We start from the raw sequence: 63,583 nt of genomic DNA, 5'->3' as shown, positions 1-63,583 counted from the left end.
TCTGTTCATACATCTTCTGCCCTGCAAAATGGTACAGGAAATAGTGTAACAATTTTATTTATTCAGCTTCAAACTTGAATGTACACAAGCTGAAAACTGTGTAAGTTACTACAGACTCTGTTTACAGTACCTTGTGTAGCTTGACTGAGGGAGAAACTGGAAGAATGGAATATACTTCTCCTTGTGATGGCCATTATTTTGTTATTCAAACTGATTTTTAATGGAGTTTGCAGTCTTTATGAAATGTGTCAGCATGGCCAGCACGTTAAAGCAGGTGATCTTCCACTCAGCGGTTTCAAAATTAGCCCTTATTCTTGCAGTGAAGACAGGTAGGTTTAAAATTTGTATTCAAACATAGATTTTTATTTTTTTTTTAATTTGCCAGGGGTTTCAGGATATATCTTCTAGATACAGGTCTGAACTGAAACTGTGAGTCTGAACAAGTCTGGGCAAGTTTGGATCCCGGTGTGATGTCCCAAGGGCAGGCACTTCTTTAAGTTTTCTCTTTTGTTTGGCATTTAATGTGGAAGCCACATTTCTTCTGAAGTGAGAAGCCACATGTTGCTTCTTTTTATCTCTGGCACACAACTATGTTAGGGCTCTATGTCCCCTGCATCTAACTATTGTAATCACCTTTGACTGGTGTCCCAGCACACCAGATCACCAAGCTGCCAGTGTTACAAAATGCTACTGCTTAGGATATAATCCTGTACAAGGAAGAACAATTATGCAGCTGCAGTGGTGCTTTTAATTATGGAAATAAGAAACCAAAGATCTCTTGGGATACTACAAGACAAGACAATCCAGGCTGAGCTCTTAATTTATTTTCTCTGAACTTTTGAAACCTTTGTGAAGAAAAGTAAGCCTGAATAAGGGTACTAGTTTCCAAGGACATCAGCCAATGCTTAGGAGAGCACATAATTTTCAGTCATTAGTATGGGCCACAGACTCTCCATTTTCTATTCCTTGTTGTTTGTTTTTCCAGCCCCCCTGTACCCTGTACCATGGTTTAAGGAAGGGGCTTAGCTCTCCCTATATCTACCTCTAAGGCTTTTACAGCCTCCAAATGTCAGCCCAGTAGCACACAGGCATCTATCTCAGCTAAAGGCAGAATCCTTGGTCCAGATAAGAGTCTCAATGCGAGAATGACTTGTCTTACCAGAATTATTCAGCACATCCAGTCTTTACAATCTATCAATCCACAAAAGCTGTGGCTGCTTGGTGGCTAAAGAAAGGCATGGGATGTACCCAAACACCAATCTCCTGGCACTGATGCTTCCAGATTTCAACACAACCCTACTCCTCAGCTGGTTGTTTATGAGTTTCACTAATGCTGTGTGAAAATACTGTCACTAAATACAAACTAGTGTTTTCTTCCTACAGTTCTTGAAAGAGCTGTAATGGAGAGGTTAAGTACTGTACATAGGCAAAAAGAGAAGGAGACCTTGAATTTGCTCATTTTCTCTCTAACTTTCATTAGTTACCTGGAGTAAAACATAGAATTAAACCACTGTGCAGCTTATAAGAAAGCACCCTGAGTTGTCTTTAAATATGATAAGGCAGCATATATGCTACTGATTTATTACTTGAGACAAGACAAATTAGTGTCTGTTACATTTTATAATTCCAATCAAAGCATGCTTTTTATTAAAAGAAATTCAATGCCTTGTTTTAAAACCATCAACACATAGAAAAAGTAGAGGGATACCAGATACCAACTTAGTAGAGAATAAAATCAGTATGCTGCTATAAAAAAAAATATTTTTGACAACATGGCAAAGGACTCATTATTACAGAATGATTTTAAAGGCCCACTGACACTTTCTGTGAAGGGTGCTCAGCTCCATCAGGAAGGTGCTTTTGAAAATCAATAGACATTATGAGACTCAGAGGATGTTCAATGGCTTGCACTGATTACAGGTGAGAGAAAGGAAATACATTTTGGTAACATGTTAAGTGTGGGTGGCATCTATATTAAATTTCTCTGGATGTCTTGCCATCGAACATGGAGGGTGAAAAAACCCCTCATAACTTCAATTTAAATATACCGGATTAACTTTTCCAACTTCAGTTACTGTTTAACCTGGCTGATTTTGGCTGAAACAGTTGAAAGAAGGCTCACATAATCCTTTCCACTGATGAAATGGGTGTCTGTACCAGGTTAGTTATGTCTTCAGCTGCAAAGGCTTATGAAGGGAAGGTTTGCCCACGCCTCAAATGCTGATAACAATACCCCATGTACTTCTGGGCCTCTGCTATTTGATGACGTGAACACACTTTTTCCTTACTACTTATAGCTCTTTGAAGACATCACTGAATTTCCAAAAGCACAGTTATTCCAACTTAGATTTCAGCCTATGAGATCTGAATTTGTATCTGGAAATACAGTTTTCAATTTCCACTAAAAAACCATACCACAACCTGTGCCTGTTCCACCCGCTACTCAGTGCTCAAGCAGAATGCTTGTCATGGTTCAACACAAGAGCTGTCTGCAACATCTGTCCATGCAGTCTTCAAAGCACAGAAGCAATTTAAGAGAATGAAAACCAGAATAATTGTTATTAACTTTTTTTATATTTGATACATCTTCAAGATTAGGAGTTGTTGGATTTTAAACGCTGGACTGTAAATTGCAATCTTGACTGCTGGTGTGTGAATTTCAGGATAGAAATACAATTGCTTGAATGGATTACACTGTGTTTAAAAATAATCCTCCTCCATTTTGAGACATGCAATAGACTACATTTTGAAAAATTCATTTTTTTCAGAGAGGTGCACTTGAATGTGTGATTCCAAAACAATATAATCAGACCAAATAGCTTTATCAAAGATAGCAATTCAAAGCTTTTAGTGCAAATGCATCACAAATGCTTGCACTTAGAAATTCTCTTTCTAAGGTTGTGTTTACAGACTCTGCCACAACAGGTAAAAGAACAAAAATATCTTTGATGGTTTAGCAGAGAAAAGGGTAGTACTGAAAAAGAGATGAGAAGGAATGGGATGCAAGACACTGTTGCAAAATAATTGATACTGTTGCAAGAAGAAAGGCCAAACTCAAAAAGAAGGACAGAAACGGAATAATAGTGATATAAATTTGGTATTAAGAGCTCACATTTTATAATTAGACATGGAAGCATTTGTACATCAGTAAAGTTTTGTCACATTTGTAGTACCCATTGACCTAAAACCACATTTGAGTTTCTCAGCTTTCCTTCCTATTGCTTTCTCCTTGACAGACTTTCTGAAGAACATAGATATGAAATCTCTTAGCGAGACGTACATCAAGTAATTATATTTGTGGCAGAAGAGATGAAGGTGGAGGAATGCAAACCAGGTTTTGGCTATCATTCTTGGATCTGAGAAGAAAAGAAAAGGACCCAAGGGCACCCTGAGTTGGAATGGTGAAGAAGAAGCCTATGTGTCAAGTGATGCACGAGGGGACCATGGAGGCTGCACTGTTTGACAGTGATACAACCATAGCACCAAAATGTTTGCCTTTCTCCATGTGGGCATCAATTTCAAAGGGAAGACCTCAAGTTGTGACAGAAAAAAGTCTGGAAGTGGCCCAAGAGATCAGTCCACACACATGTAAAAGGTACTGATACCTCAGCACCGGGCAGAATTTTAGTAAAGATCATATTTAGTTTTTTACTACCATGGTACCTCTCTATGTGCTATATACAATTCCCTTCACTCCCTATTCCCAAGCAAAGACTACAAACATACTTGAGAGAACAGTAAACTTTAAGACAAATACTTTCAAAATAGAAAGTGTTAAACTTTGGATGACCTGTGCAAATCTGTTCGGTCTTTTTTCCTTTTCTCTTGAATTGTGAATAGTCTTTAATTAGAAAATAAAATTTGCTAATAATCTCAAAGCACGAGATGGATTTACTCAGGGGATAATTGCTGTGAAATGAGAGTTTCTGTAAAACTCTACTTTACTTTTTGTAGAGTGTGGAAAGTGTGGAGTGGATGAAGTAGAGGAGTAGGACTACAGACTATCACTAATCCCAGTGTTAAGAGGAATCAGGTTGGCTTCCACTTTTTCCTTACAGTCTCCACCTTTTTTTCTTTTGCTATAATTTCCACCCCATCCCCTCCATCACTCTGCCCTTCTGTTATTTTTACCTATCTCCAATTTAACCTGGTCTTTATTTACTTTTTTTGCTCTCCCTGCACTCTCATATTATTCCCATGCAGAGAGCAGTTGGAACTGAGATTTCTGTATCATTGTTCCTCTTCACTTTGTTTCCAGACTTCTTTTTGTTATCACTACCTTTTTCTTCATTCTCCCTTTCTACAGTTTTGCTGCCTTTTCTTTGAGGGGGATGAAGAGGTAAAGACAGATGTAAAAAACCCACAGAAGCTGATGAGATTTTATTTTTCTTAGAATATGCCAGTTGTTTAAAAACTGAACAATTACACTTATGGATCCAAATTAGCAAAAATCCAGCTGATTCATGCTTCTCAAGTCAGGCTCATGCAAGACTTTCCTGCCTTGCTGTGTACCATTGCCATGGCTGCCTGCTGACTGGACCACCTCCCAGTCAGGAGTGACAGATGCTCCAGAGCCTACATCTCTTTATGCATTTGCCATCTTCGTGCCAACAGCTGGAATGTGGAATGGGTGGAACACACGAGTGTGGGTGTTTCCACAGACAAGAACTTAAAAAATTTGGGGTCTTTTTCCAAACGCAGTTTTAAAATACTGAGTAAGTTTATGAAGTTGTATTATTATTTTTTTTTAACCTTCTTCACATTCCAGACTGGCTGGGAGAGTGGGAAATGGAGTTTTCCTTCTTCATGTTCCAGTGCCCAAATCCTCAGCAGCTTCTGATGGCCAGAAGCACTAAAACCAGCTAAAATACATGTACTTGCTGTCTGCAGTTTGGCACACACTTAGGAGCAAGGAGAGGATGGAGTATGCTCTGTGCAAAGGGAATCTTTAGAATCTTTGCTGCAAACCCAACAATTCTTCCAGGGCACACAAAACAAGATTTCAGAGGAATATATAGCTGCTAAAAACAGTTACTTGTTTAGCATGTTTGACAAGTGTTTCAAGGGACGAGGAAGGTACCTTGGGTTCCAATCCCTTTTCATAATTTCAAGTTCACGTTCCATGAAAGACTTGCAATGAGTTTACGTCTCTCAGATTACCACACAGCACTACATGAAAATAAACAGTGAATTCAGATCAGTTCTTACATTTACTTATGGATGATAGAGCACATAAATTGGTCTGGCTCCTTCCAAGAGAAAAGAATCATGCTTCCTGCTCAAAAAAAATGGCAGGGAGATGTTTAATATGATTGCAACTAACTGTTAAAATCCAGGCAGCTGACAGAAGAAAAAAATAGCATAGTTATATTGTCCCAGTGCAGAGATGTTAAATTTATAAGATAATCTCCAACACAGTGCTTGCAGCTCGTGTTTGTTCACACAGTTCAGAGGAATGTTTTCTAATCAGCAGAAGAAGTTTACAGTGTTGTGTTGAGTTAACACCAGTTGAAATCAGGTCGGCAAGTAAGAGATCCATCATAAAACAGCTGTACAGCACTTGTGTGTGCTGTGCGAGTGGCTGCTGCTTCCAGTTTGGTGATGAAATCACAGTGCATATTTTTCACAGTAAAAGACTTTGGCAGTCACACAAGCACGCCTTCCTGGAGCTGTAAAATCCTGATGGAGCTGTAAAATCCTGAGCAGACCTAAGCTTGAACATGAAGTTCTAAAATTCTTCCTTCACCTCTGGATTTTGCACGTAACTCTCAGTGGGATGGGCAGAATTTGCCCTTCTCTGATGATGGAATACATCAACCAAGAGCAGGTAGGATTTCAAGTCTTGGGCACTGAATAAGGGAAAGAGTTAGATTTCAAAATACATGTATGAAAGTAGCCATTAACATATTTGCTATGATATATCGTACTGTGTTTAAAATGCATCTTATCAGCTCACCAACTGTTTTTCAACAACTTCTTTGTGAATTTCCAGTGTGAATGTGTATCCAGAGGCTCAACCTGATAGTCTTCAAGAGCCTCAATTTTCACAGGATGTCTCTAACTAGTCACTTCTGAAAACACTGTCTGTTGCTAATTAAGTCTGGCACGTTCCTGTCAGATAGGCAGGGAATGTTGTTTTCCACGCTAGAGATGGGTCAATTATGGCACAGAAAAATTGTGGCTCCCTTGAAAATTAACAGCAGGGCCAAATATAGAAATGAAGAATCCCAAATAAGATCAGAGGAATAAGATCCTAAATAATGACTCTACTTACACAAGGATGAATCAAAACCATTACAAATTTTTTATGTGAGGGGAAAAAAAAAAAGAAGTCTTTTCAAAATGTTCAACAGTGTGACAATCAGATCATGGGCTTGATGTGTGGGGCACACCATTTAAAGCCTTTCTGTCACTGACACTGAATATTATGTTGATGTTTGTCTTGTTGGGAGAATAACTTCTACTCTGAACCCACAAAAGTTTTCCAGCAAGACATTCTCTAAATTGCTCTGCCTTGTAGAGGCAATTAATTTAAGTAAACCTGATTTTTTTGAAATCAGACATTAAAATAAGCCTTACCCAGCTGCAATCGTTTTTGGAAACTTTTGGCAAGAATTGTTTTTCACTGCTCATTTGAAATCAGGAAACAAATATTACACTCCAAGTATTGCCAGATATTTAGCAATTTTTTACAATGGCACAGACTTCTGTTCAGTTCTCAAGAATGACTTCATAACATGGTGACAATGTGACTTCTGATAGTTACAAAACATAAAATGGTCTTATTCTGCTCTAGAGTTGGATGCTAAGAAATTGTTCTGTGCTCAGTGGTGAGGCTGCTGATGCTATTGCCAGAAACCTTGTATTTTTCCGTCTTGGTGAAATGCTTTTGCCATGCTTTCGTTATTGTTAATGATATTTAACACAGCCTGCAATGTGCTACCGTTATCCTTGACCACAGGAAAATGTGGTTTGTACCTGAAGCTGCTCACAATCTTTCTGATTTAGACCTTATCTGCACTCAAGAGCTTTCCCAGCACAGCATTTTGGTTTGCCTTCTTTCTTTTAGATGTTACTATAACACCAGTAAAAACTTCAGTGTGCAATGCAAAACAAAATCACCACAGATATGCTCCCTTTGCTATACAGGGACAACTACATGACTGAATGATGTTTTACAGGGCTGTAACAACAAGCAACGGGTTGTATTACTTTAACTACAGCGGTATATTTAAAGTGGCACAATTTTGGAGCACAGACAAAGCCTTATTTACCACTTGAGGTATAACAGCTGCATAAAAAAATATACTCCATGGATAAATCATCCCATGATGGCGGCAAAATACCGCATTTAGCAACTCTCTGTGCCAGTAAGAGTCTCAACAAAGCTTCAGACATCTGCTAATGGAAAATAGAGAGGCTGCTTATTTTCAGTACCTTCAAAGTTTTTGTGATGCTAAGCTTTGCATGTATTAGAAATTACTGATTTTATTTCCCCTGTGGAAATTCAAACTTTGCTGAAAAACAGAGACAAAGAATTTCCAGTGTTTTCCTGATTTTTTTCAGCAAGCTGTGATACTCAGCTTTTGTGTTGCCTAACCCAAACCTGTGCTGACTATGTCTCAGGAGACACTAATGTGGGAAAGAATTGAGCTACATTGTCCCCATTCAATGTGCATTTTTTGCCACAGAGAGACAGGGTACTTGTCACCTGCCTGTTGCTCCCTGAATGTCAGGTATGTCTCATATGCAGTCAGGTTCCCAAAATAAATAGAGACCTCCTAGTGCCGTGGTAGTGTCTATCATTTGGGAACAGCTGGAGTATGAAAGGATTTGTTAATTTTCCTTTTTTTTTTTTTTTTTTTTTTTCAAAAATTCAAAGGGGATTTTGGGGTTTCCTGGAGATCTAGTTTTCTTCTATCTACCATCTGTCCCACCAGACAGTTACTAAAGCAGACAAAACTTAAGAAAATTGTGCCCAAACATGTTTGTTTTTTTTTTAAAGTAGTTTAGACTATATTATGTTTTTCACAACACAGAAAAGTGAGCTGCAATCATGTGACACATTGGAAAACATAACTACATTTCTTCTTTTTTTTTAACTCCTTATCTTCAGGCTATTCAGTACATTTTTGTAAGTACACAGCTTTTGTGTGAGAAGGAGAAATAATAATTAATTATTATTATTAATATTGCTGCTAGTTATGGAATTTCAACATGGTAGGACTCCACAGCAGGCAAGTGCATGGCAGTGGCATGAATTCCTGCTGGCTGTGAGCACCTTCTGCACAGCTCAGACAAACGTTACCAAACCAGCAGAAGGAATTTTTTTTTTTTTCAATTTCTGATACATTCAATATTGCTTCCAGGTCATAATCATTCCACTGATGCCCCTCTGAAAACTTCCATGTTTCTACTAAGCCAGAATTTGGCACACGAATGTCCTCTTCTGTGCCTGCCTGGGGATGGCTGGGCCACTGAGGAGGAGACCAACATGGAATTCTTGAATCCCACAAGACACCATCACACCCTTTCCAACTGGGCAGTGTGCCCAGAAGCTGGTACAACATGGGAGCTTCCTACTAGTACAGGGCTTCAAGGTGAGATTCTACCTTCAGGAAATGAGGCTGATAAACACAATCACTTCAAGTGTTTTTAGAGCTTTTTTTAAAGTTTTTAGTTCACTTTCCTTTTCTACTGAGCTGATTCCTTCTACTTCCACTGATAGCAAAGATCTAGTGCAACTCTAGCCTTGAGACAGAAAGGTACCAGGTAGAAAGTGAAAAGCTATCAGCCTCAGCAAGCCCTCAGATACTATGGCTCACTGCCTAAGTGGCATGCATGCAGCTCTCACCATAAAAAATATGCTGGACAAGTTCAGGGGCAGGATAACATCAATGGATGTATGAACTTTCTAATTTGTTATTCTTGTTTTGCATGTAATGGTTTCTTGCAAAGGGTCTGATTTTATTTTTAAAGCAGTTCTGAAGTAAGTTAGATGTCGGTGAAAGCTGTCAGATACCCAGTAATGGGATTCTTTATTTTCTTTTTTTTTTAAATAATTATTTTATAAAAAATTTTTTCTTTTTTTTTTTTTTAATGGTAAAGAAATAAGATCTCCAATAAATCCTTATTTGGTGTTTTTAAATGCTGGTCAGGGTGAGACTCTTGCAGCAGTTTGAATTCCTGTAGTCCATTCAGCCTTCTGCCTCTTGGCTGCAGCTGCCAACAAAGGGTTATTTACTGAGTGCCAGTCGTGGCAGGACATTTTGCAATGCTGAAGGACCAAAGGGCACAGCACAACTTGCTCTGAAAAAACCGCCTCATCTTTATCAAGGACCTCAGGAAGCAAAAAAAAAAAAAAAAAAGCCAACCCAGAAACAAAAAAAACAAGCAGTATTGAGGACCTTCTGCCTGACGAAGACTGAAAAATATTTTAAACCTCATTAGAAAAATAAAGTTTGCCTATTTCTCCTGTTTCATACACTGTGCAGGAAAGGAACACATGTGCTGTCACATTCATATTTTACGGGCTCTTTTTTTTCCCCCAAACCTTCGTACCTCAGATTTGAACTTTAAACTTGTGACAGTGTTATGTTCATTAGAATAAAAATCACTTGCTATTTCCATTGCAAAGCTCCCCCCCAGAGGTTATCTTAGCTGTTTTATAAATCATATCAGGAGGAAAGCTGGCATAAAGGTTGACAGCTCACTCTAGATAATCACTTCCCCTTCTCTTAAGTGACTTTAAGGAGAAAGGAGCATGTAGCTTGCCAGTTCAGTTTTTAGTGGTCAAGCATCCACATCTACCCACCACCAACACACTGACTAAATTAGCTTTTAAGTATTTTACTGAAATGTAGGAAAATCACAATCTTGCTCAGAAGGAGAATGAATCTCAAACATTCATCAGCTATCAAGCCATATTTTCTCTGTCCGTCCAGGGCAGAGCTCATTACACAGAATGATATGAACTCCAAAGCCCTTTGACATAGGGTCCTTGAAGGGAAGCTGGGGTTCAGATTACTGTTCATTTATCAGCCTCCTCAAGTGCTGGATTGATTAGACTAATGGCTTATAGGGGATATGATTTCAACATTAAAGTCCTGTGTCGTGGAGGCAGACAAATGCAGCAAGTTAGATCTTGTAGTAAACAGAACCTACAACTCAGGGCAACAGCCTATTAACTAGAAACTTAAATGGAATAAACAGGCACCAAAAGAATCCTGGGTTTAGGAGAAAAGGTCACTTTGTGTATTATACTTTTTCTACATACAAAAATAAAATTAATCCTGGGCAGAGAAACTGAAGCAGTCTGGAAACGGTGCCAAATCTTCCCAGGGTGAGTTAGAAGGGAGTTGGGGGTGCGGAAAGGAAGCAAGCCATCTCTTTAACGTGGCACTTGCCCATGACCTGATTACAGACTTTTGTCAATCAATAGAAATCTTGAACTGTTTCTACTGGACTTTGGAGCCAGTGTGGTTGCAAGAGGAGGGTTCCCTACAGCAGGTAAAGCGACGGGTCACAGGCAGCAGATGGAAAGCCTGTCTTGGAGGTTGGTTGTGATAGTAGCAAATATTATGGAGGAAAAAAACCTGAGAATATTAACTTGAAACATAAGTATGATTCGTCTGCTAATCACTGCATCTATCCCTGAAACTGTTGTCTCTTAGTTAAATAAGGATAATAAGACTGTCCTTTGTAAAACGGATAATCCTGAAAGTGCGTATCAGTAACTAAGATATAGGGAGCTTATTTTCTCACTGTCTCATAACACAGAATCAGAAGACAAATTCAGCTCGATGCCATTAGGGAGACTAAAATCCAACCCTGAAAAAACAATACTTTTTTACTCAGCTTATAATTGGACTTTGATATTAATTTCGCTTGGAAGCCAAGAACTTGAAAAATAAAGGGACTGGATATTTATGCAGACAATGAAAATTATCTATATAATTATTAATTTTGAGGAACAAATGTTAGGAAAATACACTTAATTTTACACTTCAGATATTTGGCAGCTATAAACCGAGCAGTCTAAACTGATGAAGGCAACGAGTAGTTCAATTTGGTTGTCCACAACTAAATAGCTAACTGTAGTGGTGTGGAAATAAAGGAACTTCTGAAAGTAGAACGAGACCTGAATAATAATAATTTGGCAATAACTTGCACAAAAGACTTCCAGTTAAAGAGATATTACACAAGGCACTGCACATTGCAGTTGTTACTAATTCTCAGTCTTCCTTTTAAGCTGATCTTAGCTTGTACAACACCCCCAGGAAGCAGATGAACCTTGTATCTGGTACACCCTGGTAGTTCCAGAACTTGGCAGCCTTGATGGAAGATATTATATTTAAGTATTACACAGTTATTTACACACATAAATTTTAAAAAGACAAAGGACTACATGAGACACCACCCAGTAAAGTGGGTCAGAGTTGAAGGTGTGTTTGCAGGTAGGTGGGAGGACATTGAGTATCTCCCACTACCAGATACTTGCTACGTGGTACCTGGTCTTTATTTTCCAGACCTGTCAGGTTCCCTCAAGTCCACATGAAGGAGATGTTGTAAAATGCACAGATTCCTAGTCTGGTGCAAAACCACTGAGTAATGTTTACCTGATTTTTTGACATGAGGAATCTGCAGTAGCAGAGCTGGGTGTGCACTTGCTGTTGAGCAGATCCCGTGAGTGGTTCTAACCTGTCACAGGTTCAACGCCGGGAAACAGAACTGGGAGGCAACTAAAAAAATCAATATTGTGTTTTCTCTAAAGGAGGCAAAGAGGCAAGGAAATTCTGAACCAAAGCCTCTGTGTTGTGTCTTCCACCTAACTTCGTGCTTCCTGAATGCAAATTCTTGGAAATGAAACACGGGAACCGTTAAAAAATAGGCAATGATTCGAGGGAAGAAGGACCATATTTGACTTCTAGTGAAACTACCTTATATGAAGGAAAGTAGTTAGAACTGGCTTCTTTTTTCATTTAGCCACTAACTTCTTTAATGAGAATCTGATGGAACCAAGATGCAGCTATTCCAGAGCCTGGCTGAGCACTATTATTGCAGTTACAACCAAAGTGTGCTTTTAACTTTGCAGCTTATGATGAAAGGAAGTTGTTGCATCAGTGGGAGTTCCTGGCAGTACTTAGATTCCCAGAGATGAGCTTGCCTTTGGTAATCTCACAGAAAAAGAAACAGTGCAATGTGGCTGAGTGCCTAGGTCAGTGAGAAGCTTAGGACACAAAATCAGAATGAGTAAGGCCCATTGTCTCCAGGAGCAAAAGTGACACAAAGCATCTTTCAAGTAGCCATCAGTGTTCTTCCCTCACTGGGAAAACAGCTTCTCCCTGTTTTGCTGGTCAGAGATGTGAAAAGGCTGGGGTGGTACTCACTCCTCCCATGCACCTCCCTGACAGTTTCTAAGAGCGTAGCTTCATTTCACCATGTACATTCTGAGAGACAGAAAGAGCATTCATGGGTACTGGTAATAGTTTGGGAGAAGAAATGCCTGGGACACAGCCTTTTGGGGGGCAAGGGATGTCTGTTCCAACAAGAATTAAATACCAATGCATCTAGAAGCCCATTTCCATTTTGCCTTTTACTTGGACACCGGAGATAATCTCACTCTTATAAAGATGTAGTTTCTCCAGAATGCTTTCTGAAAGCATCAACATGTGCTGTGGGATGAAGATATTGCCTTGTTTACTCCAGACTCACCTTAACCCCCCGATTTTACAGTACTTTTGCATTTTGCTGTTACAGATGCCAAGCCATTTGTATGCCTACCCTGTTGTACTAACCTGGAATTATTAAATTAAATGATTATGAATTTGGCTGTATTTCATTGCTTCTTGAATGTGGACAGTTCAATACAATTTCTAACCTGCACATGTTTGCTGCCTGGGGGCTGTGAGTCATGTTTTCTTTAAAAGAGGTAGCACTCACAGACTGTCACTCATCTGGGTTATTAGAAACAGAGCACTTTTAAGAATTACTCTGCCACCTCCTCGCCTCTAAATATAGCTGGTGTGCGTGGGTCTTAAGCAATTTAGCTAGTCTGAGAAAAGGTCTCATTCCAAATAATCAATTAAAAATCCATCATTTTAAGAACTATGTGGGCCTCAGGCCAAATGCATCTTGGATGTAATACCTTTGACTGTTTAATGCTAATATTAATTATTTGCATTACAGCTCTAGATCCTAACTCAGAATGAAATTTCTTTGCACTAGCAAAGTCCTGTTCCAAAGAGTGAACTATTTAAGTAGGCATGATGGACAAAGAGCAGCAGCAGAAAATCATCATTATTCCCTGCTTCACGGATGGGAAACTGAAAGACAGATTCAATGACCTGCCAAGGGTCACATAGGAAAAAGAGTAATTCATAAATCCCAGTACAAGGTCTTAAGCCATGAGATTTCCTCTCATTCTTTAATCAATAATAAAACACCACAGAGGTCTAAGAATCTAATATCTGTAAAACTGCTCCAAGGTCTATAGGCACGATACAATTAATTTCCATTAACAGCAATGTTATGTGAGGGCACTCGATACTGACCAGAAAAGTAGGCCTTGCCGACTTTGCAGCTTTTAAATACTGTTTTAATAGAGAATATAAAAATCAGGGATAGTCTAATTAAAATAAAAACAAGGTGAAACCATTGCCAACCCTTTACCCAAGCTAAAATTAAAGGAACTAATTCAGGAAGTAAACCAATGTTTTAAAAAAAAAAAAAATCGGGTCCAGAAAAAGCAAAGGCAGTGAGTGAAAATATTTATAATGGAATTTCCCTTTTTGAAAGAGAGTTATGTTTCTCAGTGTTATGTGTGTTGTTGGCTTGACCTTTAGGGCTGTACTCAGTCACATTTTTTAACTCCCTCCTCCCCTTCTAGCACAAAGGATTACCAAGAGAAATTCTCACAGATTCACCTGCCTGAAGGACTTGGATTTCAGGAAGAACAAGTATCAAAGAACTTGCAACATGATCACAAGACATAAGACAACACCTGCAGGTTGCAAGGAAGAGGATAAGCACTGTGGGAAAAGTTCAACTCACCCAGTGCCCACAAGGCCAACACAAGGAGCTTCCATAAATACCTGAACTCTTTCTACTCAAATCCCTCAGTAGTTTCTTTCATGTATTTCCACAAATGGAACAGGAATCTTCATTAGGTTGTGCAGGACATAATCAGGCCTCAACATGTATAACATTTGAATCTTCCTATCACCATTTCTTGTTATGGCTTGTTAAACCAGTATAAAAAATAATAATAAACAAATAATTAATTCAGGCTCCAATAAGCCCAAATGTTTCAAAGAGTTACAGTCATGTCTAATTTTTTCACAATATACACACTGTTGACATAAATGCAATTGCACAGTTAAAAATATATACCCACTTTTAGGTGTTTTGACAGGTTTGACTTTTATTTTATGCTTTTGAAGCATATAGCTAAACTGGAACATGTAGTTACTGTTCCAGTTAAAACATCAAATAGCACTACTTATGTTATTTTTAATACACCATGATACATTTATAGCACTGATACCACCAAAAAAGTGGAGAAATTAAACCACATTTTTTTACAATCTGTCCTAATCCTCCAGCATTTCCAATATGTAAATCGAACTGACAAAAGACTCTAAGAAAACCCCTGGCTAGTACATTTTAACCACCACTCATTCTGCAGAAAGACATTACAATACTATACTATTTTCCTTCCTTCCAGTGTCGCACAGTGAACTTTGATTCTGTAAGGAATTTACACAGGGAGCCATCCACTATTCTTTGTTAAGACTACGGCACAAAAGTGCAGAAGTGAAAAATTAAGTTGGCTGCTTTATCAGAGATGCCAAGTTTCCTGTCTGGCATGGACTTACTAGGTGTGGAAACTTTGTCCCATCAGTGTTTATTCTGGTAAGTTATCATCAGCTGTTGTAGGGTAAAGTTCTTGGATAATATATGCCATTGCCATCACTCTCTGCACTTGTGAGAGAGTAAGCTGCAGGCAGGCCCTGCTCATTCAACACCCACTCTATGAATCTTCTGTTTCAATGGGAAAACTCAGGTTAAACGAGGTGCCACTACTTGTGACTGGGCTTTTTTTTTTCAAAAGCATAAAAATAATTGAAATCCTTGTGAGCCACTCGAGCTGAGTGTGAGCTGTATCCCACAAGACAGGAAAAAAAATGATCTGTTGGCTTCAATAGGATTTGGATCAGGTCTATTGCAGAAGAAGAAGAAACAAATCAACTACTCTTATTTCTGGAAGAATGGTGGTCAAAGGGCTTGAATTCAAGTGAGTTAGTATCAGCCCACTAAGCAATAGTTATATTTTATGTGTTTCTGAACATTTCATAAAAGGTCATAAAACTTTCTAGGTGGCTTGTTTATTCAATACAATTTATTAAAGGAAGGGAGCTTGTTCTGATGCTCATGGAATTAATGGAATGTTCACAGAGTTTAACAGGACCTAATGTGGAAGGCCAGTAGCAGAAAGACTGCATCAAGGAAAATCAGGACACTGTAATGTGCCCTCAACCTCCTTTATGTACCATTAATATCAATTTATCTGCCCTGTCAGGGGAAGAGTAGAGGGAATACTGAGTGGTAAGAAGGCCTGATAAGAGTCCCTGAACTGGCTTCAAAAGTAGAGTGGGCACAATTTCAGAGAGGTTTCTTAGAGGCTGAAAATGAGATGGTGAACCTGAAAATTCAGAATTAAATGACCTAATGAAGTAACATCACTAAAAATGTAAAGAAAATGTGAACTAAGAGAGATGGTGAACATATATATAATCTAAGAATATGGGGCTGAATCTGCCCTTGTCTTAGAAGGTTATGCAGGGTGGATAAGGGGGTTCACTTATGCTGCTGAACAGCAGTTTGCTTTGACTGCTGTAGACTGGGAAGGCAATGAAGTGTCTGAGTGCACCATGCAGTGCAGTAATAATAGCTGAAAAAAAAATAAAGGGATGGTAAAAAACTACAACCCTAAAGCAGGGATAGTCACAGAACTCTGTTAAAAGTTAATTAAATACATGTTATGAAGTTAAGGGGAAGTCCTGTAGTCTCGCCTAGGAGGAACAGCGAGTTTCAGTGCAAGGAAGGACATGGCTTGACCCCGAGATTAGCTCAGTTGGTTAGAGCATGATACTAAGAATGCCAAGGTTGTTGGATTGATTCCCATATGGGCCATTCACTTATGAGTTGGACTTGATGGTCCTTGTGGGTCCCTTCCAACTCAGAGTACTCTGTGATTCTGTCTTTGGCAGACCTCATATCACAGTTTGAAAGATCAAAAGCTACTGCAAACAGAGACATTTATGAAGCCCTTGAGCATGTTTTCCAGGGCAACAGGACATGGACTAGGAGGTAGATGTCAGGTACCTTTGTTTTCCTCTCTTTTTTGGATAGAGTCAACCACATTTCTCCAATCTCATCAGCACGCGAGGCCATGAAAATCCCTTACTGAGCTTCAAAAGAAAGTAAATTTTCTTGTACAAAGACAGTGCTACCATCAGACGCCAATACTGCCTTTCACTGTGGAAATTAGGATGGGGTGAAAAGCAGCAAGGGCTCAATTCCCAGTAGCCTTGGTGTAGCCACCAGGGTAGGAAGCCAATCATCCATGGAAAGGGGCAAAATCCTGAAGTTCTCAAAGAGGCAAGATGATTATTTTTTTTTAGGAACACTTTCTCATTCCCTCTTGCTGCCAGCTCCTACACTCATTCTACACATGTATACACATACTGATGATTCACTATAGCTACTGTCAAGGACACATTTTCCCCTCCGCTTCAATACACCCAAATATATCATAAAATGCCTTCACTAATATGAAAGGGGCTCATTCCTGCTGAAAGAAGGCAAGATTACTGCTTTGCTATCCCTCCCATGTAAGGAGCCACATATATGATTTTTCATGGCTTGGAAAAGCAGCAGGTTTTGCTCCATAAGGAATTGACCTGCCCCAGATCTGTACCATCTCACACTGTGATGACTCCTCTCCCACTCTGAATTCAACACTCCTGGTCAGAGTGCTGGAGATGGGAGGGGAGAAGAGGTGAATTCAAGGTCTTTCCCCGCTGCACAGCAGAAAAAGGCTCTGTTCCTCCTGCTTGCCTTCACCCCAGGCAAGGCCTGTGGATCCCTGCTCTGCTAAAGGGCACAGTGGAGTATTTCAGAGCTCCCATGTGCAGCGTGCACAGGTAAGGAAAGCCTGGTCTAAATGTGAAAAGACAGATTACAGTGCGGAAAAAACAACAACACAACAAAAACTTGCACAGCTACCAGAATTATGTTATTGAGGGTGCTATTTGTCATCCTCTGTATAATAGAGCATACATTTTGAAACAGGCTGGCAATTCCATTTCATTCACTCTTCTCTTTCCTATTCCACAAGTGTCATTGAAGGTAAGCAGCAAAGTCACCCTCTTCATGAATTTCTCAAACTGAAATGCTCTCCTGAGGATTGTTATCCTGCTGCTATGTGATCTAGTCTGGAAGCCTGCATGTACCAAATTAAAGAGAACTCTATGAATCAAAGCTGAGAGACTTGGTACTGAGATATATAATGAGCACAAGAGCACGTTAGGCCCAGAACTGCTCCCACAGAAATGAGCAGCAAGGGTCTGATTCTGATTTTGCTGATCCAGCTGTAAATCAAGAGCAACTTCACTGAAGCAACATCAGTAAAAAGTGAAAAAGCAGTCTTTCAGCCACTAAATTCCCAACATATCATGCACTGTATTTAGTACGAAACATTGTCCCAGCTTGATTTTGCCTGCACAGTCATTCTGGGAGAAAATGGTGAGGAAATGCTCAAAGTGTGTCTTAAGAGAAACGTGGTTATGATACAGCAGAGGAGTGGGTTAGCAGAGCCTATTGAGCCCCCACCAACTGCCCAGATAAAGAAAAAAGCCAACAGGGAGCCTTCTCAGAGTCTGAACTACAGCAGAGTCTCCCCTGCTGTACTGTCAGATCCTCCTGAGTCCTGACCCGGAGGCAAGATTTGATGAGTAGATTCCATAAAATTTTATGTGTTTATGAGCACTCTTTACTCAAGCTAAATAGGCAGTGCAGCTGAATATCCCTTTGTATGGTGAGACTTAAACCAACAGAGAGCATCAAGCTAAGCCACAATGTGTTATATCAGCCAAAAGATTTTCACCAAGACTAGTTATAATTGCAATGGCAAGCAAATTAATTAGTTGCAACAAAGTGTTACAGAAACACTGGTTATCATGGCTTGGACATGAAATAAAATGAAATGGTATTTTTGTTAAGGCATAGCACTCCTCAGAATGGCAACACTGAAGCTATGAGAAAGAAAATTGCCCATATTTAGCAGAGGAATGTATGATTTTGTGATGTTCTTTGTAAATGGGATTGTACCAAAGAACAACATCACTACTGGAGAGAATAATTGCATCCCTATCTTCTCAGCTCTTTATCTTTTTAACGAGAATTGCCTGGCAAAGCACCATATACTGGGTCACAACTCTGCCCAAAGAGGATTTGTGTTTGAGTAGTGACTGAGTATGTACTTGTAGCTCATTATTACTGGGCGTTATATGGACCACAAAATGAAAAATGGTCCCTGTCCCAATTAATTTTTAAATAAGTTACACAACTCCTTTTTCTACAAGCTAAATGATGTAGTAAGATGCAGACTTTTGCCTTGCTGCTGTGGTTTGTGGTTTGTTTGTTTTTATTTCCCATCCCAGGGCTTTAGGGAGCAAGTCTCTGCTAACTATTTCTGCAGCTGTTCAAAAGCAATCTTATTGCACAATACAGTATCTGAATAATTGTCTCGGGTGACTATTAAAGTCTACTACTGCACCATAAAACCACAAGGAATAATCTTGCACCGCAGCAGAAAATATCCCACAGCCAACCCTGCAGAGTGTCATTCCAGTTAGGAGAGAGCTACTGCAACTAAGTGAAGATTCAGGAAGACAGAAAGAGCACAGGGAAGGCTCTGGACCTTAAATTGTTTCTTTCCTTGCTGACTAAGCAAAAGCTGCTCATATTGAATTGTCTGTATTCAGCCCTGGCCAGCTGAAGTCAATGGACATACATCGAGGAAGACTTTAACCCGTTACACTTGAAATGTTTGTCTTCTCCTTTCCCTTTCTGTCACTCATTATGGCCTTTTATACACTGCAGTAAAGGAACCCCTTTAAAGCCTAAAGTATGGTAATGCAGTTTAATTGTGGTTGGTTGGCCTGTTGGGGATAAAATGTGCTGGTTCCAAGTAATTTTGCTGACTCTAAACTTGGCTCTGTATAGAGAGTTGGAGGAAGGGAGATAACTAATAAAAATAGCTTTGCTACCTGGGGAAGCTGTGCATACTACAAAGGTACTGTTTGAGTAGGCCCTATAATTGCAGATAATTGATTTTTTTTAAACAATTATGTTTGCCTCACACTGAGTACACGGTCTGCCTCCTAACCCTTACATAAGAACAACTCACACACAGATGTAACTCCCAGACAGACACACTCTGGGCACCCTTTCCTCACTTAGCAGAATATACTCTGCATTCATTACACAACTTCTTTCACTCTCTGAGTTGGAGACAGCTGAATTGTCAAAGGCAGAAATCTCCTGCCTGCATTTCCTGTAGGATGAAAACAGGCTTCCAGAAGCTGGGGGGCCTGTTTCCTCTCCCCACATCCTCTGATGCAGTCCTTCTACTGAATCCCACGCACGGTCCTACCATCAGATCAGTGATACTTGCCTGTTGCCAGGACAGGTGATTACTACTGATCAATATCTTGCTTACAGGGAACACTTAAGTTCATTCTTTCAGATGGTTACTCCTCAAAAATAACCACCTAGGCAGGAGTACCCCTTTTCTTCCCTGCCCCTTCAGCTCTTATAATCATCACTAAGCTGCCAGGTAGAAGCTGCTCCATTAGTTAACATGGTTCACATGCCATCAGTGACATATATATATACAAAGTGTTAAGAAACTCTAATTTGAATGACTAATAATGTGTGCCAGGACCATTTAGCCTGTGGACATTCAACTGTGATATGAATCCAGTTAAGATTAACAGTGACCAAAGGTCATAGAGCAGCTTAGTATCCTCAGAGAAAAATGAGCTTGCTTCAGTCCACAGGGCCTGGCTTTCTCTGCCTTACATAATACCTACATCTACTTGAGTATAAAAGCTCACTGTATGTTTTGGGAGAACTTCAGAAAACAGCTTTATAACTTTACATATTTGTCTACAGACATACCAGGTCTGTCTGTTATCTCTTGTCTGCAGAGATAACTCAGCAACCACTTCCTAGATGCCTGTTATTATCTCTGTCTTCTCAGTAGCTTCACTCCAAGTGATTGTAAGTCTTCTGTGTGCATTTGAAGAGGCACTGTGGCAAGAAATCTTCCAGTTTGGTCTTCAGCTATATAATTTCCTTGTGCTTCTAGAGCAGAGCAGTAGTACAAGTAAAACCTACTGGACTCCTATATCATTATATTATCCTATATTAATGATCAAAACCTCAACATCTCAAAAACCATTTTGCTCCCGATACTTTGTTCAATCTGTGAAGTGAAACTTGAAAAGCATTCTGCTTTAATAGTGAATACTTTCTCCTTCTGCTACTTCAGTGTTATTTTAAAGGATCAGATTTTGTTCTATGAGCTGTATGTAATAATGCTCAAAAAATAACTCTTCTCATTGGATTAGTGTAAAAGTAACTTACCATGGTGTTTGCAAAATCTGTTTTACGGGCACATCTGAGCATTATAGTGATATCAGCTCTCTCATGCCCTTTAATGGTAATAATATCCTGATTTCCTAATAAAAACACTTGAGTCACAAAACTGAGTGAAGGTTTTCCCTTCAGTTCAGCAAGGGGCTTTAAAGACCTTACTGCACATGCATTACTGTCAGCTGCAAAGGTGGTTCTATGCTGCAGACTTGTTTTCAGAAGCAATACCTGTTCATATGAAGTGAAAGTGGAATCAAGGCAAAAAATGGTCCATGATGTGCTGATATACAGACCTACTGAAGAGGTCTGCCTGTGTGCATGCCAATCTCTTTCTGAGTTGTTCCTCAGCTGGGACATCAAGCTGGTAGGGCAACAGATAATTTTCCTGTGTTGGAGTACTGCTTGTGATATGTCTGCACTTGACTTTTGATCTGGAAGACTAATGAAAACCTTACTTTTTGTCTCTTTAAATGGCCAGTAAATGAGCTTTGTGGGGTTTCTGCATAATGTATAAATTATGTATAACTGGGTATATAATCAGCAGATATGACCACTCCTGTGTTTTGTGGAGATTGTATCCTTTTCTCTCACTGCTTGTTGGTCACCACTCCCCGTGAATGGTCACTTAAATCATAAGCTATTGTTTCTGTCTCACAAACGAGCATCTGGAACTCTGAAAAAAAAATGCCAAATTGCGATACTGAGAACTGTTGTCCTCTTAACAGTGGCACGAATAAAAGGGGTGGATGGATGAACACTGCTCTTTTGGAGTTAGAAGCTCAACCAAAAGGCAGCTTACGCCGGAGAAGCCGTCGCTGAGCTATACCCAGCAGAGAGTGTTCCCGACTGAAGAAAAAGATCCTTTCTTGCTGTTTTTGAAGCAGTTCCCCAGAGAAACCAGGCAGCAGCTTGAGATCTTCTGAAGCAGAAGTGCGTGAATCACAGCGAAATTACACAGGTGTCAACACTTGATATAGTGAAAGTTCTCCCAAACCAGAACGTGTAGGTTTTAATGGAGTAGCACAAAAACTGACTCTGGCCCGTTATACTAAACATTCAATTTGGTATCTAAACAGTACTTCAGATTTTGAGATAAAACATGGACTGAATATTAGAGTTCATGATTTGTTTTTTCTCTGCAAAGCATTTGCCAATTTTACTTGAAGAAAGTACTAATTTATATTAACAAGGGGATGGTGAGCAAAACCTTGAGGTATGGTGAAAATGCACTGTAGGTGCCTTCTTTACCACTCTAATTATGGTGAATAAATGGAGCCAGGGAAGGAGACAGGATGGAACAAGGCTGATCAATATATACCTCTCCCTTGCCCTCCCTGCAGTTAAAATAGAATGATTGCACTTATCTGGCCTTCTTGGGGAGTATCTATTCCTTGCTGGAGGTTAAATGAAAAACTCTTTTATTCCTACTTTTATGCTGACCCTAAACTCATGTCCTGATTCTACTGTCTCTGGCTATATGGATAGTTCTTCAAGTCGATGGGAAAATTGTCATGAAAAAGGGTTGCTCACATGAACGAGGTTTGCAAGATCAAGCCCCTCATGATCAGTATAACCCTGGGCATTGGGCTGATATGGCATCCCTGATTTACAAGAGTAATCCCATTAATATCCAAGGGACAATTCACATGAATAAGGACTGCAAGAATGGGCCCCTCAGGAGCAACTATCACCAGTTATGTATCCAACCTCACTTAGATCACAGCAGTTTTCAAATGTTCTACAGGCACTTTATGCTGCTACTGAACCTTGAGAAGCAAATAGACCTTGAGCACAAGTTAATTTCTGCTTTACTGACTATGGGCCCACTTTGCACTCTTCTGAGACTCTTTCCTTGAAGAGGCTAGGAACCTGAACCTTTTAAGTGGTTCAGGGTCTTCAAGTAATCTTGGTTTCAGAATTGGGTGAATTCAAAGAGAGTAGGAAAAAATTAACAAGATGTTGGCCTCAAAATTCAAAGACTGAGAGTATAGCAGCTTTCCCAGTTTCAGAAGTGTTTTTTAAAGTCACATAAATCTATCTGAATTTCTAAAATCTGTAAAACTGGAATGTGAAATCCAAAGAAAAGCATGGAATTTGTAGAATTTCTAGCTACGTTTCTGCTTCTTTTTATATGCTACCTACAACTAATGAAAATAACCTTTCTCCTGGTTTCCCAGTGTTTCCAGGTGTAGTTCTGAGAACTGTGTATAAATCAATTACCAGCTTTTCTTCTCAGGTATAATAATGTGTATTTAGTTTAACTGTTAACTCAGTAGGTTTACCTGCTTTTTAAACTGACTTTGGATATGGATTAGAATGTCAAACAAACAAAAAGGTGGTAATAGAAGATAATTATAGTTTTCTTTCAGTAGCATTAATCACACCATTTGACTGTGATATGTGCTAGGTGTTGTAAAAAAATTTACGAAGATACAATTCCTGTCTTGGATTAAGTTATGAGCTGCAGAAATGCTTCCATGTTGTTTGAAATGGAAATCTGCTCCCTGGGATGGACCCATGCTCATGTGAATTGTTTTGTTGACTTCAGCAGAAATACTATCTGCTGTGTCATTAGTGAGAACAAAGGCTGTTGAACCCAACTTCTACCCAACTTCTAAAATCAGATCTGATACTACAGTTCCTGCTCAAACAAGTTTTTGTTGTGTTTTGTAATTTATAAGAAGAGTCACGCAGGTATTTAACAGAACGTGAAGCACAGAAGTAACACCAATGAATGCTGAAGACATGCACCTAAGCCTAGGTTTTTTTCATAATGATACAGGTTTAGAAATTGTCTCCCCTTCTGCCTCTATGCACATCTTTAGGATTACTTCTGAAATCTTTATTGGACACCTGAGTACATGTATCTCTATCTTCTTCAGCCCAGTTTATCATGAGCTGCTTAGTCACAAGCATTGCTCCAGTTATGAGGAGGAGTGGAGTGGGAACAACATAAAAAACATAACAGCATTCTGAAGAAGCAGAGGGAAGTTCAGACACCAGGGTTTCTCCTGTCAGGACATTCTAGCACACCGGTAGGCAAAGTTTGTGGCCAGCTGTGAAGTTCCTTTATTTTCCGTCACACCTTGCACAGCAACATGGTGCAAGTGGAACAGCACTGACAGCTTGGCAACGCAAGCATTTTTACATATTTTTCCTTTGGTAAGAGGTCAGACCCACCAGAGCAATGCAGGGGCCGAAGTGCTGATTATTTTAGGTGTTTCACAGAGTTTTTAGGCAAGTTTAGGAGTTTGCACAATCTCTGCACGTGGCGTGTCACCACCCACGCCCGGCTGGGCCACAGTTGTTTGGCTTCCCCCCGTCTCTAAACCCAAGGGTGTTCGGACAGGAGAGCTTGTCCTTGCTTGCTTTTCGCGGTTTTTACTTCTCTCTCCCCCAGGTACTGTTCGAGGGGACGATCTGCCCTTTGACCACCGGCGGCTGCGGGGAGGGGGCAGCGGCGAAGGCGGCCGGGATTGGGATTGGGATCGGGACCCGCCCCCGTGCCCGGCGGGGCGAGGCGGGGCCGGACCGGGGCGGTGGGAGGCAGAGGTCGGGCGGGAGCGGCGGGAGTAGCGGGGTCAGATCTCCTCGGGACGGGCGAGGTGTGTGGGCGCTGCGCGGGGGCGGCTCCCGGGGCCGCTTCTCCCATCGGCGCCATCCGGGAGCGACCCCGCCGGGGGTGCGGGAAGCGGGGGGGGCGCGGGGCCGGGCTGTCCTTGGGGATCCCTGGTGTGGTGGGGGCATCTCCCTGCGGGGCCGGGGCTCCTTTGGAAGCGGAGCCTGGAGCTGGAGCGCTTGGAGAGGCCGCGTTTTTAAACACGCACAAAACAACGCGCTCCTGTCGCTGCCCGCGGGACGCGCTCGGCGGGATCTGCGCCCTTCCGACCCTGCAGACACGTGTTTTGCAGAGCGCTGCTATTATTATAATTATTGTTATTATTATTATTATTACTACCCAGCCGTTTGTAATCTTGCCGAGCATATCTCGGCGTAAAGCCCCGCGCTGTTTTAGAACGTGGCGTTTATTTATTTTTTTTTTGCCCTTCTGCTCGCGTGTTGAAATCACGAGTTCTCCGGTTTGCTTTCGTTTCGTATCGAAGGCGTTGCGGGCGCTCGGAGAGGCCAGCCCTGCAGCCAGGGAAAATGGGTGGATGGGGTGTAGTTCAGAGACGCTGGTGGACAGTTTCTCATGGCCTTGCATCATTTTGGGATGTCTTTTCAGCATAGCTTTAACATCCAGTAATGAAAAACGCTCTGGCGCCATGGATTTACTTTCCTTTTGTTGTGTGAAACTGTGTGCGCTTTCTGCTGAGATAAGTTAAAAGATACAGTTTCTGTCAGGGTTTATCTCGTGAACTGTGCTGTAACGTGAGAAGAGAGAGTTACACTGTGTTTCCCATCGTCCCTAGACCCTGTGATAGGCCCGGTGACCCAAGCGCTGTTGTAGAAAGGATGAAAGAGGGAGCAAAATCCCATTAGCACAGTAGACAGGTCCTGGCAAGGCTAGATTTGTTTTCTCTGAGCAAACTGCTGCCTACTTCCCTCTTGCCCACTTTCTCACCCAGGATGTGCCTTTAGAGCAAGTCTTCTAGTGCTCTCTGCTCATCTAGTTGCCCTTGTTTGGCAGTAGCTGTCAGTGACTGTGCTAAAAGCAATGTGAGCGATTGTTAGAACTGTAATCAAGTTAATATTAACCTTTTTATTCCTATTGTTAAAATTATATCACAGGAAAGAACTTAATTATAACAAAAAGTTCGTTTATTTTCGTCTCTAAGACATACTAGTTTTATGGATTCCTAGTCACTGAATGCATGGTTAAAGCACTTGGTGAGGCAAAAGCCTTGTTCTGTGCAGAGGAAAAAATTAATATGCAAGGAGACATGCTTTTCTTTTTATGTGCTCCTCATCACTTCTTAACTTTATGGTGTTAATAAAAGGTACTGCTTCCATAGGATCGTGGGTTTGGTATGGTCTCATTGGAAAGAGACTTCATTAGCTTAAACCTCCCATGATAAAAGCAGAAATAGTTCTCTCCTTTTTGTCATTACAACTTAATCTTTGCCCGTGAATCATGCTAAAAGCAATTTTTAAGAACAGGGTCTCAAAGGAGCAAAATGCATGTTTAACTCAGTTTGATTACAAGTTATTGTTGGGTAGGAAGATATTGGTTAGTTTGAAAGCTGAAGTGCAATTATAATTGTGACATTAAAAAAAAAAAAGTTAGGCAATACTAATTTTCCTCTTCACATACTGTAGAATTCATGGTATTGTCACACACTCTATCCTGGTGCTGCTTAAGGAAATTCACTAGTTAGAATGAATTGATGTAAAATTATTCTAACTCCTTGTGTTATTTCAAATTTGTACTAATTTCTGTGACTTAAATGTTGTTTCTGCAATTACATTAGATATTCTGGTGGTTTGTACTTTGACAGTTTACTAAGCAGTTGTAATGGAAGCAACATATTAAATAGTCCTAAAGTTTTATATTCTGGCCATTGTGAAAATAAACAGAGGAAAAATTGTTTGAAAAGAAACTTTTTCCACAGTGGGCAAAATTGTGGTGCCATTGCTGTGATGCTGAAAAACAAGGCTATTCTGAGGATGTTGTCATCAGAACTTTGGATTGCAATGATGTTAGCCTAACTTTGATGTTTTCTAAAGGTCGTCTGTGAGAAGTGGAGAAATGGCTAAATTGACCCAGTTAGCTGACAATGAAGTCTTCAGGGCTTATGCCACTTACGCAGCTATTGTTCTTCTGAAAATGATGCTGCTGAGTCTTATAACAGTATACTACAGGATGACAAGAAAGGTAGGAATTTGGGAATACTGTCTGGTAGAATAAATTGAAATTTGTATTGAAATACAGAAATAACACGTGTTTCTTTTCAGCTTTCAAAACTGCTGCTATTCATTTTCTTCCTCCTCCTTCTTCTTAAGATATTCTGAGTTTGGCATGCTGCTGTCCTGTTGATCTCAAATGGATAATATCTTTAAACTAATTTTGAGATAATTATGAGACTGTATCTTATGCCTGTATTTGACTAACCCTACCCTTGTAAAATATTTGTTATTTTTAAATAAAAGTTTTTCATGTCTGTAATTTCCTCTGTCTTCTACAGAAAGCTCCTGTCCAGGGTACCCAATTTATAAAGCAAATAAAGTGTGATATGGAGCCATATTACATGAATAACCAACTACTGGGGTCAGAAGAGGGGGTAGATTTTTATGCAACTATAACCCTTTAATCCAGTAATTCTAAAGCTTCCTATGGTCCCTAATTGTTTTAACTTTCCCATTGCAGGTAGGTTGTTATCTAAAAAACCTGAAATTGTTTCTAGCATGAGAGACAGGCTGAAAATTTACATAGATTGTTGTGTAGGTTAGATAAGAACATGAAACATCCACTGAGCTTTACTAAATATTGCAGAAGATAATGTGTCTTGGAATAGAGTGCTTATGGGAAGCATTGTGTTGTGTTTTCCCTGTTCCTGATCTTCTCTAGGCATCTGCTCATGGTCACTGTTGGAAACACTTGCTCCTGGGCTGAAAGAGCCCTGAGTTTGCCTCATGTTCTTGTGAGATCTGCTTCTGCAATATGGTGTGTGCTTCAAGGATTTTGTTGCAGTCCTTTTACTGAAATGCTGCTTTTTTTGTTCTTGCTGGTTGCAAAAAAACCCAGCTTGAACTGCTCTGTTGTTCATGAGTTACTAAAAGCACAACATTTGAGCTGCTACTGGTTTCTAATGGCTCTTAAGGTCTTTGGTGCAGGTGAAGATTCAGTAGAGCACAAAGCCTGTCCTGTATGGTCAAAATAGGAGCCATATGTTTGTGTCATAACCTTGCTTCCTTTTGCACATCAGCTGTAGTGGACCTATATGTGGATCCAGTGGAGTCCTGTATTAATGCTCATATTGTGTTATGATCCATGTGGGTGCAGGTTACAACAGGACCTTCATTAATTTGGAATTTTTGGTTTTTTATGACAGTAATATTACAACCAGAAAAATTAGTACTAATAGTTTTCTATTTGATATAAAAAAGTCTTTAAAATGCTTAGAAAAAAAGGAGGAAAGCAGTTAGTGGAGAAAGAGAGGGTAAAATGTTGCTGATACTGTTAATATTTTGAGGCTGAGGATATTTCACAGGCAGGGATCAAGGCCACCCTAGAAAGCAATCATGTAGCTCTCCTAAAATTAAAAGATTTTCTTGACTTACATCTGCATAGCCTGGACAGCCTGCAGAACTACATGTATCAGCAAGGAGAGATCTACTGTAGTCTGCACTACCTGGATTAAATGTTGTTTTGAAGTAGTGTTTTGCAGTATTTGGGGATAATAATGGGTCATATAAGTGGAAGAAATTGTACCTAAGAGGAAAGGGAGAAACTTACTTGCTCGTAAATGAGGTTGGGAGTAAGATTGTTGGATGCTATTGCTGTATAAACTTCTGAAGAAGGAAGGCATCCGAAAGGGCTTTCAGATAATTTGTCAGGAATGGTGGAAAACAGACTTGGATAGTACAGACCTTCTCCCTTCCAGGTGCCTACATTCCTTCAGCCCACTGGCATTACTTCAGGCTTGTCCCATATTACAAGAAGGCTTTATCTACATGCATAAATTGCATTGTATTAATTTGCCAGCATGCAAGCTACATGCAGGCTGTGCTTAAGAAAGCAATAATGCAGTAGTGAATGTTATGTTATTCATATGCATTTAACCTGAGGTAAGTTATGTGAGGCTATGGAGGCACTGGTTAAAAGAGTGGCCTTTATAGCAAGCTGCCTTGACTGGATAAAACATTTTGGCTTTTAATGTCTCTTGTGTGCTTCTGTTTGAAACAGGCAGTTGGGAACCCAGAAGATACAGCATCGTTTGGAAAAGGTGACGATGCTAAGAAATACCTGAGGACTGATGCAGATGTCGAACGTGTACGCAGGTATTGCAGAGGAGTCTTTACAAGTTATTTTAAGTAGCAGAATAATACTAAACCAAGGAATTAATTTCACTTTGTTCTCTCTGGCAAGCCTGTGGATTTTTTGTGTTGCTTTGTGTCGTAATCTAATACATTAATTAGTTTAAATGAACAAACCATTCCACATTCAAATGGTCAACGTGCATACTAAAATTGATAAGCCATTGTCTGGTTATAATAACTAACTCTTGAGTAGTGTCCTGTATGCATGGGGGAAGGGGTGAGAAGATTGTAAAATATGACCATAAATTGATTTAATATGAAGCAGTGTCCATTCAGGGTAAATTGGCCTTCTGTCTGATTTGAACACCAGTTGGAATAGTTACATTTTTTCCAAATGTGTAAAGGAAATAACAGGGGAAAGAGAAGTAAAATTATGTTAAAGCCATGGAACTCCAGAGTTGTAATGAGAGCTTTAATCTGGCAGATTGTACAGAGTGGGAGTCAGAGCCTGTGCTCTTTCTGGCAGATTGAATCGAGGTCGCTCACTCAGGAGTACAGGAGGGTTGACCAGCCTTCTGCTCTCAGTAGGATGGCAATGTGCAACCTGCATTTTATGTATTTTCTTTTGTAAAATCCGTGGCAGAATGTAAACTGTATTTCAGTGTGTTAAATATTGCAGCTTATTTAATTGTATTCAGCTGATGGCAAAATTTTCTGTTGCCAAAATCTCAACTTTTGAGATGCTGTTTGATACACCTGTGCTAACAAGGAAATGGAGTGCTTTCCATATGATAATTCCTTAATGAAGCTAAGTTTATTTTTGTAGCAAAAACTTGAATGTGAATGAACTCTTCTCATTTAAACAACCAGTAGGGAAGATCTTGAAAGTATGTACCAGCTCTGATTTAAGAACTGCATCCTTGCAAGTGATCACTGTGGTTTCATGAAATATGTTTCTGTATGTCTCTTACAGATTAAAATCTCTAAGAGTCTAATCACAGTGTGCTGTAAAGATGCTCTGCTCTTTCCTTTTCTGCCCCTGAATAGTTCAGGAAGTTGTTGCTTAATTTGCTGGATGTTACATAAAAATGGAAACTTTTTGGTGAGGAGTAATCTCTTCCTATTTGTAAATTCTAAAAGTCCAGCTAAGTTGAGACTAACTTTATGACCAGATGCCCATTTAACTCAGATTGTTATATTAGAAAAATGACAACTTCCTCAGTCATTTACAGAGATTAGATTTTTAAAACACTGTATTATCAAATCCTGTGTTTCTGTTTTGCAGAGTTTTTCATACATCCCCAGACCTAGTAAGTCAGCTTGGTTCTAGTTACTCCACTGGTGTTGAAGTATCCATATTTTCCTCTCAGCAGTGGTTCTTAATGGGAGTGTACTGTATTTTGCAAGCTTCTTGGCAACAGATAATGCTGCATAGATTTAGAATGGTTTCTCTGCTGTATAAGTGACTGGAATGTGTTCTGTTTATAGGTGTAGGAAAAAGATTACTTTCTTCAGAGTACTTTTTGGGGGAACAAGAATTAAAAAGCTGGAGGGCTACGTTTCCTTGTAATGATAAATAGATTTAAAAGGCAGCTGTAAGACAGAGCCGTGTTCTGATTCCAGTTGGCTCTGAAATATGACATAATTAGTAAGGCTTAGAGATTGTTTCAATCAGTAAATTTGGCTGAAAGTACAATTTATCTAAAGAAGTGAAGTAAGATAGGAAGGTTTAGGAAGGGGTGTGAAAGAATACTTCAAGATATGGAGTTCAGTCTCAACACATTTTTAGTAAATTATGTTATGGTTTCAAAATTTCAAACATTTTTTCAGCTATTTTAATGCTTAGAGTGAAGAAAATGAGCGAAAAGCGTAACTGTCACACCTGTTAGATGTTCAAAAATAACCTTAAAGATGATTGAACTTCATGGAGATTTGATAGAATGGTTTATATGTAGGATGTTTCATATTTTCTTTACAGAGAACACAGAGTTTGTAGGATTGGAATAGACCACTGGGCCATGAAGTCCAGTAGTTCTAGTCACAGTCATCCATCCATCAATTGATGTTCTGTTGAGGGAGGCTACAAGAAAATAACAGCTGTCTCTGTTCTTCCCTGACTTTGCATTCTTGCACACCCAGGTGCACTCATATACCTCATGTAAGTCTCTAATATCCCCAAGATCCAGGGAGAAAACTTAAGACCTTTCATACAGGAGGTGAGAAGCAAGAGAGACCAGAGTGATGTCAGGTGAACAAGCCAAAATCATTTCAGCAGCTGGATAGAGTCCCCACTGCAGAGGAAGCAGAGTTGTGTTAGGGCCTGAACAGTAGCGTGCTCTGAAGATGCTGAAAAAATAATGAGGCTTGAAGTGGTTTATTCAACAGAATGTAACACTGTAAAAAACTTTTCTTCTTTCTCCAGAAACCACCTGAATGACCTTGAAAACATTGTCCCATTTGTTGGCATTGGACTGCTGTATGCCCTTAGTGGCCCTGAGCTGTCCACGGCCTTGCTGCATTTCAGGATCTTCACTGGGGCGAGGATCCTTCACACTTTTGCATACTTGATCCCTCTTCCCCAGCCTAGCAGAGGTTTTTCTTGGGCAGTTGGCTATGCAATGACCATCTCGATGGCATTCAAAGTGCTGAAGACAGTGCTGCTCCTGTAGCAGAGTCTTGGCTGCTGTGTGGGTTTGACATTCCACACAGAGTTTCTAGCGGTGTGTGGTGGTGTCCTGACTGAGCTAATATGCGTCTTCTGTGGTGACTGGAATTCTTTTCTTTTAAAAGAAGCTTTTCAGAAATGTTTCTTTTAGGAGGAAAAAAAATCTTTCTCCCTGTATTCCCTGTTCATGCCTTCCATTGCTGAATACTAGATTGGATGTTCCCTTTGCAATTTGTCAAGTGCTTACAATTCTAAACATGTGATGATGCTGTATTGATAGAATGTGTGATAATTTTCTACAGATGCACTGTTTTTGGCTGTAGCTCTGAAGTCTAAATCAATAAAGACAAGGTTTAAAAAAAGCCTGTTTGTATTTTCGTTTTCATTTTGACTCTTCTCACTGCAGCCAGCAAATAGCATGTCACTGTGTATCAGGAAGAGATTCCAATCATACAGTTCTTTGAAGAATGCTTACCTTAATAATAAGATAAAACCAGTAATGCTAGGCTTGTTGTAAAAAGTCTTTGATGAAAATGTTGTTTGTATAATCCACTTTGGATTAAAAAACCTAAATTGTTGCGGCTCCATTTCTTTCAGTTGAATAGATTAAAAAAAAAAAAAGAAAATATTTGGGCTAAATTCTCTTTGGACATACTGGTGAAAATTTGAAGTAATTATTTTTGTTGAAATTACTGCAAACTTAGTTTTCCTGACTGGATAAAGTCTAGACCCTTTGTAGAAGTTTGTTTTTGTTTTTGAATAAATTCAGCATAAAATGAGTGACACTTGCAAATGTAGATATCAGGTAATTCACATGTGCATATGTAGTTAGTGTTTTGTGTCATACTGTCATAAACATGTTGCTGATGGCAAGTTTTGCTCTTTGCTTGTATCTTTCTATGATGTGTTAATTTGAAATGTTTTCTTTTAAGACTTTTCCTGGGAGGAGTTTTTGTTTGTTTTGTTTAGTTTGTTGGTTTTTGGTTTTGTTTTGGTTTGATTTTTTTTTTTTGGTAGCTGTGTGTTAAATAACAGCACAGATTTCAAGGAAAAGAAGTGACCCAGAAGAGTCTCTATATCCAGTGAGATGGTCATTGATACCTTTTAAATGGTAGAAGTCAGAACACAAAACATTTGATTTACTTTCCTACCCCAGGGACGGCCCAGACAGGAACTGCAGAGTTCTCTCTATCACCTCCATATGCCAAAGACTTTGTTTTGCTTTTTGCATAGGAGAAGTAGTTGTACTGCAAGAAATAATACTGGAGGGGTTACCTATCTAACCACAGTTGTGAGGTGGAAGTTGATGCAGTGTTAGTCTGCAGCTGAGAAGGGTAGCAGCAGGAGTCGGGAAGGGTGCAGAGAGATTGGTTTAATCCAAAGGAGGATTTTTATTGCTATTCAAGTTTACGTCACGTCTGCTAAAGAAGAGAGCATGAGACTTGAAATCAAGAAGTTAACATTGATTTACCTAAAGTTAAATCTAAGTAGCAAGTAACATAATGCGGAGCTGCATCCTCTAGAAGGAGGATGCTTAAGAGAGGAGGATTAAAGATAGAGTACTGTGGAGCTTTAACTCCTGACATGGCAGAGTATGCACACGTCAGCACCTCTGGGTTAGCAGAGACTCCAGTGGGAAATACGAGCTTTTGTGTTTCTTCTCTCCTCTTTTTCCACCATTTTCTACCTGTTCCTTCTTCCTCTGCTAGCTTTTTATTGGATCTTGACACAGCTACTTTGGATTGTATCACTGTAAGAAAGGCCATCAGCTCTTCCAGCTTAAGAAGGACTAGTGATAGAGGGTGAAGGAGTGAGGCTGCAGCCTTGAACTGTGGCCCAACCCAGCTGTTGCTGTAGTCAACCTGCCAACTCAGATTGTGTCTACTGGTCTGTGTCTATTCTTGCTTCCTTATATCATGATACAACTGTATTTCCCTCACTACTTTGTAGCTTGCCTCTTTTTTTGAGCTGTGTGTCTTTCTATCCATTCAAAACAAGGGGGAAGTGGCCACCATGCAGAGGGACCCACTTGAAATTCAGCAGCAGATCGAGTCCTGTCCTTTAGCATCAAAAAGGCTCTTCTGATAAGCATAGTTGTCATTCCCAGACATATGCAGGAACGGCATTTTTAACTCCTTTTGCATCAAATTTCTGTATGGAACTCTCATTCTGAAGAGAAATACCTGGAGCCTGTCTTTATTTCTGTGATCTTACATTTGAAACAAAACTAGTTTTAAATCCTTTCCATTTGCTCAGTGGTTTCAAAGCCCTGAACATACACTCGCTATGTGCTGAGAAGTAGAAAAGATAAATGGAAACCCTTAGAAATACCTAGAGTGATTCAATATTATTCTGTGTTTCTCTTGCATTTATTTTAAACCTATATTTTATTTTCCTTTGCTCCCACAAATACCATCTGTGCATCTGGGCGGGGTATGTGCTCAATCTGGGAAATGTGCCTTACCAGATTCAGTCAAACTCCGAGTGCCAGCTCCACATAAGTGTGTTGAAGTGGTCCTTGTCAAACAGCTCTTGCATTTCTCCAGTCCATGCCCTCGGGAGGTGCACTCTACCTGTTGTACAGCTGTTAATTTTAAAAGGTTAGCAGATTTCAGGAGAACTAGCAGAGGAAAAAGGGTGTATTAGTTGAATTTATTACTGAGCTGAAGTGAATTTTCACCTTTTAAAACATGCACATGTAGATTTCACACTGCTATTGCCAGGTCCTGTTACAAAACCATTAAATGAAGTAATCTCTAATGGCTGAAGCAACTGGCTGTTATCAGCAGGTATGCTGCCTTTGACCTGGTTGGTGAAAGTACAGAAAGGGCTAGTCCATGGGAGACATCTAAAGAGGTCAAACTATCACCTTCTATGCTTCATTTCTGTTCATTATGCCTGTTATTCCCACCACTAATCTTAGGTGACTGGAGAAACAGGGTTTCTTCTCTCTGCTCATTATTCCTGGTGTTTTGTGTTCTTCTCCCAAGTACTTTGTGTATCTTTGAAGTGGCTCTAATAGTTGACCATGAAGCATTTCAAAATGCCAGCTAGTATAACATGACCTGGTTAGCTGACTTCATCTCTGTGTGAATTTAAAGGGATTCTTTGTTTTCAGAAGTGTAAATGTGGGCAATTCCCGGGTTTAATTTTTGTTTATATGGGTAAATGTTTATGTGCCTTTGGCCAAAATTACTCTGTCCTGGTTTTCATGGCTGCAGACAAATGCACTGAAGGCAGTGGATTGTTGAGAGGGCTGGTGACTGGCAAAGAGCTCTGGGCTAGGACTTGCCATTTGAGCATGACATTTCCTCCTGTCACAATGAAGTGAGTGTTTAAATCTATAAATGATATATTAAAATGTTTCCTTGGATTTTCAGAAACAAGTGTATGTCTGAACTTCACTGCCTTCAAGGTATTTATTTCAGGAAGTTGGGTCAGTTGTTTCTGAAAGTGATGGAATTGCATGTCACCAAAATACAGGAAAAGAAAAGCCTGGGCTCTGAATTCAAATCACTTGGGGCTTTTGAAAAATTCTAGTTGCTTGAAGCCCACTGTGGTCATGTACTCCATGCTTAGCTGCATTTCTTCCTAGTTATTTACAGAAACAAATTCAATCTAGATTTTTGGTGGAAAATGCTTATAATGTAAGCCTTTCCTAAAAGCAAAACATAAAAAGCAAAACTTTTACAATACCCTTTCTAAAGGGTTGTCTGTTACTATTCAAGCTATTGGAGTTTTCAGTTCAAGGTTGAAGTTTAGGAAGAGCTTTTCTCTGTTCCAAACAGTTGTCCTGCCAACTGAGATGGCACATCAAGTGCTCTGTGAAAGATTGTATTGACAGGCAATAAAATACTCTCATGATTAAATATCTCTGGCTGTTGGACACTTAGAAGTCTAATACCTCTTTGTGTGATTCACTTTAAGGAATATTCAGACTTCCAAATCTCGATTAGTAACTTCACTCATAGATTTGGAAGGCTAAAATAGATCATTAGCTCCTTCAGCCTGACCTCTAGTGGAAAAGTTGCCATGGAATTGGCTGCCCTTCTGCTGAGGTTAGTTTAATCACAGCATGACTTCCAGGAAGGTATGTGATCCTCATTCAGAGACTTTGGGAGGTAGCCATTGATTCTATGACATTGTTTCTCTCTGGAATACTGGAATACGTGCTCGCTAAACTTAAGCTTTAAAACCAGCATAGGTTGTTTTTGTTGGCTTTGTTTGTTTGTTTGTTTTTTAATTGAGGCACTTCTTACTGCAGTGCAAGGAGGAATATGAAATATTTTAGTCAGAAGCTTTCCTCCTACAAAACACTCTTTACTACTCAGAAAAAGAGAAAAATTTAGAGCCTCTTTCCACATGTAAAAACATACTGCTCTTCTGCTTTAAAAGTAGGCGTGAGAAATACAAGGCATAATGTCTGAAGTTTTTTTCTCTACAGTGGTGATAACTGAGCATTCTTAGGAATATGTTGTGGCAAATATGCACACACTGGACTCTGTTCTGCACAAATGCTTGCGGTGTATGAAGTTGTAACCACAGTTGTGTGCCATAAGTTCTGTAAGTAGCACTACAGCGATGGAGGGCATCCCTTCCTAGCCTGGAGTGAAGTATCTTGAAGTGGATGTTTAAAAAACCGTGGAAAATGGCATCTCCAGCGTGCTTTCTTCAAAGCCTGCTGAGCTGTAACATGGGCAAGGGAATGGTGACTGACTTCTACTAACTAGTCAGCTCCATTCCTTGACACAGCATTTCCAAGTACTGACCTGCATGCCAGGTGGCTGCATTTGCCGTGGAAACACATTTAAAAGTAATTTATTTTTATACATTAAAGGACGTTATTTAGCAGTGGCCATATGATCTCCACAACTGAATGCTTTTACGCTTAGTTCTTTGCTAGTGGACCCCAGTGCACATCACCACTGACAGCATCTTTCTTGTATTCTACATCTCATATGTGCTGGTGAACTTGGAGAGAGCTTAAGAAGGCGAAGTTCAAAGAAACCTGTCTTTTTATTACAACAACAACCAAACAAACAAACAGACAGAAACAAGCAAAACAAGACAAAAAGAAGAGTGTTTGTCTCAGGGGTACTGCTTGTCCGGTGAGAGGGAATAAATTCAGAAGGTAGTGTCAGTACTGCAGACCTGCAGAAACAATAAGGTGGGGGGACAAAAAAAAAAAGGAGAGCTGAAAGGAGGGAAATGCTTTAATGATAGCTTAGCACAGCATCAAGGAGCAAACTGGATGAGGACTAGTAGATGAAGTGTTGTAAGAGAGGAAGGTAGCTTCCTGCCTTATAGAACTGCTTTACTGTAATTTTTAACAATGTTTTTCCTTGTGCATACAGTCATTAAATATCTGCAAAGAGGATTAAAAATACATTAAATCAGGACGGAGAAGACCCATGGGTTGGATAACTAATTCTGTTTAATCAGTTGCCTCTTAAGGCATGTGTGGCACATGCAGTGGGAGGTGAGAGTTGACATTGTGTGACTATGAAGAATGGCCTATGAAACTTCCCCCAAAATGGAATTGCACCTACAACATGGAGAGGATTATTATTTTTTTGCATGGAAAGTCATATATGACTCTTGTTTTCAAATTCGTGGAAAAGAGTCCTTTTTCACTGCAATACATTAATGTAAATCAAAAGGACCTTCAGAAGGGTGAGTTTGGGACCTGGGCAGGAAGAGCTCAGCTCTGCAGGTTGCCCCACATTCCATGGAAGAAGTTCTGAGCTTCATCTCTTTAACCCTCACTGTGTGAGCTGTAGGGATTAGTGTATGTGGAATTGCCACAGAAGTGCTCAAAGGTAGGTTTAGATCCTTAATCTCTAGATGTCTAAGAGACCTATATAATTCCTATAAAGATAGAACTTCATCTGCTTCCTCTTTTGATAGAAAATGGCAATAAAAAGTCAGTTTTCCTCAAAGAGGAGTGTTCTAATGTGGATGACTGCCTCATTTATTTAATGCTGGGCATCTGTGCAACACAAAGTTGTTTACTATGGGATTTTGACATCAAACCTGTGAGGAGGTGTGGTCCACCTTGCAGGCTGCATTTCTCAGAGAGCAGGGCTGGCAACTTATGTACTCTTCATGTGAGTGTCCCTTCTGTACTCTTAAAGGGGTGTTTTTGTAAGAAAGACTCAGTTTGTTAAGAATACTCTGGTCCCAGAGTTATCTGGGACCATGCAGCTCATGCTACTCAGCTCTTCTGTTGCCTCTCCAGTAATTTGGTGTTTGCTGTTGGTCTTTCCTTGTCTTCAGCTGGGAGAAGGGTCCAGTGCTGCTGATCTGCCTTGTTAGCTGACAGATGGCTTATTCCACTAATTTTTCATGAGTACTGCAGGATGATTATAATAAAATATTCACTGCTAGTATAAGTGATGAGCACTAAATCTTACAGTTTGCTCATTGGCTGAGCGTTCAGAGGTTTTGTCAAACTGGAATGTAATTTCAGTTGATGCTCAGGCCTTGACTGGAGTTTGACATCCCTGTGTACTTTCAAGGTAAATGGAATTAGTTCTGCAGGTCCTCTTGGTTTTCCTCAGGATTATTTTGCAGGTGAAAGCTGGGATGCAGTTTTCTTCTTTGAGTCTGGGGTTCTATGGCAGTGTTGTTTGATTATGGCACTTTCATTTAGATTCACTTCATTTTGAGGAATCTGGCATCCTTCAAACAAATCAGAAGAATGACTGTTAATTCTCCTTTTGGTTCATTTTATCTTTCTGCTTTGACCAAAGGCACCTTAGGTACATTATTCCAATTGCGAGTGACAATGTGTTAGAAAAGAATAAAATGGCCAGATTTTTCCTTTTTGTAATTTTAGTCTTCCCTTCAACCTTTCTTCATTCCTGATGAGAAACCAGTGGTTCTTTCAGATCCATGGGCATGGATCCCTCTGCTCAGTCTTAATTTCATGCATGGTACCACTAGATGTCCCTCTTTGGCTTTTTTTTATTAGATTTCAGGACTGGACCTGTGAAAAATAAAGTAGCTGTGCTCTGCATCGCTGGCAGATTAAGTTGTAGGGGGAAAATATTTTGTTAGATTTAAAGAAGACGTTTATAACGGATATTAAGGCAAAAGAGTGTCTCCGTACAGTAAACTTGTGCTAAAAAGCTTTATGGAAAAAGTGACCTTTGTGAAAACAGAGTATGTAACCTGTGGCTGAAGCATTAGAATGTTTTGTTTTGTTTTGCTTTTCTAAATTAATAAGGCTCCAGGAAGCTGCAACATCTGAATTCTTCCACTGAGGTTCCTAGAGAACTATGCAATTTGTATTTTAATTGCCTGCTATTGTTTTTGATAGGTAAACACATTTTATGGTTTGTATTTAGCAGTAGAGTAAACAGTACGGGACTGAGGCTGTTCAAAAACTTGAAGTGAGTAAAGAAGCAAAAATAAAACTCAGAAGCTGTGTCTGTCTGACACAATATCCAATGAGAGACTTGGTGCAAATAGTTTGCTTGAAATTATCTCAACAGTTACAAAATTCAACTTGGGAATTTAAAGGTACTGTAAAAAATGTTGCTTGAAATTGTAAAAAACCTGGGATGCCCTATAAAGCAATATGTGCACAACAGATTTACTTGTCACACAAAATGCCAGGGAAGTGGTGGGGGGCATCTTTGAGTGATCCACTTGGCACAGAGGTGGAGTACAGTGTCAGCATAATGAATAGGAGCTTGCTTGGTGGATGGAAAATATTTTAAATTGAGTTTTTATTTAATGGATTTGAACTTTTCATGCCCAATTACCTTTTTGCTGAAAGAGAACAATAATAATAATAATAATAAAGTGCAAAGGTTCAGTTTCATTCTAGAAATGGGGAAATGTGCTTGGAGACCTGTCAAAAGGCACAGCCAGATCTCAGGAGCACGGAGCAAGGTAGCTAATGCTCTGGAGCAAATGTCCATCAGCTTCTTTTGTGGCTTTATATGTCCTTGTCAATGGTAATGTGACAGATTGGGATGAGTCATGTACAGGGACTGGTGGCAACAAAGAGTTGCTTAAGGTCGGAGAAAGTAATGTCCTTGCAAGGGGCTTTGTATGATTTTGTTAATTTATCCAGTTAAGTTTTACACGCATTATGGAGAAATCCACCCTGCAAAAGGAGCTAACGAGATTTAGGGAAACTCTTCCAGGATATATATAACTAAAGCCTTCCCACTGAAAGCTTAATCCATCCTATAGCAGGAATGTAAGAAGGACAAATAAAGCAGCAATCCCTGTGAAATTCTATAGGTCTTTTCCTTCTGAAATAACAGCTTGTTCTTAGTGAACTTCCATTGAAGGAATTTTTAACTCCAGACACGTGTACATTGATGAAGAAAAGGTTTGGTCCTGATGTGTTGAGCTGTACTAAATAAAAGTGTACTTTTACAAGTGTATGTAACGAGAGAGGACGCATCTGGATGTTATTTGTTTAGTTCTCATTGCTCTGATATCTGTATTACAATGAATCGACCAGAGACTTAGTTCAGCAACCAGTGAATTGAACAGAACTGTTCCCACTGCCTTTCACAGGCTTTGTGTCTGGACAAATAGTCTCCATCATTTAATTAAGTATATGCAGAGTACAGTCTGTACTAAAATATTTACTGCAAGCAAAAGTGTCCAGATAAAATATTGTGTTTTGTAAAATTGCAGAGAAAAAACGTGTCAAGTAGGTGCCACCTTACTTGAGCTTTAACTCTGCTACAACTACCCTAGAAGTGGCTGGTCCATTGTTTACATATACTTGATCACAGCAAGAGCTTTATTGATGGTTGGCCTTTGACTTGGCATTACTGATGGCTCATATGGTGCAATCCTCAGCAGGGGACACAAGAGAGCACCACTTTAAAATGGATCCTGCTGGCCATGTGGTGCTGTTTTGTTCTGTGCACTGCTAAAAGGGCCACTCTTAACTTGAAATCTGGTCAATTAAAAATAAACAGGCTAATAGGAGCTCCATGTCCCCAAGTCCTTTTGCCAGTTCCTATGGGATTGCAATGAAGAGTATCTTGTTTTTAACCATGTTTTTCTCGTTATTATTGGTGGGTTTTGGTGTGTGTGTGTATAAAAGTATAAACCATGCTACAGGAGTCACTGGCTACTTCACTGACATGGAAATAAAAGTGTGAATATGACTAAAGCCAAAGCACACAAAGTAAATAATCCACATTTGCTTTGTGCATTTCAGAAAGTGGGAATAAAAGGTATTTTTCCTTTAACTCTCTCAGCTACTAAAAGTTTTGTCTGAAGATTTGCATGGAATGAACTTGGCAGTAGAAGAGACAAACTGAGTGGGTTTTATGGCAACTTCTAAAAATAGTAATTTTAGAAATTGAATAAAGTTTATTAGATCTGAATAAACATTTTAAACATGTTTTTAAACAAATTTTGAAAAATCATTAAAATTTGTCTGATTGGAGAAATAATTTTTTTTTTTTTTGTAAAACTTGATGTATAATTATATTTTAAAATGGACACAGTGGATTTTTTATCCACTTAAACCTGCAGATAGCACCTAATTCAGTTTTTACAAACTTCTCTTTTATCTAGGACCACTCCATCTGAATCAATAGTTCCAACAGTTCTTAAAATTGAAGGCTGGAGGTGCTGTTTGGTCTGTGTTTGATCACACAGTGGGCTATGTACTGGGGAATGCCATGGAGGCCAGACAGGGCTCATCACTGAGGGACTGATTTCTAGAGATATTGAAGATCATTGTTTTCCGTGGGCTGCAGGGCAAATTGGTGGCATTCAGCACTTTAGTTTCGGTGTGGTTCGGGTCAGAACTAGTGATTTGGGATATTGAAAGACTCTTGGGCTGCTTTCTGCTCAGAGCACTAGATGACTTCTGGAGAGCTCCCCCACCACCAGTGACAAAAGCAACCCAAGCTGTGGACAGCACATATCACATCCACTGAGGACCAGGGACTCACTGACCACGGAGATACCAACGCAGAAAGTACCGACTACTCAGTCATATATTGAGAGGCCCATCACAGAACTGAAATTGTTTTTCAACTCCTGCTATAACTGCTGTTTCTCTTCAAGTTTGATCATGGATTTTCTCCCTCCTCTGTTTTGAAGCATTAAAGTGAGGCCAGCAGACACAGCAGAGGGATCTGAGATCCTCATATTCTCCAAGGTGTGGGCAATAGAAAGTCTGTTGCAGCCCTGGCAGAGCCAGTTGATGGAGTGGTTAATGATGCAACACTTTTTTTAGTAATGCGTCTCATTTGGACACCACAGCACATCCTGTTTGTATTTCATCTCCTTTCCCTGGTACTTTATCTATGTCTGCTACTCCTGCGTTTTGACCCAAGGGACTTTTATTTTAATCATTTGCTCTTCCTACCTGAACTTTCTTCTACATACTTAATATTACTTTACTTGGAACTTGAACATATGGAACAGATATTTTTAATTCTTGCAGTTAACACTTGACTGCTTAAGAGATATATTTTTTTACTTTCAGAGAAAGCATTTAAAATCTCCTATATTTTCACTTGCTACCCAGAACGATGTTTAGTGCTGCTCAGGAATGCATACAAAGTGAACCTTGTTTGATTTCCAACCCCCCCCCCCCCCGAAGGACAATAACTAACTTTAGTGAATGAAGAAGCCTTATCCATTGGGGTCTTGAAGCTTCTTTACAGACATGTAGGATCATTTGGCCCACGTATTGGGGAGGTACCAAATGCTGCCAGATAGGTTTTATTAGCAGGACCTTGACAATGTGAGAATCAGGTTACAGACAGCTCTGACCAAGAGTAGCAGTTATTTGCCTTTGTTAATAAAAACTAAAGTTTTATAATTGGAACACCGAATTTTATTTTTGATCAAGTCAGATAATATCCCTGTACTTCTGTTTCCACTCTCAAAACTCCTATTAATAAAAGAATTGAAGCTTAAACAAATGCTAACTACTGAAATTGCCTGTATACATGGTGGCCGACTTGTATATCACACACACTCTCATAGTCAGGATTAAGTGTTCAGCTGTAAGGAAAGAGAAGAAGAGATATAAAGGCAAAGTACCAAAGAAAAAGGTAAAGCAATATGGTACCTTGAACTTGGAATTAGGAAACCTGTTCTACTTTTGACATGTCACATGATCCGGGCCACTTCTTTTTGCTTTGATTTTGTTTGTGTCAACTTTATTTTTGCCAATTTGAGCAAGTGAGTGTATCTTTGTACAGAACCTACTTTAACAGGATCACATTTCTGATGGAAGCTGCAATTTTAATTTGTTGCTATAGGTGGTACTGTAATATTAATACAAAATATAAAAGAATGATACATAATATTAAAGAAAGAAGAGGCAATAATAAAAATGTGAGAACAATCAATAAAATGAATGGTAGCAAATGCTGATGATTCTTACCGACTAAGGACAGTTCCAGCTGAGTTGATTTTTAAGCTTGAAGGGGACATGGTGACATTCACGTGGTGGCTTTTGAACTGAATAGTGCAAGTCTGTTAGATGCTTACTCTGTTTTCAGATCTCTTCCACCAAAACTCACAGAACCATGGCTAGTCCCTGCTCCTTTCTCCCCACCTGTGAAAAAACCCTGAACACTTGAAAAAAACATTGATTCAAGATGACAAGGATATCTTGAGATAAAGCATGAAAGTTAGAAGATACTTTTCAAAATGAAGGTTCTTGACATGGGGAGCCAAAAAAAGTTTGAATGGAATCTCATCCATAAGATTTAATCTCCGCAACCTTCTCCAGTCTCACCTTGAACAGGTTCCCCTCTTGTTTATCTTTTATAGACTGTTTATTTTAGTTACAGAGAAGTACTACTTAGTTTTCTTTCATTTTATAATATTGCTGTTTTAAAGTCTATGCAGTGGTTAGAGAGTCCAGAGAGGAACTAAAATATAGTAAGACTTGTGAAAAAATCCCTTCTAAGAGAGTTCTGTAGCTCTCCCACTTCAAATTATTCTTTCTGATACCTGTTACTTTGGCCAGAAGTGTGAATGTCAGTATCAAGCTCTCCAGCTTTTCCTTGGTTACTAAATTTGGGAATGCAGAACCATAAATCAGTATTCAAGGCAGCTGGATTTTCTCAAAGCTGCTATTCTGACAGGATAATGCTTACTGATCTTCTATAATGGCACCCGTAATAACACATTCTCAAAGAACAGTTACTGTACAATGAGGGTGATTCTTTAGGCTGTTGAGGTCAGCATGGGTCTCCTGTCTTGTCCTACAACCTGAGTGTTTAGAGTTCTCACAGCCTGAATGGGCTTTGAGTTGCAAGATAAGTTGTGTCAGCCAGCTCAGGACCTTGTCCAGCCAGTCTTGAACAGCTCCAAAGGATGTAGTCTTTACACTTTCATTGGCAACCAGAAGGATTAGTTTCTGAAGTCTTGTTATCAAAAGTTAGTTAGCAAAGTTTTTGAAAACCAGTGTAATTTTGTCCTAACAGTTGTAGTGAAGGTGACTGAAACATAGAGGTACCGCTTTGTGTGTACAAAGGAGGGGGCAGAAGGTGGTAGGGGGAAAAGCCAGTGAATTTTTGGAGGCTTAAGGCCCTGTCTTGTACATTTGAGAAGCACTGCTGTGAGATGGAGACTGCATTCCTTGTAATCCCTCTTGGGTGCCACACCACAGAGGTACAGGAGTTCCTGTTGGGGAGGCCTGTTGAGAGAGGGTCCGAAGGAACAGAATGCTGTTTGTGCTAAGCCATGCACAGGGGAGACAAGGATGTAGGTTCAGGTCCCAGCTGAACCACAGCCTTCTGTTCCCTTAGACCAGTAATTTAGGACCTCATCCAGAAACCATCAGTTATTTGAAGATTCACTACTAAATAGAAGGAAGCCTTTAATCTTCTCTGCACCTCTTTCCTATTTGGTAAAACACACATGGTGAAACCTTTACCTGCTTTGCTTATCTGCATCACAGGATCTTTGGAACAGATACTGTTGCTAATTATGCAGTAGTTCCCCTGCACGCTACCATAACATTAATGATAATAATAGTAACCATCTTTCAGTATCTGATTATGCATTTCAGTGTAGACAAAATGCTATAGAGAAGGTATTCCACAGTGTAAAATGTTTATTGTAAAATCTGAAAGGTCTGTCTTTGTGCAGCATGTGGGGTTTTTCAGATATAGTTATGTTTACTCGTTACTGCCTATAAAACATATTTTAACCTTCCCCCTCAAAATATATTCCACTACATCACTATAATATCCGTGTGAAACAAACGTTTGGATTTTTTTAACAACCAAACCCATCATTTCACTAGGCTTTATACAAACGGGAAACATAGTTAAGATTTATTTATTATGTAAAATGGCAGGGGTTATTATGTTCATTACTTTTAAATTGCACGATGCTTTTACATTAGGATCAATTTTAGAACACAGGATTAGCTACTATAACTACTGGCAGTTTTGGTGCCTTATTACCTTCTATTATATTCTGAAGTAATTTTCATTTATTTAATTTAAACTTCTGTCATTCTGCTTTTTCAAGTCTTAATGTCTCAGCTTCTAAAAATCCAGTTGGTGTTTTCTATCTCCACTGCTAAAGAAGAGCTGTTATAAGTGATTCGATGGCTTGTTTAGTCCCTTGACTATTCCAAGGCTCACTTTGCTTAATTTAACTCCTGTACTTGCCTGCTCCTTCTCTCCTCACCCCCGCCCCTTTTTTGTTCTTAATTGTTTTCAGAGTACTCAACTTCCTGTGGGGAATCAGTCAGCACGCCAGACTTCAAAGCACTTGTTACAGTAGACCAATTTGGCAATATGCTAATTTAAGCCTATTTTTATATCTTTCTACGTTATTTCTACGCAAACAAAGACCATTTTGGACATTACTGAAAGAGTGGGGTCTTTGGAGGCTTTTTATTGCCTCAGATCTTATTGGGGGGAGAAAGGCAAGGACTCTTGGCTGTTGGAGATGGAAAATACCTGTAGGGTTTCATTTAATACCTCCTTCTCTTAATTACGTGCTCCATTTTATTTGCTTTACCTAATCCAGCCCTGATACTTCAAGTGAATCCACATTCATTGCATGTGAGCTGGCTTTAAATCAGGGGAACTGGGGTACAGCTCTTACTGTACGGCCCTGAGATGTGGGGCTGAGGGGCCTCAGCTGTGTTAATCTTTTATGGGTTCACAAAATGAAAATATGTGAAAGCAAAGGAACGTTGATTTAGACAGTTTGGACCCCTGAAATTTCCAGTAGCAGTGAAACAGTTTGAATCTGTGAAGTTTTTAAGTGTTCCGGGCAAAAACATTGCATCTAAAATTATGTGCACATTTACTGACACTGTGCAATTTAAGCTATCAGGCACCTGACAGGTGAAACTAGGAGATGCACATGAAAATTAAGTACAAATCTACCCACACAAGCAGTTGCATGACTGAACTCTTTAGAAAGATCGTCGATGCATGTTCTTTCATGGATGAAGTTACAGAATCCCACAAGGCCTAGAAAAGCTTGTGTTTCCATCCTGTTAACTGGTGGAGACGTAGTTGCTCTCATGTTGACCACATCCAGAGGCACATGATGGCGTTCACCCTGCTGTTTTATTCCCAAGAATTTAATATCCTGTGCAGGTCCCTTGACCTTGTTTTTTTTGTGGCCAAAGCAGATTTCAGAAGAATCTGAAACACTCATTTTCCCTTTTCAGACACTTCTTCCGACTTGTTACCCACATGATTGTATCATTGATGTATTGTAGATGTTTGGGGGCTTCACCCTGTTGCAGTACAGTTTGGATTAGCCCATGGCAAATGGTAGGGCTTCCCCATCTGGGACAGTCAATTCCAGGAATATTGGACTTCCCTAAACATTAAAAGGTCAGTGAGCCTTGGGGCACCAAAAAGGACTGTGGTGGGTTGACCCTGGCTGGACATCAGGTGCCCACCGAAGCTGCTCTATCACTGCCCTCCTCAGGTGGGCAGGGGAGAGAAAATATAATGAAATGCTCATTTGGTCGAGATAAGGACAAAGAGAGATCAGTCACTAGTTACTGTTGTGGGTAAAACAGACTCAGCTTGGGGAAATGAGCTTAATCAAATCAAAGCAGTATGAGAAATAAAACTGACTCTTAAAAAAACCCTTCCCCCCAACCAGCCCTTCTTCCTGGACCTAACTTTTGACCCAATTTCTCTACCTCCTCCCCGACAGCAGCATAGGGAATGGGGGCTGTGGTCAGTTCATCACATGTTGTCTTGGCTGCTCCTTCCTCCTCAGAGGGATGACTCCTCACACTCTTCTCGTGCTCCAGTGTGGGCTCTGTCCCACAGGAGACAGACCTCCACAAACTTCTCCAAAATGAGTCCTTTCCATTGCCTGCAGTCATTCATGAACTGCTCCACCATGGGTCCCTTCCATGGGGTGCAGTCCTTCAGGAACAGGCTGCTCCGATGTAGGTTCCTCACAGGGTCACAAGTCCTGCCAGCAAACCTGCTCCAGCATAGGTTCCTCTCTCCATGGGGCCAGGAACCTGCTCCAGCTCAGGCTTCCCATGGGGTCATAGCCTCTTTCAGGCCTCCACCTGTTCCACCATGGAGTCCTCCATGAGCTGCAGGTGAATCTCTGCTCTACCTCGGACTTCTATGGGCTGCAGGGGCGTGGCTGCCTCACCTTGGTCTTCACCACAGGCTGCAGGAGAATCTCTGCTTGGTGCCTGGAGCATCTCCTGCCTTTCCTTCCTCACTGACCTGGGTGTCTGCAGAGTTGTTGGTCTCACATATTCTCACTCATCTCTTCAGGTACAGTTGCTGTTTTGTGGGTTTTTTTCCCTCTTCTTAAATCCGTTATCCCAGAGGTGCTGTCGCCATCGCTGATGGGCTCAGCCTTGGCCAGCAGTGGGTCCATCCTGGAACTGGCTGGAAAATTCCCTGCTTGGTTTTTTAGAACCAGTAAACCTATGAGTGTTCTAATTTAACATCACTCATCATCTCAGCCCAAGGAGGTAATAGTTCCAGCTTTCTCCATACTGGCTCTGCACAGCTTTGAATTGTCTGTCAGTAAAGAGTTGGTCTGGATCCATCACAAAACTACAATCAGTGCTATTTCTGATAAAATAATGAGAGCTACCAGGTTTGTGCTTCATGCTGGTTGTAAGGTAAAAGATGGGTGATCTGGCAGGAAGTATAGTGGAATGATTTTTTTGAGTGCACCTTAACTGGCAGGACAAGTTAATCTTGGGTCCAGAGAGCACAGCATTTTTGTTATGTTATTAGAAGTCAGTGTCTTGTAGAACCATGATCTTAGATTTATCGTTTGCTTATAGTTAGAGAAGTTTAGCTTTTCAGTGGGATTTTTTAATGATAGAGAGTGAAATCCTGGCCAGATTCTGTAAGTCTTCAGTGGCATCAGAATCTCATTCAAGGCTGTTATTAGCTTAATGTTTAGTAATCAATGCCTTTGCAGTTCTTGATTATGGTAATTTCATTAGTGATACTCTTCCAAAATGGCACCGATTGATTTTACAAGGAGAGTCTTGTATACAAGGAAAGACCAGGAATTCTTTTATTCTCATATTCATTTTTCATCATCAAACTGAAGAATGCATTTTCAAAACGCTCTCTCCATTTAAGAAGGCACTTCTGTGCTGGAGGACTTCAGACATGAATGGAGAGGCTGTTGTGTCAGCAGAGGCTGATGACAGAGGCTGTGTGCTTATAAAGGGCACAGTCAGGTCATATTATGAAGAGTTATCAGGAATCTCTTACGTGTAGCATATAATTTTTATTTGAGAAGGTGGTGAACATGAACTCAGTGTAGAGTGCTGGCTCAAGGACCCTTTTGGGAAGGCTGCAGAGCAGATTCTTGCATCTCCCTCTTTCTGCGGAGGGAGCGCTGTGCAATTCCTGTAAAAGCCAGTGTGAAGACTACATTGGAAAATTGTCCAGCTACTAGCTGAATAATTATCTTGATCTTGTGGCCCGAGATCATATTAAGTTCTTAGAGACTCCCATAAAGTAAGTGTGAGGTCTGGCCCTTTGGAGAGTCTGATCTATTGCTGTGATTAGTAATTCTGCCTTTTTGGATGGTTGTGATCTAAAGGTGGTCTTTTGGTTCACAATGTCAGTTGGGAAATGGAAACAAATGTTGGTTAATTACCAAAAGGAATTTTGTTCGGGTGTTCCTACTGTAAAGAAAAAATTAAAGAGACATATAATTTCTTTTTAAAAAGGAATTTAGCTCCTTCAGTTCTTATCATAAATAATAAAAGTTGGTGAATTTTAAAGTGAAAATATAACTTTTAAACAAAAGGTTGAAACGTTTTAAAACAATATTTTTTTTTTAATTTTTCCAGGCTATTTTAAAATTATTTTCTTATACCCAAAACTGCTGTCTGAATTCTGTCTTTCTGTTAAACAGTTTCATGCTCTCTAAAATGGTATTTCTTGGTGGTTATGCCACTGGTATTTATATGCATTGCTCCAGTACAGTGTTTCTTTAAGAAATAGTTTCTCATACATTTAGCTACATCTATGAGGTGGAGTGATGTCTGCATATGCAAAAGATCAAACTATAATAATGTCTTTGGAAATGGATGATAGCAGACTCTCCAGTAGCTCTCATTAGTGGAATTATATAGTTAGAGCTAAGAAAATTATTATCTGAATACTACAGATGGTTCAATGGCTTCTTAGTGCAGGGACAGAGTGAAAAAAATCATAAGCAAAACATGCTGGGAATGACTAAATGGAAAATGAGAAAATTTTTTTCTGACTTTTAGTAGAAATGGCTCCAAGTCAAAATGTCAGATTCAGATAGCTGCAGACCTTCAGGCTAATGAGATCTGGATCTGTATTTTGTAGCTTGCATCCATAGTTTAAAGTGAATTTGAGATCTAAATTTATATGTGTGATGGAGTTTAATATCATTTGAGTTGCTGGTTCTGGTTTCAAAGGTCTCTTAAACAGTGATGGCAACGGAATGCATACCTCACATTTTGCTGGAATCTTTAAAATCAAATGTAATATTCTTTATGAACACAAATGTACAAAAGAAGTGTCTATATTGTACAAGCATAAGAAAGTAAAGCAACTTCTTTCACACTAAAAGTTTAGGTCTTGTCTAGTGGATGTTTGTTGTTATTTATTGAATTTTGCTGTATTGATTTCTGTAACTCTGACTATTTATCTTTCTACTGCAACACACATTTCAGTAAAAACTCTTTTCGGGGCCAAAGGCCAGGATGAAGTCTTTGCATGGCTTATCTCTAAAGTACGAAGTGAGAGACTCAGAAGTTGCACCTACAAAAAACAGTGGGAACTCTTTGATGTCTCTCTTAATGTACTGGGTTTAGATTACTTTGAGAGTACAAAAAGGGTGAAAGGTTTGAGGTTACTTTCAACTAACTCTTAGGATCATGATTTGTCCATGGGGTAGTTTTTAATAGAGCAGATACAAGGGGATGGGCTATCAGATGCAGTGTCTTGAGGCTGAAATCAGGCCTCTGTCCACAGAAAACTCTCATGACCAAAGATCCATGACATTTTCAATATATTTTTTTTCAAGGGCAAAGAAACCCAGCCACGGCATGGGATATTTTTTTCTCCAGTTTTTCAGCTCTCTCATGCTCATTGTCTATAACTAAAAGCAAATGCTCCTCCCTTGTAATTTTTTGTTAATTATGCAGATGACTCCAAGATGCCTTAATGTAGAATATGAAGTATCACGATGTCATAGGAGGAGGCTGAATGATGCAGGGGACTTATCAGGTACCGCTGAGTACTGTGGTATTTGAAGTATGTTTAGAAGAGTTCCTGGCAATCAGTTGGTTGTTCTTGGTTCACCATCTCCTGTATTATCCATATGTTTTTGCTGATATGAAGAGCTTTGTAATACGAAGAATTTTAAGGCTAAACCAGGTCTTGCATTTTTCAAAGGGTTACTTTTTTCAGCTGAGCCTGATCGTTCTAGTTTGGAGCAAATTTGTCCAATAAGAAAATGTAAAGTAGTGTGACAATGTTTAAATTTCAGAGAGGGAATTTTAAGATAAATAATAATTCTCCTAAGTTTTGCACGGATTGCTGTGCAAATTCACAGCTATTGTGGGTCAGCTCAGTCATGCTCCCAGTAATGACATAATTCAGGGTTAAGCTTTACAGGGGGGCCAAATTCTGTCCCGTTGTGCTCTTCCACTCGTATAGGGCAACAGAATACAGTGTCAATAGGCCCCCATTCTTCTGACATCCTAATTAGAACCACGAGAGTTTCTAATAAACTACCAATCCTATTGCATAGTTATTTTTGCAACAGTGCCAGTTGTATCTCTTGCTGTTAGATGTTCCCTGAGGGCAATAACTGATGTCCTTACACTATCGTAATGTCACTGTCCTTGGCTGATTAAGACCTGGTTTAGGTGCACTGTTTTTAGTTATGACCTAAGGCCTTCAACTCATAGGTAATTGCTTCAAAAATTCTGTTGAGCTGACATCACTGCAGGATTCCTGACAAGTGAAGAAGTACAATGAAGTAAGCAAATAAAAATTTTCAAGAAAAATGATCCTTTTAGACACAATGCTGATAGGAAGCCTAAAGCTCTCATAAACATTTTCTTTACAGAAAATCTGAAATAACTATTAAAATCAGTCTATCTCTGATATATAGCTACACAACTTGTATCAGAACCTAGCTTTGAATATTCCACTGGTTTATCCACTCTGCTCACATAGGGAATTGATATATTCTGCTATTCTTTTTCAAATAGAAATGCTGCATTTTCACTCTTTGAATAAATGGCTTAAGGATTTGTCAGACCAATTTTGCAGCTTTCTTTCAAGAAATTCTCAAACTTTTAAAATGTCATATTACTTTTATGCTGTAAAATGTCTTGAAGATCTACCTAGGGAAAGGATGCATCTTATTTATGACTTTCCTATATATCTTGACTTCAAATATTTAAATCTACTAATTACTGGAAGAAAAAGACAGCTGTGGTTTCTGAAGGACTTAAAAAATTAAAGGAAAGTTACAGGTTAGGAATCTGTTAGTGTGGTGACAATGAGCCCCAGATAATTATAGACGAATTTATGAGCTAATTGTATAGGCTGAAAATTCTGCCTTTTAGGATTATTTTGGACAGACACGTCTATATATGAAGACTCTGTTATGTACCCATATCTCTCTTGTTTGTCAGTGTGCTCTTCCCTATGTTAGGAGAAGTAGGGGAGAACAGACTTTTTCCTTTCAGCATTTCCAGGAGAACTTCACGTGCTAGAACAGGGCAACACTGTCTCAGTTCTCTTCCATAAAGACATGAACAAACCTCTCCCAGCAGAGGAGCTGGAGAGGATATGAACATCTTCCTGACCTGAAAGTGTGTGAGGGACACAGGATGAATGCCATTCCCTGACATTGTCACTGACCTGCATTTTTTCCCCCTAAATACAATGCTGTAACTTTCCTTAGATTTTCCAGAATTCTCATGTAGTGGCCACCATATTCAACAGTCAATTTGAATATGGATTGTTCCATAATCGAAGCTAAACTAGGACACTAATTAATCCCTTTTCTGCAGTTCTGTAATGAGTTGGCTGGCTTACAAGTACCACTGACCTCTAATGGATGGAAGCAGAACTGTTCAGCCATTTGTCATGTCTCATAGGGCACAACTCACGCCGAATCTGCTTTAACTTAAATAGTAAGGGCTTGTGCTTTTGGGTCTGGAGAATCTAATTTCAAGCTCAGCTGCTGCCAGGAATTTCTGAGTGGTTGTGGTCTCCAGCTCAAGAGTAGGGTGTCATTAGTGAGCCCAAAGGAGTGAGCAGTTACTCGCAGCAATGAGTAAATGCTTTGCTCGCCACTGTAAGAAAGTTTGAAGTCTGCCCACAGTAACAAATGTGAAGCTGTAGGTGGTGAGAAATTTGTTACACTGTGTAAACAGAACATTTCAGAGCTATTATAAAATTCGAGATTTTTGGTGAGCATAGCTCTTTATTATGTCTTTGTTCGTTGTGGTCTAGCTAGCAGTGATTCATGGAATATTCCTGTACATCTGATTTTAGTAGTTGCCCATTACATCATGTTAACATATTTCAGTAAGTGATCAATTCAGTTTTTGGTATGCTGCTTTAATTCAGGTTTCATTCCTTGCCTAGTATTTATTTTTGGAGGTATGTTGTCCATCTTTGTCTGGGATCATACTGCCCTCTTTGCAGTAAACATTTTAGGATAAAATGCTTAATAAGATTTGCATTTAAAAAATGAACTAAAAGAACCGGACCCCCTCCAGCGAGAAACAAGTAATTATATCATTTGTATTGCAAAACAGGAGCAGCTATAAAACATCAGTATACTTTTTAAGATTGATATTCTTAAGAAGCATTACACTGCACATAAAATGACAGGCCAGGCAGGAGGGGAGAAGCCCTTTCCAGCGTAAGTAACCCTCAGACTCATAGGCAGAGGCATGTGTTTTTTTCTGGATTCTGCTTAATCAAGAATTCCAACTTTACCACTTCTAGTTTTTGCCTTTTACTTCTACCATCTTGTGGTTGTGAAAGCTAGTGAGGGACATTATGAGACATCGTTGTGATCAGAAGAATTTTGTGGTAGATTTGTCCCAGAAAACCGTCCATGTGTTGCATAACACATTCAGAAGTCTTTTGTCTGGGTAGTTTATTTTAGATTTCCTCCCTGCACTTCTGCCAAAATATGAGTTTTCTCTGCATAGCTGTGCAAAAATTGGTATAAGTAAGGTGTATTTTGCACTGTTAGTTAGTATGGTAAGAGATACTCCATGTAGCATAGATGCTCCTGGCCTTAAGACCTCTTGTTCCAAGTAAAAATACAGGAACTCTTATTCCTCTCTGTTTGGCTGACTAAACCAGTTTAAATAGTCTTCAGGCAAAGCACTGCTTGTGCTCAAACCCATGTAATGTTTTGTGAATCTCAAATAGAAATGCTCATCAGTCTTTGAAATGCCTGTGAATAATATGTAATCTCAGGAACCAGAATCATGTGTGTTTGGCATTTTATTAATGAAAATATTCCCAAATCAGAGTCTGTTAGCTTGTTTAAATATTCAGTAACTTCTACCCCGAATAAGACCATTTGCAAAAGGCTGTTAGATGAGTATTAATAAATTAATATGTTAATTAAATCTGCATCCGTTTACAGACTATATTGCTGTTTACTCTGCATCTTTTTAAAGCTTTTTGAGCTTTTATTTTTGTGTGTAGCAAACTTTACATTAGACTTGGTCAATCTGTTCTCATATTGGCAGAAGGGGATTTTCATTGATCGTTTTCTCTGTATTTGCCTTTTTTCCTCCTTCTCTAAACCCTAGTGCTGTAATACAGAAGATTTATTGTCAATGATTTATTAAAATGTAATTCTAAGGTGACTCCTTATCGTGAAAGTAATCTGCAGGCTATCTTTGTTTAAACTTGCAACCCGCTTTGTCAAAGAAAACAGCCTATGAAATTTTCATTATAATAGACAGGTTTTTATAATGAACTGGGAAAAAGCTATTATGACCAAAAAGCAAATTGTTAGGAAACTTATGCATTGAAACAATATGCTCATTAATTGTAATTTTTTTGGGAGGGTGAACAATTCTGTTTAATGGTTACATTTTTCAGGCTTATAAATTAATTTGAATTACCCAATATCACTTAATTTTTCCCTAGGAAAGCTTCTGCTTGCCCGAGCAATATTATAACTGCTAATTCAATTACACTGAAATTGTTTAATAGAAAATATAATTGCTTATTCATACAGAATACCCATTAAAGAAGTGCAAAGGCCTATACCCTAGGGTTACTACATATTAGTACTTTGGGAATTCAGAGGGGATTGCTGGGTAGGGAAGGTGCTGACTGATCTTTAATTGTTCATCACCTGCCTCCAAAATAATATGAATGGACCCAAACTAAATGACCACTCATTACAAGTTTCAATTTAGGAGCTTGGCTGAGGTCAGCAGATTGCTTATGCTGATCGCAATGATTTGAAGTTGTGATTACCATAAGCAATTTAAATTTTATTGATCTACCCTTCTGAAAGTTGTAATTGAGCATAGATGTTGGACCCGTAGCTCTCCAAACTAAATTGTACTCTGAAGCCCTTGCTGGATTACTGCAAGAATCAATAAGCAGTCAGTCACATTAACAATGAAATAGCTCCATTAACATACAGTGCTACTGGTGAAACTTTATTTAGGAAGGGTGTTAGTTCACTTCATTGTTTTATCAATGAATTTCAGTTGTACAGGGAAAAGTATAGCTTGTGTACGCCTAATGAGCTTGCATAATGATAATCCTGTATGCTTCAACTATGAGTCTTTTTGTGGGAAAGAAAGATTATTTTTTTCTGTGGCAGATTTGCTTTATTATGAGCAGAGGAACTATGGAAGTGGAATTACAATTTGTTAACTGTGATGCACTGAAGTAACCTGGGCACCAAAGAGTTTTCTGCCGTGACATATGTTCGCTATTAGTGGGTTTCAGACAAAAGGTCACGTCTCAAACAAGTACGCAGACACATAGTGAGTTTGTAATTTATATATATTTGGAACTTCCAAGTGGAGTTTAGTGATCAGCCTCCTGAACAACCTCCCTGCCTCCAAGTTTTCTGTACCTCTTTAGCATTGCTGACCAGAGAAAGCCTGGTTGTTCTTACATAAAGTAGACGGTAGAAGCAACACAGGAGGGGTTTGTGAGTTGGATGTAGATCTGCGTGGATTTTGTGAAACACTTTTTTTCCTGTGAATCAAAATTTTGGAAAGAAGATATACAAACTGGTCCGTTTGAAGTATGACATGGCTGGAAACACAGAAGTATCTTGGACTAAATCTTTCATGTATTCCCTTGTGCTTTAACTCTGCTTTTACTATATCTACTGTCATGACTTTAATTCTTTTCAAAATCTTTACTGTAGTATCTCAAAGCTCTTGCTACGGTACAGGCTGTCTCCCTTCCCTCCATACTAAGTTTTAAATGAGAAATGAACCAATAATACTGCTTGACTTAGTTGGTAGTGGTATTGTGTTAATCGAGTAGTTTTAGTTGAGTAAACTTGGATTTGGAAAAGTGCTATCATTTTACTCATCAAAATGATAGTAGAAGATCCATTTTATGTTGAGAAAATATTTATATTTATGTACCTTTACTACTTAAGGTAATGCTGATTTTGTACTATCCCAGACAATTCTAATGGCAACACATTCATGAAGAAATGAAAGCCACTGCTGGACCTGGTTTAGACAATAGTGAAAACCATTGCAGTTAAATATAATTACTTTTCAGGGCAAAAGCTCTCTCTCTTAGTGAGAGGATTCACATGCCTCTGAAGAGGGGTAATGCCATCAGCTCTGGCCATGACGTTACTTAGCAGAATTGAGAGCAACCATTACACCCTCCTTGATTTGAATAATCCTTGTAGAACACAACCTATAATTTCAGCACCTTGGTACTACAGAATTTGTGGTCTTGAAAAGACTCCACAGTCAAAATGCCTGACCTATATCCATGCAGGCCTGTAGTAACTATGTTTGCAATAAAGGCTCATTCCTTAAAATTTAGCAATAGGTCAGGTTTTGTAGTCTAGGACATATACTTGAGACCATGCATCCTAAAGGCTGTAAGCATCCCACAGTGAAGAGAATACCCAGCACTTTTCTAGAAATAGGCTTTTGAATTTTTATATCAAATGGTTTTTAGTGTAGGGAAGTTCAAACAGTTCTTTGCAGCTATAACAAAAAACCCAAATAATTTGGCCTGTCCTACAGGTATAAAAGAACTTCATGATATTTTTTTCTACCTTCTCAGGAATTTATTTTCTCCAGATTTTCTGCTGTATCCTCACTGGGATGGTAAACTGTTTTTTTCCCCAGATCTTGGTTTCTCAGGGATTCAAAGTAATGCATTTGTGATATGGTTTAGTGGGCATGGTGTCATTCATTTGAAGGTTGGACTTGATGATCATGGAGGCCTTTTCCAACCCTAATGATTCTATGATTCTATGTGTACCATGATCCAGCTCTTGGAATTCTTCTCTCATTCAGCAATTCAGTTGGTATGGTTTATGTAAGGACCTTACTCAGGCCCACATCTACTTTATGAAACTCTTGCAGAGGATGAATCAAAGAACACATAAATCCTTTGTCATTCCTTCAGCTGAGGCAGTGTTGTTATCCTGGTGAAATCATGTGGAACAAAACTATATACAACTTACATATAATTTCTATACCATCTTCTGACTCAGAGCAGACACAGAACAATGTATGATATGGCATTGATTCATAAAAGGCTTAATGTGAATGGTCACTTTCAAGCATAGCAACATGTTTACAACTCTAAGAAGCCCTAAAAAATGACATAATTTATCTTTATATAGGAAGCATCAGCAAGAAAAATGTTACGACTGAAAACTGCCTTGTGGAAATTACAGTTCTTCAGATAAGAAATTATACTAATTAGAAGGGGACTTAAGTATTTTATAAACCATAAGATCACTTGTAAAATTGATAATCAGATACATACTCAGTTTTCAATAGGCATTTTTGTATATGGTTTCTACTGCTAATATATTTATTGCAGAAAATCTGAGAAAACCATATCTGATCTATATCCTGTATAAAATGTCATGCATCAAGAAAATTTCATATGTACTGTCTAAGTGTTACATTGAAGAGATGGAGACTTCTCTGTCATGATAGCCCAATTATGAGATGTTCTATATTAAATGAACATTGAGAAAAGAAGATTCTCTTTTAATGTTTGAGATTCTGATCTCTTTGTCATCTCTTTCATGTTAAAGAGATTTTCAGGTCATTTCTGATAGGATCTCTAACCAACAAAATAAAATAAAATTCCCTTTAATTGAGAGCCCTTTACACTAAAAAAAAAAAAAAATTACATTTTGAGATCCATTTAATTTTTACTTATTTTAAGCACCATCATGAACATCTGCCACCTGGCATAGAAATTGGTTCATATGGCAGGTGGGAAGATGAGATTTATTTAAAAGTTCTTTGTCTTTGATACTTTTCCCTGCTGTATTTTCCAGTGGAGTAATTTGAAATTGAGGGCATTCAAATAACCATGTATTGCTATAATAGAAGAATACAGTTAAAATACACAGAGTAATTGCTGTAAGGTAAGAATACAGCAGTAGGTATAATGCAGCAAACCATCTTCAGTCTAGTTTGACCTCCAGCCATAACACTGACCAACACTTGGACCATTCAGAAGAAAATAGAATTCCTTCCACCTCTTTTCTGTAGATATATATATAATGCAAAAATTAACTCATTTCTTAAGCTGGACAAAAAAAAAAAGTTTTCTTTTTCCCTCTGTAGATAGTACTGGAAACCTCAGGTCTGTGAGGTCTGATTGTATTCAGTTTTTAACTCATCCACAAAATAAAAATGAGCTCTGTGTCGTTCTCTGAAAAGCACAATGTATGCATGGAACCTCCTTCCCATGAGCTGCAACCTGTGCTCCCTCCCCTACAGACTTCTTGTGTATTTTTTTAATATGACAGGAATTCCAAATCAATTTATAAAGATTAAGCCTTTCCCTTGTGAATTTGCAGCAGTGTTACACAGTAGGCATAAGAAGAGGGGGTAGAAATAAAAGGGAAGACAAGTTCTTCTTCTTGTCTTTTCCCTGCCTTGGCTTCCTTCAAATTATTGCATACTTTTTGGTGGCATTTTAGGGACAAAGAAAGAAAGAAAGGTATTTCCTGTTGTTCTTCTCATGAGACTTTTGACCTCTGTAATGGAATCAATTCATAAGCTTGTTTGTTCTTGCAAAATTTGAAACATCTTGAGCAAATGACCTCATCTGAACAGTTCAACCTGCAAAATTCTTGCCGACTCTATTAGGTCTGAATGAGCTTAATGCAGAACTAAGACCATACAAACAGAGTGAAGAAAATTTAAAAAAAGCTCTGAGTGCACTAGTAGCAACTATAAAATCATCAAACATTGTTTTAAGTGTGGCCATAACACTTGATTCTTTGTGCTAGTAATTTTCCACAGCTGAGTATGACTGCAAGCCAGTATTTTGTATCCGATTCATTCTGATCACTAGTACATTCCAAGTGGTCCTAAAAGTCCTCCCAAGTATTGAGGGGAGGAGGGAAAGTGAAGAGGCTGCTGTATGCCATGTAATCCTCTGAATTTCTGATTGCTTACTTATCCCTCTCCAATTTCTTAATTAGGTGCTTTAAAACTCCACTCTGTCTGTACTACCATTCAGTAAATGTTCCTGTGTTTCTATTTGTTGACCAGAAATTTCCTGGAAACAACAAAACATGGGTGTATAGTAGAAAGCATTCTTGAACAGCAAATTTTAAAGTTGGCGACATGAAAATTTTCAGCAAAGGTCTGGCCTGTGAGTTCTCTGACATCTCATTTTGAGTGTACATAACATTGTGACTAATCTAGAGATCAAGATTTGCCAGAATTATTGGGGAAAATAATTTTGAACAAGAAATAACTCTGAGGAAAAGAGAAATAATGTTTAAATGGAGGATTCATTTTACTTTATTAATTTGTCCTGTTCCATTCTTCTTCTTCCAACTCTCTGACAAAACCAAAACTGAAGATAAATCATAGTCTTATATTATCATTAAAGATTCTTGATTGCTCCTTCTTTTAACTTTATTTTTGACTGTTGATGGAACTGGGCAGATATACTCATATGGCATTCAAATCAATTCCTCAGCATCTTCCTCAGGGGTTTCAACAACATCCCTTGTCCAAGGCCTGTGTTCATGGACCATCAGTGTGTGAATCCAGATTTGTTTTGGCCAGCAACCGTAAGCTTGCCATGCTTCATCTCCTCTCTACTTTCCCTTCAGAGTCAGAACTGAAATTTCCCACAACTAACAATCATTTTAAATTGAACCATTGTCAAATTTAACTGCTTTCATCATTTTTTCACTCAAGTCATTAGAAAATATCAGAGGCAGACCAGGGAAAAGCCAAGTTTCATACTTGTTTTGGAGAAAAGTAAGGTGCAGGCTTTTGTATATAGTCTTTTGGACATCCAGGTTTAGTTCCCTCCCATGCTAGTATTTTATTAAGGAGACTAATCAGTTGAGACTACAGTTTAAAATGTTCAAATTTAGCCACTGCAACAGCAGTTAAGCTACTGGACTGATTTTGAAAATTGATCTCAGTTAACATTTAAGCCTTGGTCACTTGCTTTTTGTTGGAAGGATGTGTTGTAGGTCTGAAGCCAGATGAGGATTATTTTCTTTTATAATAATAGACAGAACAAAATTATGGATCTAAATAATCCAGAGCACTGATTGTGAATATGGAGTGATCAAGCACAGATACACTGAATTTTGTGTAGTAGGTTCACTTTTAATATTCATTTCAGTATAACCTCTAGTCCTTCGCTCATTTTATTGACCAAACCATTAGCCTGTAAATTCTTGAACTATTTTTTTTGGTCTCAGAATTTAACAGATTGAAATAATCAGGGGTGAGAGGTTTTCTTTCTTGCTATTAGAAATATATCAAAAGATTTATTTTTAAAATTTGACTTGATTTTTTTTTCTGCAGTGACTTAAATTTTATTAGGCTAAATATTTCTGAGAGCAGAAATATCCATTCTTTTATAGCTTTTTTTTTTCTTTGCCAATGAGGTAGATGTTTCTAAATATATTTGTGATTTTGTTGCATTATTTTCTGTTATAATGCCACATAGTGTCTGGTTTATACATGGAAATATTAAAATATATAATTGCTAATATACTGTGATTTGTGTGGCAAAACAATCCTGTGCCTTTATATGAAAACTGTGAATAACCTTACGTAAAAACACTTAATAATTTGTTAGACAAATAATAATATATGAGATATTAGATTATTTATATATACATATATATATCAAATTCTGAAGATGAAAGTCTGAGCCTGTTCTAAAAACTCCAACTTTCAGCTGGTGCAGATTTTTATAGGTGTTTTTATTTCTGAGTAACTTCTCTGTATGGCTCAAGATCCACATTTTGGTGCTTTCTGTTCAGTAGGAGGCTGGGGAACCCAACAAAAGCATCTGGAAAGTGCTGTGGGGATGACCTCCCACCTGTGTGTTCATCCCCCAGTGCTGGACCATCTGGCTCACTCAGCAGCCACTCAGGCTTCCTCGAATATGTGCCTCAACCTCGACCTCCGAGTTTAAGAAACCACAGGGGCTGCACGTTCTGAAGATGAAATTGCCAGCATTAGTGGGGTCTTTATGTCATTTACTCCTGTCTTTTAGTCACTACAGTGTCCCCTAAGGTAGACCTCAGGGCTGGAAGAAGGATTAGGAGGATGGAAAATAAAACAAGCCCAGCGAACTTTGGAGAATAGTTGATTGGAGAGGACATGACAATGTCTAAAAGAAAGACAAAGAGGATGGTGAAGTAGAATGAAAACACAATTTCTTCCATAGTGCAGATCATATCTTAGTAGAGATATTAGTTATGATTTTCCACTGACTTGAAGTGGTGTAACACTTGAAGTGGTACACACTGTGACGGATTTTGCGTGGAATTGTGATAATTTCTGCCCTTTGACGATATGGAACGTAATTTTGGGGCCCATGAAATAGGCCTAATAACCTATTTGATGTTCTTTTGTGTAACAGCAGTGTTTTGAAGAGTAAAATTCATTACTTTTGTCTTAACTGCTTTTTAACATCTTCTTCTAATGAAGTTCTTCAAGGGCTTTTGAAACAGCTGGAATTAACCAGAAAACTTGTTTTAGCCAAGTTCACTCTGAAGCACCATTTTGGCAATGGTTGCCAGAACAGGGTAGTGATTATTACAACCACAGAACTCCTGTTTTATGGGTTCTGTTGATTCTTCTAAGCACAAGGCTGCCCTTCTCTGACAAATTTTCCCAAATCTACTTTGAATACTTTCACCCTTGTATTTCAGAGTCATAAAATAACTATTTTGTACCCACCTCCTTTCCATTTCCTGAGCACTTATTCTGTTTTTATCATATATAAAAAAATACTAATCCACAACATTATTTTAGGTAGTAAGATACACAGTTTTTGTTGAAGCTAGTTGTAGTAAGTCATAAAGCTGAAATATAACTTGATGACTTACATAATTAAGTAGCTGTTAATGAATGATAATTCATTATTATAGTATTCTAACAACTTGCCAGCCTGGAGAACAAGAAAAGAAGACCCCGGAAAACTCAGTTTTGAAATAATAAGTAAACCCTAGAATTTACTCAGTGGGAAGTTTCTAAATCAAAATTTTCTCTTACAAACTCAGGAGAATGAAACAAGATCTTCCTCTAAATATTAAAATGTTGTTTTCTTTTTGTTAGGGGAATTTCTGAGAAATTAACATTATTACTTTTTTCAGCCTACCCTCTAAACGTTTACTCATTTATATGAAGAGGTACCTCTCCTCAGTTGTCTTCTGTGATGCTTAAATAGCTTTGTGATTCCCGTGTCTTGTCACACACAACAAATTTAGTTGCACCCATGGAAGGCCTACTAAAGCACTTTCTTATGAAAACAGATGGTGTCAATTGTTCCTGTAAGACAAAAGATTAAAAGAAGATGTCTGCCTGAGTTAGATTACATCCTGGAGATCTGACCCAACCATACACAGACAATCTCTGCAACAGCGTTGTCAGAACGACTGTGACCCAAAATCACGTTATACTTCAGCAACAGGATTCTCTAAGAGGTACCTTTTGAAATGGAGCATTGTGTTGGACCAGATGGTTGGCCTGAATTTCCATTGTTCCTCTTGGCTCTCCAGTGATATGCAGATTTCTATATAGCTTTATAGTTTCTCACTGCATTGCCTAGAATTTACATTCAGATAACTCTGATGAAGAAAATTAAAGAGCCAAACATAAAGAAGCTACAGAACACGTTTGTCTCTGAAGTGTGTGCATGCATTAAAGGTGATATTAAAGGTGTACTGAATAGGTTTTAATCTTGTTTTCTTTCTCTTTTTTTTTTTTAATTTTTTTTATTTTACATGAAAGCTGGCGTGATTGGGATAAGAGTAAAATGAACATAAGTATGATAAATGATAAAGTGCTCCTGGGAATAAATATACCACTCAGAAAAAGCATTGCTAATCAAGCAGTGCAGCCAGCTAATGCAGTCTAAGAGCACGCACCTCAAAAAGATTCTAAATTTGAAAATTGAAGACTAGCATTTAGCTTGAGTAGCTTCTGGTTTAAGACAAAACTGCTGTACCAGGGGAATCACAGTAGCAAAATGAAACCTTGGAAGAGGCAGTGGACTGATGTCTTCCATTAAATGACCAACAAGATCGAAGGGAAAAAAGAGAACTAGAAGTCAAATTTGCTACTTGGTGTGTGCAGATGAGAGTTTGGGCAGTGAACAGAATGAGGGACAGGCAAGGATCAAACCTGTCCAGCTCAGATTCGTGGTGTGTAACTCGTGCTGTCCACCAAGCTGACCGAGGAGCTGCTCTCTTACAGCTGTATCCTTGACAGGCATTCCTGAATGCCTTCAAGGAGTTTCGTGGCCCAGGTGCCTCAAGGACTTCGATCTGGCACACGGAAGCAGGCAGCGTGCGTTGCTTTTACAGAAAGCACAGCATATGTTCCACTTATGAATTTCATCTGCCACCCACTCCTCAGGAGTGAAACACTGCCCACACTTCTTGCCTGAATGACTTGGAAAATATATTTTTATTTCCAACTGTTACTCAAAGTTGGAACTATCTGAGCTATGATGGGTCAGGAAAGTCATGAAGAAGGGATTCTTTCTTTAAAAAGCAGCATGAAAAGTACTCCTGGCATGAGTAAATTGTACATAACTCTAGACTGTGTTTTGAGTAAGCATTGGGGAAGGATTTGACAGTGTTTATCTAAAAACTTTGTAGTTATTTTGTGTGTTTGTCAATGTTTACAAAATTGCATGTAAGAAGTGGTAAATGTAATGGTAAATCCATCTAATTTTTCAGGAAATATTTTAATTTCATCTGATATTTATTCAACCTCACTTAGACTTGTGAATCAGCTGTTTCATAACTCCAGGAATGATAGGTGTTCTTCCTGGTGTCTTCTGTGGTCCTACTGTGTGACATGGAAAGAAACAGAATTGCAAGCAGTAATCAAGATGTGGTTGCACTGGGTCTAAATCATGCCGTTTTCCATTTTAATCTATATTTCTTTCTCAGAGAAGTGTTTATTATTCTATTTTATAGCATCTTCTAAGGACATCCTAGCACATTATAGTGCTAGGGATCTTGGGAGAGCAGTACAGTTTGGTCATCTGTATTGTTAGACCCTCTTCTTTCCCTCTACTTGGACTCACCTCGCTCAAC

The 63,583-nt window shown here is 39.0% G+C and overlaps 1 protein-coding gene across 2 annotated transcripts; it reads left to right on the top strand.

Moving 5' to 3' along the window:
- The first annotated feature begins 24,104 nt into the window (after positions 1-24,104).
- Positions 24,105-31,671, top strand: MGST1 (microsomal glutathione S-transferase 1). 2 transcript variants are annotated; one of them, XM_032689200.1, is made up of 4 exons: positions 24,105-24,124; positions 26,392-26,539; positions 28,571-28,665; positions 31,067-31,663. In XM_032689200.1, exons 2-4 carry the CDS (start codon positions 26,414-26,416, stop codon positions 31,311-31,313), a joined length of 468 nt encoding a protein of 155 aa, XP_032545091.1. In that variant the 5' UTR covers positions 24,105-24,124; positions 26,392-26,413; the 3' UTR covers positions 31,314-31,663. The 2 variants fall into 2 exon arrangements, with proteins under 2 accessions (XP_032545091.1, XP_032545089.1); XM_032689198.1 differs by lacking the exon at positions 24,105-24,124 and adding an exon at positions 24,266-24,329 and having other exon boundaries at positions 26,390-26,539; positions 31,067-31,671.
- The last annotated feature ends 31,912 nt before the right edge of the window (positions 31,672-63,583 follow it).

This window comes from Chiroxiphia lanceolata, chromosome 5 (genome assembly GCF_009829145.1).
Source record: "Chiroxiphia lanceolata isolate bChiLan1 chromosome 5, bChiLan1.pri, whole genome shotgun sequence".
NCBI classification, from domain to species: domain Eukaryota; kingdom Metazoa; phylum Chordata; class Aves; order Passeriformes; family Pipridae; genus Chiroxiphia; species Chiroxiphia lanceolata.
This window is presented reverse-complemented; position numbering and strand designations above follow the sequence as displayed.

Coding starts and splice junctions, on each gene's coding strand:
- MGST1 (XM_032689198.1), top strand. CDS start 26,414: ATGGCTAAATTGACCCAGTTAGCTGACAATGAAGTCTTCAGGGCTTAT. Junction 26,540..28,570: donor ACTACAGGATGACAAGAAAG/GTAGGAATTTGG, acceptor TGTTTGAAACAG/GCAGTTGGGAACCCAGAAGA. Junction 28,666..31,066: donor GATGTCGAACGTGTACGCAG/GTATTGCAGAGG, acceptor TTCTTTCTCCAG/AAACCACCTGAATGACCTTG.